The sequence below is a fragment of the Echeneis naucrates genome, chromosome 2 (genome assembly GCF_900963305.1).
Source record: "Echeneis naucrates chromosome 2, fEcheNa1.1, whole genome shotgun sequence".
In the NCBI taxonomy this organism is placed as follows: Eukaryota; Metazoa; Chordata; class Actinopteri; order Carangiformes; family Echeneidae; genus Echeneis; species Echeneis naucrates.
The window spans coordinates 10,012,751-10,081,977 of NC_042512.1; the positions used below are offsets into that span (position 1 = coordinate 10,012,751).

The 69,227-nt window shown below is 41.3% G+C and overlaps 2 protein-coding genes, 3 long non-coding RNA genes and 10 other non-coding genes across 15 annotated transcripts; 9 read left to right on the forward strand and 6 right to left on the reverse strand.

Moving 5' to 3' along the window:
* The first annotated feature begins 1,313 nt into the window (after positions 1-1,313).
* Positions 1,314-1,386, forward strand: trnak-cuu (transfer RNA lysine (anticodon CUU)). Its single transcript has one exon. It is a non-coding gene; the product is annotated as a tRNA-Lys (tRNA).
* Positions 1,387-2,035: 649 nt separating this feature from the next.
* Positions 2,036-2,107, forward strand: trnam-cau (transfer RNA methionine (anticodon CAU)). Its single transcript has one exon. It is a non-coding gene; the product is annotated as a tRNA-Met (tRNA).
* Positions 2,108-3,756: 1,649 nt separating this feature from the next.
* On the forward strand, positions 3,757-3,828 carry trnag-ucc (transfer RNA glycine (anticodon UCC)). The gene has a single exon. It is a non-coding gene; the product is annotated as a tRNA-Gly (tRNA).
* Positions 3,829-5,281: 1,453 nt separating this feature from the next.
* trnae-cuc (transfer RNA glutamic acid (anticodon CUC)) lies at positions 5,282-5,353 on the forward strand. Its single transcript has one exon. It is a non-coding gene; the product is annotated as a tRNA-Glu (tRNA).
* Positions 5,354-5,959: 606 nt separating this feature from the next.
* Positions 5,960-6,031, reverse strand: trnag-ucc (transfer RNA glycine (anticodon UCC)). Its single transcript has one exon. It is a non-coding gene; the product is annotated as a tRNA-Gly (tRNA).
* A 1,401-nt stretch (positions 6,032-7,432) lies between these two features.
* Positions 7,433-7,506, forward strand: trnan-guu (transfer RNA asparagine (anticodon GUU)). Its single transcript has one exon. It is a non-coding gene; the product is annotated as a tRNA-Asn (tRNA).
* A 1,919-nt stretch (positions 7,507-9,425) lies between these two features.
* On the reverse strand, positions 9,426-9,616 carry LOC115057762 (U2 spliceosomal RNA). The gene has a single exon (XR_003841952.1). It is a non-coding gene; the product is annotated as a U2 spliceosomal RNA (small nuclear RNA).
* An 18,952-nt stretch (positions 9,617-28,568) lies between these two features.
* On the forward strand, positions 28,569-28,639 carry trnag-gcc (transfer RNA glycine (anticodon GCC)). The gene has a single exon. It is a non-coding gene; the product is annotated as a tRNA-Gly (tRNA).
* Positions 28,640-32,335: 3,696 nt separating this feature from the next.
* Positions 32,336-33,138, reverse strand: LOC115051571 (uncharacterized). The gene is made up of 3 exons (XR_003841293.1): positions 33,128-33,138; positions 32,837-33,009; positions 32,336-32,395 (listed from the first exon to the last, which is right to left on the reverse strand). It is a non-coding gene; the product is annotated as an uncharacterized LOC115051571 (long non-coding RNA).
* A 2,533-nt stretch (positions 33,139-35,671) lies between these two features.
* Positions 35,672-35,743, reverse strand: trnad-guc (transfer RNA aspartic acid (anticodon GUC)). Its single transcript has one exon. It is a non-coding gene; the product is annotated as a tRNA-Asp (tRNA).
* Positions 35,744-38,253: 2,510 nt separating this feature from the next.
* Positions 38,254-46,277, reverse strand: LOC115051525 (protein NLRC3-like; the record flags this gene model as incomplete). The annotated part of the gene is made up of 4 exons (XM_029514966.1): positions 38,254-38,313; positions 39,072-39,245; positions 44,390-44,563; positions 44,995-46,277. Coding segments are annotated over 4 exons (1,641 nt in total), but the record flags the coding sequence as incomplete, so codon positions are not given.
* Positions 46,278-47,040: 763 nt separating this feature from the next.
* LOC115051560 (uncharacterized) lies at positions 47,041-49,152 on the reverse strand. Its single transcript, XR_003841292.1, has 3 exons — positions 49,094-49,152; positions 47,298-47,468; positions 47,041-47,100 (listed from the first exon to the last, which is right to left on the reverse strand). It is a non-coding gene; the product is annotated as an uncharacterized LOC115051560 (long non-coding RNA).
* Positions 49,153-50,599: 1,447 nt separating this feature from the next.
* Positions 50,600-50,671, forward strand: trnad-guc (transfer RNA aspartic acid (anticodon GUC)). The gene has a single exon. It is a non-coding gene; the product is annotated as a tRNA-Asp (tRNA).
* Positions 50,672-57,295: 6,624 nt separating this feature from the next.
* LOC115051549 (uncharacterized) lies at positions 57,296-60,303 on the forward strand. Its single transcript, XR_003841287.1, has 3 exons — positions 57,296-57,459; positions 58,897-58,987; positions 60,244-60,303. It is a non-coding gene; the product is annotated as an uncharacterized LOC115051549 (long non-coding RNA).
* Positions 60,304-63,610: 3,307 nt separating this feature from the next.
* On the forward strand, positions 63,611-68,049 carry LOC115051532 (ribonuclease inhibitor-like). The gene is made up of 4 exons (XM_029514980.1): positions 63,611-63,870; positions 64,423-64,596; positions 66,622-66,662; positions 67,496-68,049. Exons 1-4 carry the CDS (start codon positions 63,611-63,613, stop codon positions 67,810-67,812), a joined length of 792 nt encoding a protein of 263 aa, XP_029370840.1. The 3' UTR covers positions 67,813-68,049.
* The last annotated feature ends 1,178 nt before the right edge of the window (positions 68,050-69,227 follow it).

Here is a 69,227-nt window from a genome sequence, read left to right on the forward strand (position 1 = left end):
AAATAATGGGAAATAGTGATAGAAAATGTGATGTGAAGAAATTAAATGGATCATCAGAAAAACACGTCCTGCTGCACCACAGAGTATGTGAGCGTTTACCAAAAGTGCAAACTGACGTGAGTTGAACACGCAACCTTCTGATCTGGAGTCAGACGCGCTACCATTGCGCCACAGAGTCTCTCAGCAGCACACAACTGTAGTTGAAACGCAGCAAAACATATTAAATGACCAAAATAAAGATTTGAAGAAGGAAATACACATAACAGTCTGTGTTTTTTGTCAATTTTTTGGAGGATTTTTTGCAGTTCCTCATCAGAGACTGGCAGCTGGACACACATGTCAGGATGGCTCAGTGGTCTTTTGGAGCCCACTGAGAGACGTGCTGTGTTTAATCCACTTTCTCTTATCCAGCATACATCGACCAACAATGACTGCTAGAGTCAAATATCTTAACATCAGTTTGAACCAACATGAAACTAGCTGAGGTTTAAATAGTGTAACTACAGCTGCTGGTCATTAAGTCTCTGTGGGGCAATGAGCCAGTGTGTTTGGCTGCTAACTGAAAGGATGGTGGACAGGAACCTGCAGAGAGATGCTGAGGTTGTGAGTTCAAGCCTCAGCTGGAGCATCTGGCAGTCTGTGGATTACTCCTGGAATGAACTGAATAAACTTTGCACAGTGTAGCTAAAAAAAAAAATATTCTGTGATGTGTTCACACTGATAATGAAGCTCCAAAGACAATCAGGGCCATGCCAGATAACTTTGGGTTCTGCCGACAGAAGAAAGAACCAAACTGGGCAAGGAGCCAAATGTTTGTTGGATCAGGAATCCTGAAATGTCTCTCTTTTGTGCAGTCAGGATGTCCAAGCAATCTCAGACTGTCCATGTTTTACAATCTGTCTTTTTCTTTTGTCCTCAGTAAAATAAACTACATTTAAAAGCTTCACAATGTGAAAAAGCTTCCAAAGACAACCGTCCCAAGTAAAGTCTCCATATTGTTCAACTTTTGCCCAAATGATTCAGTTGTGGAACTAATTTTCACTCCTATGCCGATGATCCCCTCCAACGAGACAACGACCTTTTGTTATTCAGTGTGATTCAACTTTGTTAAGATTTGGCAATATATATGAATGAATCTGATTTAATTTGAATCTGTGATTTTTGTTTTGGTGGCCATCAGAATTTATAATGAAACTAGTTGTGCTAACTCAGACGTGGCCGGATTTGTGAAGTACGAACCCACACTAACAAAATAAAAATAAACAGTCTGTATTTTTTGGGAATTTTTAGGATCATTTTCTGCAGCTTTAGCAGCCCGGCTAGCTCAGTCGGTAGAGCATGAGACTCTTAATCTCAGGGTCGTGGGTTCGAGCCCCACGTTGGGCGATTAGTACTTTCTTTTTTTAGACCCAAACTTACCCAGCAGAACACTGCCTGGTTATGAGCAGGTTAAAAAGTACTGAGACTTCCACCTGCAGTCTATCCAATGACCAGCAGGGGGCTCCACTGGTTGACAAAAACAGTCAGGATGGCCGAGCGGTCCAAGGCACTGTGTTCAGGTCGCAGTCTCCTCTGGAGGCGTGGGTTTGAAAGGGTCATCTCTGCAGTTGTTCTCTGAAACCATCTGTATCTGTATCGTAGAAGAAGTAAAAACAAATGTGAAAATAACACTCACTAACATTTATGTTTGTATGTATGTTGTTGTTGCAACATGGAAAGACTAACGCAACCACCAACGAAGATTGAACTGCGAGGACTGAACACAGCACCTTAGAACGCTCAGCCATTCTGACGACAGAAGCTGAAAAATTTGCCCATCAAAGTGAGTCCAGTCATTCCAATACACAATGACCACGATCTGATAAGATCACATGGAGGCTCAGAGTTTGCACTTGCTCACACGTGTGGAGTGGACAAAACAGGTTGTCTACAGGTTAAGGTTTCACATTGGAACCTTCACTGTGTGAAAGGACAGATTTTCTTTCACCTCTACTGCTGTAAGGTTGGAATAGCAGTCCCATCTGGGGTGGTGTACAGCAGAGTGGCGCAGCGGAAGCGTGCTGGGCCCATAACCCAGAGGTCGATGGATCGAAACCATCCTCTGCTAACAGCTTTTTAGCAACAGCTAGCTGTTCACTATCCAAAGTTGTTGTATTTCAAGATGACATAGTTACAATAGTAACAATGCCATACTGAAGCTGCACTAGCTGAAGAGGGGACATCTTCAGTCTTGAAAACATACTTCAGTATTAACCTTGCTTTTTTTTAACTCCCAGCAGTTTTCCTTAGCAGTGGAATTAAAGCAGATTTCAATAGTTTTAGTGCTGAGTCTGCCTCCTCCTCTCACGAGTAGCTGCTTCCTCAGTGACAGCTAACAGGGATCCTAACAAGTGATAAACATAAAAACAGACATTTCAAATTTTCATCAAAATGTATTCATTCATCATTCTAAACTTCTATTAAAGGCAGCATTATTGCAGCAGGCAGCACTCTATGGTGGAGGTCATGAGAAAAAGTGGGAGGAGTCTTTGATCTCTGTGATGTCATTAGAACCTTTGTGACATCACAGAATATATAATAGGCATATAAAGTGTGCCTTTCTTTGTTTGTGTACCAACAGCCTGAGCTCTGGTTCTGACTTTGTTTTGATGAACCTCATTATATACACACAGCACATTCAGGACATTAATGTGACAGTTTATTTTATGCTCAAGAAAATCCTTTGTTAGTTGTCACAGTGGACTTGGCTCATCATAGTTTGCTGACTAACTGGTATTTGAGTTGTGTAGAAAAAACAGAAAGATCTGACAACAGCTTTGAAAGCAGATACAGTCCATCCAGATAAACTTTGAATTAACCTTAAACAGGTTTCAAGGATATTTAGAGAATGTTCAAGAAGGACCAACATGGACAGGCAGGATTCGAACCCACTACAAAGATCTGACATTCAAAAACATCAATTCCTGAATTAAAAACTTTACCTGCAGCATCTGGAGAAGAGAATCTCACCCTCAGCAAGAATCATCCTAGACCAACGAGCCATTAGCAGCAAGACTTTAATGGCATTCAAAATGTTACACACCGCGTTTATGAGATGCTTTGAGTTCAACATGTTTCCCACCACATTTATCATTCACTAAGACAGTAATGTTTACGGTGGCGTCATAAACATATCAGAACATTTTTAACAAACATGTTTGTTCGTCCAACTGTTTGTCTGGATCATTTTGTTTGTTTATTTTTTTGTCTGTATCTGTCTGTGTTGCAATGGACAACAGATACACCCTTGACCCCCAGAATCCTCCCTGCAAAGAGGGGGCGCATGGCTGTTGGAATGTTTGACCACATTGTCACTGAAGCCAGGGTGAGTAATTATATCATACTTTACCTGAGTATACATGTGGGTGACGGGGAAAATGGCTTTGAATACAGGTCATTGATTAAACTTATCATGCACCTGAAGTCTCAGTCGGTACCCTCACAGATGCATCTACTGGCACCAGATGTGCAATCAAAAGTCAGAGCTAAACTATTCTTTCCACTTACAGCGTTCTAATTCAGTATGTGAGCCTTTGATGGAAATTCAGTCCATAAAAATGGTTGTGCAGCCTGAGTTCAATTCCCAGTCAGGGAAAATGCCTTTCTTTACTGACCCCATGACATAAATATGTTATCATGCACCTGCAGGGTGTTCCAGGTAGGAGGTTCAATAAACTCTGAGTCATACAAAAGGGCTGTGATTTTGGCCATTTCCATGCAATGGTGGTATAGTGGTGAGCATAGCTGCCTTCCAAGCAGTTGACCCGGGTTCGATTCCCGGCCATTGCAGTTTACCTGTGTGTCTACAATTTAACTTTACGTTTGTTTTCCTTCCTGAGATCCCAAAATCAGGCCGATGGTGCCAAAGTCCTCCAGCTACAGACCTGTAACCCGTCCTCACCACAGCTGTACATCTGTTACACCCTGTAGTTGTCTCGGGGAAAGGGAAGCTTATTGTCATATGGTGATGGGATGGCTCCATACTCCAGAACATCCCTGTGAACCCGGTCATACACCTTCTCCAGATCAAATCTTCCATGTGTCGACTAAAGTTCCAGTGGATAAGACAAAGCACGTCCCTGGGTGGGCTCAAACCACCATCCTTTCAGTGAACAGCCGAACACATTGATAATTGTGTCACAGAGACAGGTGAGGGACAAATTATGTGATAATTCTGTTTAAACTGCTCTAATTTGTTGCCAGATTGGGCTTCTTTTGATGAAATTGGGTTTCACAAGATGGAAATTGGGCTGCTTTGGAATACATATGGGGCTTTTTGTTTAAATATTGTGAGCAATGTGACAGAACAAACTGTCCCCTGATGGTCAAAGCACATGGTCCAAATAAAGAAATATCTGATTGATATGAGATCCAGCCAATGATGTTAGTGATGTTAGTGAATTTCCATCTGCTCAACTCAGGTAAAAGTTGTAATACAGGAATGATTATTTGTGGGTGTTTTTGAATTTTTGGATGTCAGATCTTTGTAGTCCATGAAGAAAGGATGAGCTAGCATTAACTTTTCTGTTTCCTCATCAGAGACTAGCAGCTGGAAACATGTCAGGATGGCCGAGTGGTCTAAGGCGACAGACTTAAGTTACACTACTTCCTGTGAAGCGGGGAATTCTAGTCTCTGAATAGACGTGTGGGTTCGAACCCCACTCCTGACAACTTTTTGTGGATGAAAAATCTGCATAAAATGGGAATATGATTGCTTGACAATCAAGGGTTAGGACTGAAAACTCTAAAGCCTGTGGCTCCCTGTGGTAGAAATGGACAGCAGTTGTTGGACTAAATATAACTTAGCTGTTACTGAATCATCTGTACAGGCTGACTGAGTACAGCTGAGTTAGATGTAGCAAACTTAAGTTTCACAGTTTAATGTGCAAAAAGAGAAAAGACAATTGTAGAGTTCTTACCTGAGCTCCGGTAAGAAATCCCACCACTGCCAGTTTGTTTCTTATCAATGAAAACCAAGCTGAGTGCTGTTGTTCAGACTCATCTAAAAGGATGAGAGCACTCACTGATCATCAGTTAGCATTATCAGGGCAGGCAGAGGGGCACACCTTCAGTTCCACTTCCAGATCATGGAAGCAATAATGAGAACAGACGATCAGACGCGCTACCATTGCGCCACAGAGTCTTCCTGTGTGCTGGATACTGATCTAATTTGACTGATTTGAAATGCTCGCCTTTGATGGAAGTTAAGTCCATAAAAATGGCTGTATTGGTGTCCCCACACTCCCTGATGGTCTAGTGGCTAGGATTCGGCACTCTCACTGCCGCGGCCCGGGTTCGATTCCCGGTCAGGGAACGCCTTTTTATTGAAAAATGCAGGTGACTGACCCCATAACATAAAAATGTTATCATGCACCTGGGGGTTTTCCAGGTATCAGTTTCAACGAACTTTGAGTCTATCCCTGAACTCTGAGCATTGGATTCCAGAACAGCCACTCTGGCCGAGTGGTTAAGGTGATGCATGCATGGGTTTGAATCCCCTCCTCATCAGCTCGTTCGGCTCACTTTAGTCTGTCCCTGTTGCAGCCTGCTCTTCTCAGCAAAATTATCCAAAATGTCAGACTTTAGGTCCATCTTGAATGATCTCTAAATGTCTTTGAAGCCTGTTGAAGGTTAATTCATAATTTCATCAAAACAAAACACCACACCATCAGAACCAGAGCTCAGGCTGTTGGTACACAAACAAAGAAAGGCATACTTGTGGATTCACAAGATTATATCAGGGTCTGACCTTTTCCTGTTCCATCAGTAACCATCAAAGGAGATGCTGATTCTGTGATGTCACAAAGGTTCTAATGACATCACAGAGATCAAAGACTCCTCCCATTATTTTTGTCATGGCCTCCACAGGAATTTCACACCAATTTCAGGAAGGAAAACAAAAGTAAGACAAAAATTAAACTGCAATGGCCGGGAATCAAACCCGGGTCAACTGCTTGGAAGGCAGCTATGCTCACCACTATACCACCAGTGCATGTGAATTCTCAAAATCACAGTCCTTTTTAATGAAACTGGTTACGGGAACTCACGTGGCTGGATCAAACCAATGTTGCACCAGTGGCCACCATCGCTTCGAGTTACCGATGTGGGATAGAGCCTCACGACATTGTTGCGGTTTGTTGAGCTAAAGATACAAATAAAATTATCTAAATTGGCTTTATTTTGAAATGCTTGTGTGGTGCGACTGTTCTTGTTCTTTCTGTAGCTGTGACTCAGCCTGCTGTTGGACTGACTCAACAATGATGCAGAAACCTTTACCTTGTTGTTTCTATGCTAGTCTTTGATGGAAGTTCAGTCCACAAAAATGGTTGCATGCAACATCCACCTGCACTACAATGTGTTAAATACAGCATGCTAACATCTCCCATATGGTCTAGTGGTCAGGATTCCTGGGTTTGACTCCTGGTATGGGAATTTACTTTCCAACAATGGACCTACCACAAGCAGGCCTCACCTGCCTCAAGACTCTTGACGCCTTTTTAAGGATGTTCTCTGTTCTTGTTTTCTCGTTTACATGGCTCCACTTTATTCAGGGTTCCGACTTGTGAAGACCACAATTATGTATTTCTTTGTTTGTGTACCAACAACTTGAGTAATTTCGAGATCATTCAAGAAGGACTTAAAGTCAGATATTTAGAATAATTCTACACAGAACAGAATGGTGCAACATAGACAGACTAAAGTGAGCTGAACACTGATGAGGACGGGATTCCAACCCACACATGCAGAGTACAATGGATTAGCAGTCCATCGCCTTAACCACTCAGCCACCTCGTCATGTTTGTGGATGTGACAGTAACAGGTAACAGTTGAGGAGGAAACTATCCAGGCTGGAAAATGTTCAGTCATGGGAGCTTTCCTGCAGGTGGGTGTTGTGGCTGAGTGGCTAAGGCGATGGACTAGAACTCCCTGTGCAGGTTCAAATCCTGCCAGCAACGGTTAGTTTTTTTTCATGGACCAAGTTTCCCATTTGGGGAGAGATGCAGCATGTTTGAGAATCTCTGTTCTCTGCACAGCCTTAAAATATAACACAGCTGAGTGCTGTTGTTCGGACTCTAAGAGGATGAGAGCACTCACTGGTGCTCAGTTATCATTATCAAGGCCGGTGATAGGGACACACCTTTAGTTCCACTTCCAGGTCATGGAAGCAATAATGAGAAGTCATTTCTACTGTCTGCTGTGCTGAAATAGCTCATTTGGGGGAGCGAACAAAAGGACCCACAACAGCTGCTGAAACCCAGGATTGAAACAGGGACCTTTAAATCTTTAATGTAACGCTCTCCCAAACAGGCAGGATCTCTGTGAGACACAAAAGGAGCAACATTTAGGATAATTATAGCTGGAACAGCAGGCTGTAACAGGAACTGGTCATCTTGTCTCTGTGGCGCAATCGGTCAGCGCGTTCAGCTGTTAACTGAAAGGATGGTGGTTCGAGCCCACCCAGGGACGTATTTTGTTTAATTCACTGGTATTATAGTTCACACATGGAAGACCTGAGGATTTTTAAGTTGATGCTCAGTTATCTCCATCTAGTGGACAGATGGTAGAAGTTGATTCCTGAAAAGAGGAAGTGACTTTTCCTCAGATCAAACTGTTGAAGGAGAACGAGCAGCTTCTTCTCTTCACGTTTCCTCACTGACTCAAATAGATGGAGAATGTCATTTATCTCTTCCTCCAGTAATGTGTACAGTTGTCACTGTGCTGCTTCTGACTCAGTGATGCTGTTGGATGCTTATAGGGCCGCCGTTCTTAAAGTGTGGGCTCCACCCCACTGGTGGGGAATAGAGACATGACAGGTGGGGTGTGACAAACTGGAGGAAATGTTCCTTCTCATTCTGATCTTTATTAAAGCCTTTCTTTATGAACAAAAAAGATCATACATTCAAAACAGCCACACACAAACAAAGTAATCATGAACAGCCTGCATGGAGTCTAAATGAAAAGAACATCAGATGGAGACTTTTCATTTGAAAATTTAAAGACGGGCGTATTTTTCCAGCATTTTTTTGGGGTAGGTGGGACTTATACACTGACCCTTGTTCAAAATTGCAGTTTGGCAGGAGACACTCAGAGACAAATGTTCTACCACTGAGCTTCTGCGTAACTGTCCACTATACTAACGAGGATCCCACATGTCCCTGAGACATGCGTCACCATCAAGGAGCTTTAACTGTTTACACTCTGACTTCATTTTCCAACCAGTGGTGGTCATTATATAGACTGCAGGTGGAAGTCTCAGTACTTTTTAACCACCACATCCACTTTTATAGAAAGTTTATGGACCTTAACTTATCAGACACAACAATAACACAAAGTTACAATGATCAGTCCAGTCAGACATTTCTGTCTGTGTCTCTCTGCGCATGCGCTCAACCATTTGAAGCGAACGTGAGATAGTGTGACGTATGCATCTGTGTCATGTTGGAGATCAATGAAAGACAGGAAATGCCTTTGATCTTCAGTGATGTCACACAGTCTCGTTGTGGAGTTATTAGTTGTTGATGTTGTTCTGAAAAAATCTGCATCAGTGAAACATTCATTCATACACGAGGACATCATGTATATTGTTGGAATAGAAAATCTTATTTTTTCTGTGTGTGCTCCTGAGAAAGAGGCTCATGTGCTGGTTGAAGTGAATCAGCACAGCTTCTGTCAGGAACATCTGTTTGTTGCTGACAACATCTGGATCACAGATGACACATCAGACTGATATTATCTGTGTCATGGTGTTCAGAGATTTCAGCAGCTCACATCCAACACAGAGACTCTGAGCAGGCCCACCTGGTCTTAGACCCAGACCCAGACCCAGACCTAAATCCAAACCCAGGAGACAGAGGTTGAGTGAGTCAGTGAGGAAGAAGCTGCTCGTTCTCCTTCAACAGTTTGATCTGAGGAAAAGTCACTTCCTCTTTTCAGGAGTCAACTTCTACCATCTGTCCACTAGATGGAGATAACTGAGCATCAACTGAGAACTGAGTTCTTCATCATCTGGAAACAGACAGCATTGTTTTCTTCAGCTGGAGCTCTTTGTTCAAATCTACATTGAGATTCAGAGCCAAATGTTTTTCCTTTCCTGGATTTACTTCATCATTTCAGTCACTCTGTGGATTCAGCTGACAAATGCAAAACACAACCAACATTTAAACGATGACGTGTTGAAACAAAACTTTATTGATTCAGTCTGGTCAGCAGAATATAACCTGATGAAATCAGCAACATTAAACTGATGTTTCTACATGAATGCATCACTGATTCTAAAACCATAAACTGAACATGAACACTCTGTACACTCAGCGTTACACACATGAAGACAACATCATGTGTTTAAGGTGATGTTGAGCTGAACAGGACTTGTATTGAACACACAGAGGGAGTGCACCGTTCCTGGAGATACTGCAATACCAGGTCGATGCGTGGAGTGGACGGAGCAAGCCCCTATTCCATCTCCCTGTTCCAAAAATCTATTTAATATATGGTCCCCGGGTAGGGGACGTATCAGATATTAAACTGATAAGAACAGATACTACACTTGATCTTAGCCAAAAGGCCGAGAAGCGATACCGCTCAGCTGTCGGAGGTAACGGAGTGTTTCTCCGCACCGACCCGCTCAGTGAGGGGTCAGAGTCGGCTTCAGTAACAACATCACTCCGAGAGAGAGACACAAACAGAAGACATGAAGAAACGAAGGAGGGATCAGAAAACAACCACATGTTATTTTCACAAAGTTACGTTGTAGAGCAAAGAAAACGTCTCTTCTTGGTCACCTGTAAAACTTCATATCTATGTCAATTTAGCAGCTGAATATTATTGTGAAAACATCAGTTTGTCCTCTCATGTGATTGGCCTCATGGTGTGTCCATCAAAATAACCCCCCTGTCTGCACGGATTCTCTGAAGATTCGGCTCTCCTCGACTGGACTCGGCTTTTTTAGACCGAAAGTGAGAATAATAAAATGAAAGAGTATCTTTGTCATTAACAGTATAAAACCACAAATACTTCTCACATCTTTTTGGTGTCATGATTTTCCGCCGCTGTTCCCTGATGTCAGCTGTTTTCATAAGAAAACATCAACGTTATCTGAATATAAAACAGTTGAAGCTGACAGTAATTCTTTAAAACGACCTGACAGACTACAGACAGCATTTCACCAAGTCACATGAGTCCCCGTATAAAGAATAAGTGTAAAAAGCTCAGAAGTTATTCACTTCTATTTATTCTGCCCTCCCTGAACGTGCAGTGTTTGATGGGCAGATTTCCCCAAATGAGGGAAATGTTCTTCATTCAAGCTGTTTGTCACTCCCAGATGAAGCTTCCTGTAAAACTAACAAATAAGGATTAAACATTATACACCATGTGCACATAAATGACTGAACACCCACATATTTAAAATAGCAAACAAAGTCATTTTAACCCAGAATTACTGCCATTATTTTATCTTAACATAAAGTCCGTTATGTCCGATTAATGCTAACATACTGTAGCGGAGTGGTGTAGATGTAAGTACTGGTTGAGACAACGCCAACGCCAAAAACCCGAGATCAACAAAAGAAGGCACAAACAGGTTCCTTGTTGAATAAAAAAGTACAGAGACGTGTTCTCAACAAATAATGATAATTTTTATTTAAAATGGCAGGCTTAAAAGGGAAAAAGGCTTAAAGCACGACAAAAACCAGGATGGCAGTTAAAATATATTTATTAAATTTCTTTAAAACGTTATCAAAATATTAACACTGTCAAAAGTAAATTTTAAAAAAGTAAGTAAATTACAATAAATGCAAAATAAAAAATAAAAAAAGGGGGGGGGGGGGGGCGGAGCTGAGGTCACTGAGGGAGGCGATGGATAAGACCACCAATACTTATCACCATTAGTGCAGCACATCAAACAAGGCGGAATCCACACGTGCCCCTGGTGACCACACACACACACACACACACACACACACACACACACACACACACACACACAGAGGGTCGTGTGACTTCCAGTAACCGCAGCAGCTGAAAGGAAAAGTGTTCAGAGTTCAGCCTCCATTTTGAAGCTGTCGGAGCAGAAGCAGGGAAACTGAAGGCTGAGGCCGGTGAGGGTTAACATTATTATTATTTCACTGTCAGTTTGTCCCTGTGGACTGTGGAGGGACGAAGACTCACAGTGGACTTCTGTAACACTGAGACACTGAGACATGGAGGTCAGAGTTCACTTTGACGAACAGAGAAAAACTCCAGCTGAGCTGAGAACAGACCGTATTAACAGTCAGGGCTCTCAAGTTTTGAAGTGAGTTCAGAGTGAAATTGAGCTCTGACAAATGACGCATAAATTCATACAAATAAAGATATTTATAGAATTCAGCATTTTAGTGCAGGTGTGTTTATGTCTTTTTTTTTTTTTTTTTTGAGGCCGTCAGCACGGGGGTCAGTGGCTCCCATTTCTCAGAGTGTCTGTCTTCTTCTGTAGCATATGTGCGGAATATCAAAATCTCACCCGGATACAGCAGTGCAATTTTTTTGATTGGCTGTTCGGTAGATACACTCTCTTTGATTGGCTGACAGCGGGTTTGTGATAACTGAGTGTGTTAACCCTGAGATAAGGGGAAACTGAGTTATCGGTTCCTGAAACAGGGGTATTTAAACTCTGAGACAATCACCATGGTAACAGACTCTGTGAACATCACCTGCTCGCTGGTTTTCTTTAAGAAACCCTGTGTGATTGGGATAGATCATCAAGTGTAGAGAGCAGCAGGGTCCCCTCTCCTCCTCCAGCAGCATCGCACACTAATGTTGTGAGCAATGTTGATGGAGGTTCCTCAGAACTGGTCAACTGGCTAAGAGGCCTCTGAACTCGGTTTGACTTCAGTTTCCTCGGTTCATTTGTCTTCCAATACATTTAGAAACAATAAGAAACAAAGGCAGCACTTTAATATGACCAGTTTTGTTCAGCAGAAACTGTTTGATTTCTCCACACTGTGACTGATTTAATGTAAAATGTTCCCACATTGTTTATCACCATCTAGTAGACAGATAGTAGAACTTCATCACATCCTGTTTGTTTCCTGTAATGAGGAAGAAAACTGGTTCAGTAACATTAATGTCAAATCTTTCCATTTTGTTCCAGAGCTAAGATGAGCCAACAATATTTTTTTGGAAAATTGTTTTTTATTGTTTATCATTTTAATCCATAAGAACACTGATTGAATATATATAATATTCAAGGTCTGTATCTCCTGAAAACATTGTCTCAGCTCTGTTGCTTATTAATAACAAAACCAAGAAGCGGCACTCCTTGTTTTTATGAGTTGTTCGATCAATAAGCTTACATGAATTAAATCACAATTCCATCAACACATCCCACACTCAGATACCACCATCTACTGGACAGACAGAAGAAGCACCATCAGATCTGAGATACGTTTCTCTGAAACTTCCTGATTACTGACAGATCAGACTGATTTCTATGTTAAGTTGTGGAGACACACTATTTAAATAATGTGTCAAAGAAACAAATGTTTAAGATTTATCATATTCATCAGATGAGAGAACCACCTCCTCTGGTCTGGCAATTCCTGACAGGTCAGACTGGTTTAGTTGTAATTGTTCTTTTTGTTTTTGTGTTGTTTTTATTTTTTTACTTGGCTTCTGAAGGAAAGATTTGGCCCTCAAAAATGTATTTCATTAAAATTGTAGACCTCAAAATGTGCCAAGTTATGGTGATCATAACTGTGTCAAAGATCCATAATTCTTCAACTTGCACTGTAAAAAGTAAATGGTGATCTGAGTTTGCTTGAAATAAAGTGTTAATGCCAATGTATAACATTGAAGATCGGGATTAACATGAATCAGGAATGTTCTCTGTTTATAACACAATCTGACTGAAATCAACACGGAGACAGAAAAGTCAAACAGTTTGTTGTTGGGAGTTAAAGGCTGAAGTTAATGACAGTAATGATGATGATTGTGTCCTCTGATGTAAATCCTGTGTTAATGAATCTTTTTGTTGTGTTTGTGTGAAGGTGGAGGCTCAGCTATGAATCAGTGTGAGGACAGAGAGGAGGGAGCCCCTCCCTCTAAAACCACTCTGTGTGGGGAACATGAGAGTCAGACCAAAGCTCAGAGGTGAGATGAGGATCTCTAACTGTCCATCTGTCAGAGATCAGCACTCCGATCACTGCTCCATCATCATTCACTCTCACTGACACTTAGAGTTTTTACTGCTGAACCTTTTCTGCTGCTGGTTTTGTTTTTTGCCAAGATAGAAAATATATAAATTAAGATGAAAAATAAATCACACAATAAAATATTCTTGGTGACTTGGGGTTATACAAATGAAAGCTGGACTTTATTATTTTAATTTAAACAGATCATGTTGTGCTCTGTGTCTTGTTTGTTATTTATTTTAATTAAAATTTTGGTTTTGTCTAGCAACCAGAAGTCAAGACCAGATTCACCTGAACTGAGCTGTGTGTCCATGAAGAGTGATCGGTCTATGGATGATTTTATCAAAGAAAAAAGGTAAAATCTGATCATTCACATCTAAACCCACTCTGTGTGGGGAACATGAGAGTCAGACCAAAGCTCAGAGGTGAGATGAGGATCTCTAACTGTCCATCTGTCAGAGCTCAGCACTCAGATCACTGCTCCATCATCATTCACTCTCACTGTCACTTACATTTTTTACTGCTTCAGTTTTTTTATCCTTGTCTCCATTGGGAGCTCAACCAGGATGTGGAGATTCATTCATTCATATTCACCAGTCCATCACAGGGCCAACACACAGTGACAATCTGCCACACTCACACTCAGACCTACAGACATGGCTGTTGTGGAGTAACAGCACTAACCATGATGCTGCTGTGCTGCCTGCATGTACAGATATATTTCTTTTTCTTCTTCTTATTATTATTATTATTATTATTATTATTAGCATTATTATTATTTGACTTGCACATGTCAGTAATACTCTATGCAAAATACTTCGTTTTAGTCAAATGAAAAATATCCAAACAGTCAAAGTGACATGTAAATGTTATTGTGGCTATACAAATGAAAGCTGGACTTGGCTGATTTATTTTCAAGTTATAATTTTCTGCCCACTTTTTTTGGTTAATTCTTTTAATGTCAACTCTGTTTTTTCTAGCAACCAGAAGTCAAGACCGGATTCTCCTGAACTGAGCTGTGTGTCCATGAAGAGTGATCGGTCTATGGGTCATCCTCTTAACTTTAAGGGAGGACAACAGTCTGCTGGATCCAGCTGTGTCTCCATGAATCGTAAGCGGTCTATGGATGACTTTATCAAAGAAAAAAGGTAAAATCTGATCATTTGTTGTTGTTTGACTCATTAAAGGTATCAAAGTTTGTCTATCGGTGTTCATAGAAAACTCCTGGAACAAACTGTATGTTTGTGTCTTTTCTCCTCAGATTTAAGTCTGACAAACATCATCACACAGACCTGGACTCCATATTTATGGTGTGTAAATGTTCATCCAGTGACTACAACAGACACCAACAAAGACTTGAGTTTGAAGCTGCACTCTTTAGACCAGTAGAGCTTTACTCTGTGACAGACAGGAGTTGAATTGGGATTGAACAGGTTTGGGGTGGGAGAGAGTGGGAGAGGACTGGGAGTTGTAGTTCACCACAGAGCAATAATCCATCAGCCTCAACAGATATGTTCTGTATGAATATGGTCTGTTGGAGACGTTCAGAAAACATTTCTGCTCCTTCTTCTTCATCTACAGTGAATTGTAAAGAAAGGTTTGTTATTTAGTTGTTTTCCAGGTCATTTCAGCTGTGACTTAATAACAAAGACCAAAGTTAATCAGATTCAGTCCTGGACCTCCATGGACTCTGTCTCTACAGGGTTTAAAGATGGAATAATTCATCAGTGAACTAGTTCAGGTGGTCTGATCCATCTTCAGCCACAGTCACAGTTAATACCCTGAATTTTCACTTCCTAAGTTGATGTGTTGAAGGGCTGTATCAGTTTGGTCTTCATGTGATGATCAGGATCTCTGTGTTGTCAGAATCTAAAGTCAAACTTAGTAAGTTACACCAGTGAAGTTAGTTTAGTGAAGTCAGCAGGTCTGAATCTTTCTGTGTAGCTCTGGAAAGAGACGTGGCAGCAGATGATACAGCAGCAGCTAAAGTTGAACTCTGCTGACTGATGATCTGATGCTTTGATCCATCAGTTTATACTGAGAGGGAACTTTACACAGGATGTTATTGTGTTCCAGCTGCTGGAGGAGAACATCGTCTGTTATGTGAAGAACGAGCTGAAGAAAATGAAAAGGAGTCTGAGTCCAGATTACCCACAATTCATCAAGAATGAGGATGATGAGATGGATGAAGAGCAGAGGAGGAGCAGAGAGGCATTTCTGAAGATCACAGTGAACTTCCTGAGGAGGATGAAGCAGGAGGAGCTGGCTGACTGTCTGCGGAGAAGTAAGAGGATTTAACATGATGGATCAATTAGATATTTACTGAAGTCTGAGGAGACGGAGAGAAATATGTTGTCATATTATTATTCCTTAGAAGTAAATATCAATGCTGTTGTTTATTCTTATTTCACCCATTCAGAGTTTATCGCCCCAGATTGTCAGCGTAAACTCAAATCTGGCCTGAAGAAGAAGTTCCAGTGTGTGTTTGAGGGGATCTCTAAAGCAGGAAACCCAACCCTTCTGAATCAGATCTACACAGAGCTCTACATCACAGAGGGAGGGACTGGAGAGGTCAATGAGGAACATGAGGTCAGACAGATTGAAACAGCATCCAGGAAACAGGACAGAGCAGAAACAAGCATCAGACAAGAAGACATCTTTAAACCCCCACCTGGAAGAGACCAACCAATCAGAACAGTGATGACAAAGGGAGTGGCTGGCATTGGGAAAACCGTCTTAACACAGAAGTTCACTCTGGACTGGGCTGAAGACAAAGCCAACCAGGACATAGAGTTCACATTCCCCTTCACCTTCAGAGAGCTGAATGTGCTGAAAGAGAAGAAGTTCAGCTTGGTGGAACTTGTTCATCTCTTCTTCACTGAAACCAAAGAAGCAGGAATGTGCAGCTTTGATCACTTCCAGGTTGTGTTCATCTTTGACGGTCTGGATGAGTGTCGACTTCCTCTGGACTTCCACAACACTGAGGTCCTGACTGATCCTACAGAGTCCACCTCAGTGGACGTGCTGCTGACAAACCTCATCAGGGGGAAACTGCTTCCCTCTGCTCGCCTCTGGATAACCACACGACCTGCAGCAGCCAATCAGATCCCTCCTCAGTGTGTTGACATGGTGACAGAGGTCAGAGGGTTCAATGACCCCCAGAAGGAGGAGTACTTCAGGAAGAGGTTCAGACATGAGGAGCAGGCCAGCAGGATCATCTCCCACATCAAGACCTCACGAAGCCTCCACATCCCAGTGCCACATCCCAGTCTTCTGCTGGATCACTGCTACAGTTCTGGAGGAGGTGTTGAAGACCAGAGAGGGAGGAGAGCTGCCCAAGACCCTGACTGAGATGTACATCCACTTCCTGGTGGTTCAGTCCAAAGTGAAGAAGGTCAAGTACGATGGGGGAGCTGAGTCAGATCCACACTGGAGTCCAGAGACCAGGAAGATGATTGAGTCTCTGGGAAAAGTGGCTTTTGAGCAGCTGCAGAAAGGAAACCTGATCTTCTATGAATCAGACCTGACAGAGTGTGACATCGATATCAGAGCAGCATCAGTTTACTCAGGAGTGTTCACACAGATCTTCAAAGAGGAGACAGGGCTGTACCAGGACAAGGTCTTCTGCTTCGTCCATCTGAGTGTTCAGGAGTTTCTGGCTGCTCTTCATGTCCATCTGACCTTCATCAGCTCTGGAGTCAATCTGATGTCAGAAAAAAAAACTACGCGAAAGTTTAAACTAATAAGGACTGGATCTAAAACAACACGTCTCTACCAGAGTGCTGTGAATGAGGCCTTACAGAGTCCACATGGACACCTGGACTTGTTCCTCCGGTTCCTTCTGGGTCTTTCACTGCAGCCCAACCAAACTCTCCTACAAGGCCTGGTGACACAGACAGGAAGTAGCTCAGAGACCAATCAGAAAACAGTCCAGTACATCAAGACAAAGATCAGTGAGAATCTGTCTCCAGAGAAAAGTATCAACCTGTTTCACTGTCTGAATGAACTGAATGATGGTTCTCTGCTGGAGGAGATCCAACAGTCCCTGAGATCAGGACGTCTCTCCACAGATAAACTGTCTCCTGCTCAATGGTCAGCTCTGGTCTTCATCTTACTGTCATCAGAAAAAGATCTGGACGTGTTTGACCTGAAGAAATACTCTGCTTCAGAGGAGGCTCTTCTGAGGCTGCTGCCAGTGGTCAAAGACTCCAACAAAGTTCTGTATGTGCAAATAAATCCATCTAGATCAACTGGATCTTTTTATTTAGTTGAGAATCAAAAACATATTTCTTTAATCACTTGACTTGTTTTGCCGTTTCCTCCTCAGACTGAGTGGCTGTAACCTCTCAGACAGAAGCTGTGAAGCTCTGTCCTCAGTCCTCAGCTCCCAGTCCTCTAGTCTGAGAGATCTGGACCTGAGTAACAACAACCTGCAGGATTCAGGAGTGAAGCTGCTGTCTGCTGGACTGAAGAGTCCACACTGTGAGCTGGAAACTCTCAGGTCAGTGTTCATGTTTGTGTCAAGACTTCTTTTTTTTTATTATTATTATTTATTCAAGATTTTTCATCAAATGAGATAAAATGAACTGAAGATGTTTGTAGATTTTGGAGATCGTAATCAATATAAAAAGCTTCATAATCCAAAATGAATCACTGATTTGATTCACCACCCGGAGAACACACTCAATGCAACATGTTGTGTGTAACTGAGTTAGTAACTGTGTCTTTACTTTAATCGATGTGTTTGCTGTGTGTCCATGTTCATGTTGTTTATTTCTGTGTTTAAATCATAATCAAGTAAGGTTTGGAATATAGCCTGACATAAACTCAGGACAAAAAGAAAAACTGCAAGCTTACTTCCCTAGCAACGAATCAGGAGAAAATGGTTAATGAAAACAAATACCTTCCCCCACAGCTATTACAGCTATACAGCGACTAGGACTGCTATTTGTTTCACCCAAACCAAAATGCAAAAAGAACCAGCCAACCTCTCTGTCTGGAACAGTAAATTGGACTCACACACAGAGTGGACTGCACCCTGTGAACGAGGGGGGCAAACAACAATATATACAAATGACTAAAGGCCAAAACAGAGTTCTTTATAAGACATTCGGTTCTTCATTTTGTCTTCCTCTAAACACCCAGAGACCTTTTTTCTCTCTGCTTTAGCAATAGTTTGTTTATATCTCTAATAACACAACATCATTTATTAATGAAAATATTATATAATCCATTCATATAGAATATTAATTTCAGCTCACTGGCCCAGGGATGGTGATGAAATATCTTTTTTGTAATTCTATGATCAGGCAGCTTCACACATCTGTTCCACAGCTGGAGCATTTGTCTCTTATGTCTGATACTCGAGGGCTCCCAACCCAAATCACCATGAAGAGCCAACACTGAGGTCCATTTGTGTACTGCTGTAAGATAACCAATAGCTCTATGATGCTGAGTATTACAAAGAGAATATTCACAGAATCCCCAGACAGCAGAAGCATCGTCCGACACACACACACACACACACACACACACACACACATTACAGAACAGAGGGAAAGTATGAACTCCCAGATGAACACAGTGTTCAGACTTGTTCAGGGCTCTACCTGCAGACTGAGCTAAAACACTGACAGCTGGGTTAAATGTCATGTGTTGGTCCAACGTCAGGACATTTATACTGATCAGTGTAGGACAGCAGTACTGTCCCAAGATTAACAACATTCAACTTGGCCTAAAATTCACCACTTGTGTTTTGTCTTGGTTCTCCATTAGTCTCCACTTCCAGCACCGTTTTGGAACAATGTTCAGCATAATGTGAACATTTTTTCTTTCTTAGCCAACAGAATAGATCATCCACATGTAACATGGCTCTATTGGTTCAGTTTGGGAAATTTCAGCATAATACCAATTTAGTTTGAATATAAAACAGATTGTCAGAACTAATGCTGTCAGTTTCCAAGGAACCCTCCCAGCTGGTCCATTATTAGAATAATAATGTTACTGAACTCCCAGCTGTGTTAAATATCAATTTTAGGATTCTATAGATTTATATCAAATCATACAACTGAAGATAAGTCAAAATCAGGAAAAACATTATTATTATTTTTTTTACCCATCTCTATTATCCATTAAAGATGGTGTTTGTAGACTGTTTGACTGGTTTTAGAGTGGACTTACCTGCCAGAGCTCAGATTGTTATACAGGAGTTCATATGTGGCAGAATCAGAGAAAGAAATAAAGTTTGGCTGACTCTGCTGTTTGGTTATTTCTGATGTGTTCAAATCACAATGTTGACAGTTTGAGTCAGTTCAGGTTCTTTACAGTGTTGTTTCATTTTCTCCTTAAAACTTTTCACTGTTTGTATTTGACTGTTGTGAAGCTGCTTCCTGTTAGTTCAGCTCTTTGACTTTCATTTACTAAACTTCTACTTTCTAAACCTTCAGCTCTGAACAGATGATGAAACATTGAACACTCTCAAGCAGGAACTTTGTCTCCTAAAGTCAAATCTTTTATTCTTTACTCAGGTTGGAGAACTGCAGGTTATCAGAGATCAGCTGTTCTTCTCTGGTCTCAGCTCTGAAGTCCAACCCCTCCCATCTCAGAAAACTGGACCTGAGTCAGAACGACCTGAAGGATTCAGGACTGAAGGATCTGTGTGGTTTTCTGGAGAGTCCTCACTGTAGACTGGAGACTCTGAGGTCAGACTCATGTTTTATTTCTGCTCTCAGATTAATATGATGTTACAGTTGTGGTGACTCTGACCTGCAGACAGGTTTATATTTATGAGGGAAAATCTTCTTCAGGTTTTTACATTTAAACTGTTAAATGGTTTGAAAGTAACTTTGGAAAACATATTTTTAGGGTGACATCATATATTAATATTTGTGTGTTAATATGCAAATTTTAGTCTGTAGTTCATTTCATTTATTTATTTATTCATTTATTTGTGTTGAAACAAAAAAGCAACTGAACTCAGTTTTGTTTAAAAAGATGTTTGGCCTCTTATCACAGGTTCATCAGTTCTCAAAAAAAATATCCCAGGATCATTTAGGAGTTAATAAACAGAGTTTCAAACACTGCTATAGATGATGGAGTTTCAAATACCACAAATGTATATCACATGTCCACATATTTAATAATTAGTCTACACTAAATTTAACAGATTTCGAAGTTAGTCGCAGTCAATCAGCAAAGACTTGAAATTTCTATTCCATTTTTTTCAATATGTGACCATGAGAAATGCAGTCTTTTGTAATGTGTAAGGTGCACAGGCACTCTGACCTAAAGTTGTAATATTACAACATGGACATAACAAGTTTTGAATGAAATATAATGAATTTTTTCTAGAATGACTAAATATCTACATGTTCTAGACACTGTAATAAACACACAAAAATATATTTAAGGAATTTTACTTGCTTCAAACTTGACAAATCCAGTTGTATAAAACAAGAATAAGAAGAGATGAACTCGACAGGAGTTTTGCCATGAGTGAGACTTCACAGCCAGATGACCAGATCTAAAACACTTCTTCTATCCAATAGCATCCCAACGACAAACAATCGGACTCATTATCAATGTAAATGTGGTCTTAAGAAAAAAAACAAAAAAACATTTGCAAACCTTTTTTTTTAAGAATTGTTAAAAGTGACATTTGTACAGGGCAAGTTACAAAACCAAACACATAAAAGAAAAAAAAAAACAAACAAACAAAAAACCCCTCAAAAAACAAAAAGGGGGAGGGGGGGGTGAAAAACGAGAGTAAAAACATTCAGAAGATTTTTACAGTATATAAATATATTTTCCCTAACTGTTCCATGGTACACCAGGTGTCCCTGCAGAGCTCCTGATGTAGGATTCACATTTATTCAATTTTTGTTCTCTGGTCTTCCCAAAAGGAGCATCTGTAATCTTATTTATTACAGAGTTCAGCTGCACGCGTGCTGATGAGGATCAGGGGGTGGGAGAACATTACACCAGATTTAAAATCACTGCATTCACTCCCCGTATGCTTCAGGATCGATTTTTTTATTTATTTATTTTTTATTATTATTTTTATTTATCTTTTTTTTTTTTTTTTAGCATATTTAAGTATGATTTCCACATTCAACTGTTCATGTTTCTTCAACTATATAATTAATGATGAGTTTTGTTTTCTGTGTAGAACTTCTGCAGCTTGTTTGGAGACTGTTTGACTGGTTTTAGAGTGGACTTACCTGCCAGAGCTCAGATTGTTATACAGGAGTTCATATGTGGCAGAATCAGAGACAGAAATAAAGTTTGGCTGACTCTGCTGTTTGGTTATTTCTGATGTGTTCAAATCACAATGATGACAGTTTGAGTCAGTTCAGGTTCTTTACAGTGTTGTTTCATTTTCTCATTAAAACTTGTCACTGTTTGTATTTGACTGTTGTGAAGCTGCTTCCTGTTGGTTCAGCTGTCTGACTTTCATTTTCTAAACTTCTGCTTTCTAAACCTTCAGCTCTGAACAGATGATGAAACATTGAACACTTTCAAGCAGGAACTTTGTCTCCTAAAGTCACATCTTTTATTCGTTACTCAGGTTGATGAACTGCAGTTTGTCAGAGATCAGCTGTTCATCTCTGGTCTCAGCTCTGAAGTCCAACCCCTCCCATCTCAGAGAACTGGACCTGAGTCACAACAACCTGAAGGATTCAGACCTGAAGGATCTTTGTGGTTTTCTGAAGAGTCCTCACTGTAGACTGGAGACTCTGAGGTCAGACTGATGTTTTATTTCTGCTCTCAGATTAATATGATGTTACAGTTGTGGTGACTCTGACCTGCAGGCAGGTTTATATTTATGAGGGAAAATCTTTTTTAGGGTAACATTATATATTAATGAATATTTGTGTGTTAATATGCAGATTTTAGTCTGTAGTTCATTTTATTTATTTGCGTGTCGATTTGAAAGAAACTGCACTTAGGTTTGTCTAAGAAGATGTTTGGCCTCTTATCTCAGGGGCTTCATCAGTTCAACCCATCGGTCTGACTAGTCCTCACTAGTCTGACAGACAGTGGAGTTGGACCCAGGTATTTAACCTCTGTAGGAGTGTTCACAAAGCTCCTTGTGACAACAGCCCATTAGAGGAGTTCCACTGACCTTTGTTAGTCCGCTACTGTAGATACATTTGTGTGTCATTTCTGTTGTGGAAATTCTCTGTTGCTGGTGAAGAATGAAATAGAGACTTTTTCTGGCCGACAAGTTTTTATTTTCTTTGCAAAGAAAAAGTCAATCATCACACGAGCAGGACAAATGAAGAAAGAATTCATAAATCACTCGTATAGAATATTAATTTCAGCTCACTGGCCCAGGGATGGTGATGCAAAGTGTCAGAATGAAATATCTTTTTAGTAATTCTATGATCAGGCAGCTTCACAGATCTGTTCCACAGCTGGAGCATTTGTCTCTTATGTCTGATACTCGAGGGCTCCCAACCCAAATCACCATGAAGAGCCAACACTGAGGTCCATTTGTGTACTGCTGTAAGATAACTAATAGCTCTATGATGCTGAGTATTACAAAGAGAATATTCACAGAATCCCCAGACAGCAGAAGCATCGTCCGACACACACACACACACACACACACACATTATAGAACAGAGTGAAAGTATGAACTCCCAGATGAGCACAGTGTTCAGACTTGTTCAGGGCTCTACCTGCAGACTGAGCTAAAACACTGACAGCTGGGTTAAATGTCATGTGTTGGTCCAACGTTAGTTTGAATATCAAACAGATTGTCAGATCCAGCAGGATGATGCTGTGCCAGACCATGTAAATGTGCCAATGGTGGGATTTCATGGGGAACTTGTATTTTGATGCAAATGAGTCCAACAAATCCCCAGCCTCCATCTCCCCTTTTATATGTTTGCTCCTCCCTTATTTTGAATGAACTACCAATGTCTTTGACGGGGAAAACCTGCCCTCCACAGCACGGGAAATATCAGTTCTACTTCGGAAGGTGTTAGTAATATGTCAGATACACACACATTCATACCCCCCATGTCATGTATCAACTTAAAAGTATCAATTCTGCACCTATAGGTGTGGGAATGTTAGGTCACACATGGGTCACACACAGGCAGACCAGTTTTACACAGCTGAAACAGCTTGGGGTCAAATTGACCCCAGAGGAAGACCAATGTGTGCAATATGTGATCAGCACATTGAAAAATGTCTTCATGATAATTTTATGCTTAATCAATTGTACCCATCAAATTTGGAAAAGTCATGAAATATGAAGCAAAAAAGTCAACTAATATTTTTTGAATGATAAACATTGAATGTGGTCAAATTGGCCTCAAGGATAGTAGGAGGGTTAAGTATGATTTCCACATTCAACTGTTCATGTTTCTTCAAATATCTCATTAATGATGAGTTATATTTTCTGTGTAGAACTTCTGCAGCTTGTTTGTGGACTGTTTGACTGGTTTTAGAGTGGACTTACCTGCCAGAGCTCAGATTGTTATACAGGAGTTCATATGTGTCAGAATCAGAGATAGAAATAAAGTTTGGCTGACTCTGCTGTTTGGTTATTTCTGATGTGTTCAAATCACAATGTTGACAGTTTGAGTCAGTTCAGGTTCTTTACAGTGTTGTTTCATTTTCTCATTAAATCTTGTCACTGTTTGTATTTGACTGTTGTGAAGCTGCTTCCTGTTGGTTCAGCTGTTTGACTTTCATTTTCTAAACTTCTACTTTCTAAACCTTCAGCTCTGAACAGATGATGAAACAATGAACACTTTCAAGCAGGAACTTTCTCTCCTAAAGTCACATCTTTTATTCTTTACTCAGGTTGGAGAGCTGCAGGTTGTCAGAGATCAGCTGTTCTTCTCTGGTCTCAGCTCTGAAGTCCAACCCCTCCCATCTCAGAGAACTGGACCTGAGTTGGAACGACCTGAAGGATTCAGGACTGAAGGATCTGTGTGGTTTTCTGGAGAGTCCTCACTGTAGACTGGAGACTCTGAGGTCAGACTGATGTTTTATTTCTGCTGTCAGATTAATATGATGTTCCAGTTGTGGTGACTCTGACCTGCAGACAGGTTTAAATCAACACAAATATAAACCCTTTTGCCAACAAAAACACCTCTGAGGTTCTCATACACAGAACAACAAAACTGTAATGGGGTCGCTCTCTCACCCAAATGAGAACTTTATTGACTACGTGCAATAGCCCAAACAGACGGCAGGCAGAGGCAGAGTCTAGAGACAGGCAGCAGGTCAGGTTACCGGGGCAGAGATGAGGAGTAGTGGTCTGGGGCCGAAGGCAGGTTAGGCCCCAGGAGGTCCGTCGGGAAAGCTGAGCGTAATGCAAAGACAATCTGGCAGAGAGGCAGAGTGGAGGAGCTGGTTAAGGGGAGTCTGGGAGGAACAGATGAGTCTGTTTATCCTGATTAAGAGAGGTAAGCAGGCAGGTAGAGTGGGTGGTGGAGGGAGAACCAGGAGTGGACTATGACAAAAACAAAACATGGACCTGACTTTGTACTTCATCCAGTTTGCATAGTGAACAAATCCGGTCTTCCTCAGGTGTGGCATTAAAGCTCCCTGTTTCTGGGACTAATGGAAGTGTTCCTGAACACAACTGTCCATAATGATCTTTGTCTTTTAGTTCACTTATTCTTAATGTAAGGTTCCACACTGTAAGTGTTCTTATTAAGACAGCAGGTTCTTCATTTTGGCTTCCTCCAAACATCCAGAGACCGTTTATCTCTCTGCTTTAGGAACAGTTTGTTTATAATATCTGTAATATCACAACATCATTTATGAATGAAAATATCAGATAAATCACAAATATAGAATATTAATTTCATCCACATGTAACATGGCTCTATTGGTTGAGTTTGGGATATTTCAGTCACAATGCCAATTTAGTTTGAATATCAAACAGATTGTCAGAATTAATGCTTTCATTTTCCAAGGAACCTTCCCACCTGGTCCATTATTAGAATAATAATGTTTACATTAACCACTGACCCCGAAGCAGTTACATGAATGTACATGAGCAACACAGTGCAGCAGTGGAAATAAGGTGGCTCCAAACATACCTAATGTAAACATCAGCGCCTCAGGAAAACATCCATTTTGCTGTGATTGTGTAGCAAAGCTTTAGTCCAATCAGCTGCAGTGGTTTGGTTCCACACTAAGATAAGGATTGGCTCTAAGGGCTGGTCTGCTGGGGGAGCAGTTGCCCCGTTGCCCTCCTCTCTCTGCTGCAGGAAACATGTTTGCTCCTTCAGTCAGTTCAGGTTCTTTACAGTGTTGTTTCATTTTTCATTAAATCTTGTCACAGTTTGTATTTGACTGTTGTGAAGCTGCTTCTTGTTGGTTCAGCTGTTTGACTTTCATTTTCTAAACTTCTACTTTCTAAACCTTCAGCTCTGAACAGATGATGAAACATTGAACGCTTTCAAGCAGGAACTTTGTCTCCTAAAGTCACATCTTTTATTCTTTACTCAGGTTGGAGAACTGCAGTTTGTCAAAGATCAGCTGTTCTTCTCTGGTCTCAGCTCTGAAGTCCAACCCCTCCCATCTCAGAGAACTGGACATGAGTCAGAATGACCTGAAGGATTCAGGACTGAAGGAACTGTGTGGTTTTCTGGAGAGTCCTCACTGCAGACTGGAGACTCTGAGGTCAGACTCATGTTTTATTTCCGCTCTCAGATTAATATGATGTTACAGTTGTGGTGACTCTGACCTGCAGACATCAGGCTGATATTATACTGATCCTCACTGAGGATCTTCATGCTGACGTCTGTTTTCTTCTTCTCTGGTTTAGTCCAGTCAGTGTGGCAGAGAAATGTTTAACTACAGATTTAAAACTTAAAAAAAATAGATAAAATCCTTCAGAACAGATGACAAAACACTTTCAAACAGGAACTTTGTCTGCTAAAGTCACATCTTTTATTCTTTACTCAGATTGGAGAGCTGCAGGTTGTCAGAGATCAGCTGTTCTTCTCTGGTCTCAGCTCTGAAGTCCAACCCCTCCCATCTCAGAGAACTGGACCTGAGTGAGAACTACCTGAAGGATTCAGGACTGAAGGATCTGTGGGGTTTTGTGAAGAGTCCACACTTCAGACTGGAGACTCTGAGGTCAGACTCATGTTTTATTTCCGCTACAGTTGGACTCAGTTCATGTTCCTTTCAGTAATATTGTTTCACTCTAACCCTCAGTGAAGCTGTGAGAGGAGAACAGAAACAGATTTCAGGATTAGACAGAAAGACAGAGAGAAAACAGTCAGCCAATCAGATCAGTCAGAGGACTGTTGTGATCATGTGACCATCAAATGAAGCAGATTCCAGCTGAAGAACTCAGAGATGTTCAGATTCTGGTCCTCGTCCATCAAACTGTCAGATCTGAGCTGAGACTGTTTGTTCTCTGATCAGGTTCATCTGTCACAGCTCTGAGATCAGTCTGACTGAAAACTGCACATCACTGATCTTCTTTCATCACACTGTCACCATGTGGTCTTTCTGCAGACCAGAATCCTGTCTGTCTGTCTGTCTGTCTGAGTCCCTCAGTTTAAATGGACCTTCAGTAAATCATCAGTAAAGTGATGAACCTTCATGACTCAGCTCTTTATCTCCATTGTGGACTCAGAGAAATGTGCTGAGTCAGCAGACTTGAGGTCTGTGAGTTTCAAGCTCAGTGTGTTCACTCCAACACTTAACATGAGCTGAGAGGAAGCAGCTGCTGCACATCTGGACTGAACAGGACTGAAGTCCCTGCAGGTCTTTATGCTGGATCTGCATCACTGACTGACAGCTGATGGACAGAGTCAGGAAACACTGATGGATCTGCTCTCTTCTTCTCTCCACAGGTGGAGGTGGTGAAGAGGAAGGTGTTTGTGTGATGGAGGATCAGCTGCTTCCTGATGATCCAGATGTTGCAGCAGCAGCTTGTCCAGACTCTGGACCATGTTCCTGGGAGGTGGAGAGGAGAGCTTCATCCAGCAGAGACTGACAGAGGAATCAGAACTGGTCTGAGAACAGAGTCCAGTCCACCATGATCCCAGAGACTCCTCAAGTCCTCCTCTCCTCTCAGCCAGCTCCTCCAAACTCCACCTGGGGTTTAGGTTCAGCTTCACCTTCTTTCTTTCACAGGGAGAACATGAAAGAAGCTGAAGCTGAACTCAGCCTTCCAACTTTAGTGCTCCATGTCACAGACTGATCCATTTTCTGACGTTATAGTCCACACCAGGCTGCAGCCTCTCTGTGTGACACTTTGTTCATCATTATTTTCACACTTTAGTTCCTGCTTCTTTTCATTTAGGCTCCATGTAGGCTGTTCATGATGACTTTGTTTGTGTGTGGCTGTTTTCTTCTGAATGTGGGATCTCTGTCTGAATGAAAGTTTCACAATCACTGCCTCAGACTGCATTCAGAAGGAATTGTTGAAGTCATAGAAGCTGAAGAGTTGATGATCAGAGGCTGACAGCTAAAGGAAGCTAGAATGCACACTGCTCTCTGACAGAGTCGGCCTCCCTCCACATTTAGGAGGCTTTTTCACTTCTTACAACAGCTGACAAAGGGCTCATCTGGGATTTGAACCCCGGACCTGTCACACCCTGAGCCAGAATCATCCTGATTGTTCCTGGAATGGTTTGGTTAGTCAGAGTGTGTCTGTGTGTGTTCTTGTCTCTCTGAGTGGTTGGAAATGAAAATGGAGATCGGTAGAAGCAGATGACTCTGAGGATGAATGAATGTTTCACTGACAACATCAACAACTGTTTACTCATTCCACAACGTGACTGTGTGACGTCACTGGAGATCAAAGGCATTTCCTGTCCTTCATGCTCTCCCACGCGACACCAACTCAAACGTCACACTCGCATTAGATTCAGCCGGAACGGCGCATGCGCACGAAGAAGCTCACACTTGTCTCACGAACAAATGAAGTGAAACACAAATCAGCTGTTATGAGACAAATAAGTGGCGTGAAATTGAACTAAAACCAAATCTGTTGGTTTGTTCCTCCTTCTACTTATTAAAATGCTTATTTTCCTGTTTTCACTCATTTTTGGGATCGCGCACCTCGTCCACTGTGTGTGTGTGTGTGTGTGTGTGTGTGTGTGTGTTTTCTCTGCTGGTCTGAGCTCTCAGTAAACACAGAGATTACAATAATCATCTGTAAAACTTGTAAAAAAAAAAAATGTTGCCGGCTCACTCAGCGGAGGAACAAAGGAGGAGCTTGTGTTTGAACCTGTGTGAGAAAAACAGAAAAAATAACTCTCCCTGATCGGGTTAGCTGCCACGTTATAAAATGCAGGAAGTACTTCTGAACATGTCAGAAAGTGTTGAAGGCTGCTGATGCCTGGAGATTCATGACGTCATTGTAAATAAGCATTGGTGGTTCAGTGGTAGAATTCTCGCCTGCCACGCGGGAGGCCCGGGTTCGATTCCCGGCCAATGCAGAGTAGCTTTTTTACCAACATCCAGATGTTAGAAACACAGTGCTGCTTGGAAAATACCCAGATAGACTCCAACACACAGTGACTTTGTGAAACAACCAGTGGAGCCCCCTGGTGGTCAGTAGAAGTGCAGCCCCTCTGAGCTGGTGGCAGACCAAGGCTTCAGTCTGCACACATCTTCCACATGTGATGGCACACACACTGTGTATTGTGGCAACATCCGTCCCCTCAGAGAGAATCTGCTCTTTAACCCTCCTGTCGTTTTCACCCCCCGCCCCTTACTTTAGTGTTCCTGCTCTGTTTGATACGGTGGCCGGTAAGTGCGAAACTAAATTACAAAGTGCCAAACACTTGTACAAAGCGTCAAACACATTTACATGTTGGGAAATATTTTTACATTTTATTCAACAAAATTACACAAGAAAAACACTTTTACCCCGGACAAAACAAACTTACATTTTATAAAACAAATTTCCAAACGACAGAATCTTCCGGAAGGGGAATGTACCAAATGCCGGAAGTGATCCAGAAGAAGATTGACTGTGAGCTCAAAATGTTTGTATCGGTTTGTGTGGCGGGAAAACTTTGCGGAGTGAAAGTTTATGGCAGCATGGAGTAAATGATGTTTTGGCCGTTTTGTGGAAACAACTTGAGCCAATTTACGCGGTTGTGTTTTCCGTGCGGACGATCTGTAGAATGTTTAACGTTGATGAACGGACCAGACGGAAGGAGCACGCGCACAGGAGACATCTAATAAACAGCCGGAAAATGCTAAACAAGCTAAGTGTAGCATCGCGCTAACTAGCTGAAGCCGCTGTCAGACATGCAGTGAATTAAAGTGCACCGTTTCATTTTGCAGCCAATCGTTGTCTTCACTGAATAGCAACGCGTTTAGTGAGTATGCGTAGGTAGTTTTTATTTATTTTTTTTATTTTAGGCTTAGAGTTATGCTAAATGCACAATTGTTGCTGATTGTTTTAGCTGCTGCTAACTTTCTGTTTTGATACGGAACTCCGTTCATTCCAGCAGAACAACCATGAACATCATATAAACAATTCATGGAGGACAGAAAGTCAAAGTCAAAAGAACTGTGGGCCGAAAGGAAACAGGTCCAGGTACGTGTGTGAATATATCTGAAAAATATGGAAGTAAATATGTGTGTGTGTGTGTGTGTGTGTGTGTGTGTGAAATGAATGATATCTTTTTGTTATTTTAGCAGATAAACATGGATTGATGGCGCCACATGGAGCTGATTTAAAAGCTCAGAGAGGGAAAACACTCCCATTATATACAGATCCGGAGGTAGCAGCACCTGATCTACTGAAGCATGATGTGAAGTTTACACGGTGCAAACATCAGCCTGCGGACTCTTAAAAGGATGATTCCTCTCCAAACGCCATCAGGTTGGAACTTCGTGGACCTGGACAACTGTTTGGCTATCGGACGATGTGGCAGGTACTCAGACAAAAGTCCAATCTTCGAGTGAAGAGAGATGATGTGATGAATGAGAGAGCACGCAGAAGGTTTCTAAGAAGAAGCTGCTCCTCAATGGGAGCGAACTGTATGTGGCATGCAGATGGTTCTGATAAACTGGCTCTCTCAGGACGCATGGATGGATTTTTTCACCTAAAGTGCTGTGGCTCCAATGTGGACCGACAAATAACAAGAAGCCAACAGTGATCGCTGAGAATCTCCTCTCATGAGACTGAGGACTGATTGTGGCACGGAGAATGGCATTATGGCTGCCATTCAGTCTCCCCTACGCCTCCATCATGATGACTGCTGCTCTGGGCCGTCCAGCCACATGTATGGCTCATCCACGAATAAGCAGCGTGTTGAATCCTGGTGGGCCATATTTAGAAGGGGAAGGTAAGTGGCCTTCATGAAGTCATTTTATTATGACTGACCTTTCATTTGATTTTTATCTTTATGTTCTATCGCAGATGAACTCCTCTAAACATATATAATAATTGAGGCTGGGACTTTAACGTGTTCATTTCAATTCATTGATTACAAAACCTTTAATGAATTAGATTTTTTTTAATGGAGTCCCACTTCTACTAATAATATATATTTACTTCCGATTCTATCCATTTCTACAGGTCTCAGTTCTGGATGGAGTTGTTTGCTGGATACTTCAACGGGAGCCATGAGCATCAGTGCCTTCTGAGATGTTGCTATGGTGATGTTGGATGAGTGTGTGAGACTGTGGAACAGTCACAGGATTCACACTTCCAGAACAGCGTCATGTCCAATGAACTGTACTGCTGACCACACAGGTAATATTGGTGATGGATGGATATTTCCATGTTTGTTTTATTATTATTATTTTATTGCTGAAATGTAAATAAATAATATAAATGTTATTTATTGTATCTAACACAGATTTGGCTCCACAGACTGGATTTGAGATTGAACCAGCTGATTTGGATGCTGTTCCAGAGGCGAGCCTGTCAATAGCTCCATGTGGGGACTCAAACATGCAGGAGGACTTTGACTTTGTTATGGAGCACAAACAACTACAGAAGCCAGAGAACTGGGAGTCTGCAACAGAACTGTACATGAAGCTGAAAGAAACTGCTCAGCTGTGAGTCAGTGACAAAGGGAATTTTCCCTTCCTGCATTATCAAGTGCTTACTCATTGGGGTTTCTGTCCTATTTCTATTAATTAATTTATTTATTTTTTAAATTAATTAATTTTTTTAATATACATGTCAAGAGCCATGAGATGACTGTGCTGTGATTTGGTATTAGACCAGTAACACAGAATTGAATCAAATATTGCCATGATTGAAAAACATGCAATTCTTCTGTTTTAAAAAAAACTCATAACCAATCTATCACAGATGCAATCAGAAGGAAATATTAGCATTTTTTTTATTGTTTGTCAACATAACATTTGCATTCCCATTGTTTCATTTCTTCAGATGAACAGGTACCAGAATCATTTGGAAACATCACAAGGAAAAGTGAATGACAAGCTAAGAAATCTGATTTGGAGTGGTGGAACACTGCAGTCTGTCTGAACACCAAGTGTCACAGCTTCATTTGTTCTGAGTTTGAAATCAATTGATAAAAACTATAGCAAAGTAATGAGTCCTATATTTTTGTAAGTATGGAATACAAAACTTCTTGAAATTTGTTTTGTCTAAAACTTAACAGTGAAAATCTTAACTGTGTGGAGAGAAAAAAAACAAACAAAACACCTTTCCAGAGTCTGGTCTCGAGGGGTGATCTAGTTACCAATTACAAGTTACAGTTACAAATCCATGTGTGACTTAAACACTGTGTGTGAATGTAGGAGTGCTAATTTCAATGTGTTTGAACATGTATTGGGAACTGGGAATGGAGAGTCATCCAGGAACTCTATTCTTGGCGATGGTTCCAATCCGGACGGGGGAGGTGAAGTCAGCCCAGCTGCAAACATCAAAACATCCTCCAGAGACACAGCAGCCTGACCTTCTGCAAAGAAAAACCTTCACACAAACATCTTGGCAATGTATTTCTCAATCAATAAAAAAAAAAAAAAAAAGGTTATTTACAAACCTTCACAATAAAAGACACAGTCCGCCCAGTAGCCCAAAGTTTGACTTTATTTAAGTCTCCTGTTACTTCCTGATGGACTGAGGTCAGGTTTGAAGAGTCTCAAGTTCCAGACCAGTGAGTGGCTTTTCAGAGTGGCACAGGACAGGGGCCAGCAAAGTAGGCTGTTGCTGCAGTGCAGTCAGAAACTGAAGAGCTGAAAGACCATCTTTGAATCTAAAAAGTGACCACAAACATTGTTTCACATTTAAATGACCTAAAGAAACTTCAGTGTTTTCTAAAATGACTATCCACCCAAACATATAGAAATGAGTAAAAATGGTTGTGTGTTGAACATTACTGATTTAAAGAAGAACTCTGTGTCTTGCTTTGCACTTGGCAGGATAATTGTTACTCTACAGACTGCAAGAATTACACACACAAACACAAGACTGGAACGACATGAGCACCTTTTGATTGGCATAAGACAGAGGAAGGGGAGACAGACATCACACAGCAATTATACTAAACTAAGGCACACATTCTGACACACTGACTCAGAGCTAAAAAATATACATTCTTAATAAACCACAGAGGGGGATGATGAGGCATTTCAAACTAAAATATCTTAAATACAAAAAAATAAAAATCACATCTTCATTACAAATAAGATCTTACCTGTCAATTACAGATGAGTTGTGGTCAATAATGTCCCATCGGAGGGAGTTTGACACGATTTCTTTCTCTTCTTCAACAGCAGCAACACGTCTCAGACAGCCTGCTGTCTGTAACATTGTGCTGTGTCTCATGATGCATTCTCACAGAGCATCCACTGAAGAAACATTCTCAATCTGAGATGAAACAACACATTTTTTAAAAATAGTTCAAGCAACAAAGCGTATGTCATGTGATATATAAAGTTAATGATCGTTAACCATTAGTGTTGTTTGCATTTAAACCTGTTCATACCATTTGCATTGTACACCAAGAACTGATGTCCTTCTGGTCCATCAGAAATGGGCCGGTCTTTCAGATGTTTCTTCAGTAGAGTTAAAAACTCTCGTCTCAGCCCACCTGTGTCAATTTCTTCTTCCAAAACAGCAGCATCATCTGTGAATTTTACCAGCATGTCACAGGTTTCAGAATATGTTGAACATCTTACAAATGCAAATATCTTTCCCATGTAATCAATAAAGTAAAATTAAAATTAAGTGAGTCAGTTGTTTTTTTACTTACCCGTAGCAAGTACTCCTGACTGGATTTGTTTCAGGTGGATCCAGATCCTCAGTGTCAGATATTACTGTCTGAAAAACAAATGAAAATGTCTGAAACAACACACTGAAAGCAAAGAACATCAGGCTGCCATAATCTGCCTTAATACCTGTCCAGGCTGAGCTGTGGATGAATCTCTGAAACATGATAAAATTGATAAACTGATGAACTTTATGATACAGAGTATAACAGAGCTTTGAGTAACATTTAGAGGTAGAGAGGAACCATAAGATTTATAAATAAGAGATGATTTTGTTATGAATGATATCACACGTATGGTATTTTCTACCACATGTTCATCACAATCACATCAACAACTTAAAGACAAATTACTGCTTTTGTAAAAACTAATACCTACCCTTTATCTTCAGGTTTGTGTTTGGGAGAACTGTGTTTTTTTGGTTCAAAAACCTGAGAAGAAAAGCACACAATTGTCAGCAACTTTAAACAGCTTCCATTATTGTTCCCTCACCACATACAGTATATATCAATGGTGAAAGGTTATCAGGGTGTCTGATTGGAATAGTAAATGCCAAATAATCAAGACTTGGTTCTTAGACTTAATACTTTAAACCAAATGCATATCCTGTCCATAAATTAAAAAAAAAAAAAAAAACTGAATCAAAGTACAAAATGTAAAAATGAACGTACCACAGTTTCATCTGCATTGAATTCAGCTGTGCTCCTCGATGTGATGACAATTTCAGAATCAGAGTCTGATGTATCAACCTCTGTAGTAAAAACAAACAACACATTATTAATTATGCTACATCGGAGTAAATAAATGTGTAAAAATATTGAATGAAGAGATCCACAAACCTCCTCTAAAGTGTGTTTCTAGGCAAATGAAAAAAGTGCCTTTCCTATTTCCTTTTTATATTCTGCCAGTTTGAATGGGCTTTCTGACCCAGGCACATGGAGCACCTCTGAACAGTCTGGATACAAAAGAAGGTCTGCTCCTTCATCCATCTTCTTGTTAAATGTTCTCATTTCTTGGACAGCTTGCTTCAGTAGATCAGGTGCTGCTACCTCCGGATCTGTATATAATGGGAGTGTTTTCCCTCTCTGAGCTTTTAAATCAGCTCCATGTGGCGCCATCAATCCATGTTTATCTGCTAAAATAACAAAAAGATATTATTCATTTCACACACACACACACACATACATACATTTACTTCCATATTTTACAGATATATCCACACACGTACCTGGACCTGTTTCCTTTCGGCCCACAGTTCTTTTGACTTTGACTTTCTGTCCTCCATGAATTGTTTATATGATGTTCATGGTTGTTCTGCTGGAATGAACGGAGTTCCGTATCAAAACACAAAGTTAGCAGCAGCTAAAACAATCAGCAGCAATTGTGCATTTAGCATAACTGTAAGCCTAAAATAAAAAAAAAATAAAAACTAGCAACGCATACTAACTAAACGCGTTGCTATTCCGTGAAGACAACGATTGGTTGCAAAATGAAACGGTGCACTTTAATTCACTGCATGTCTGACAGCGGCTTCAGCTAGTTAGCGCGATGCTACACTTAGCTTGTTTAGCATTTTCCGGCTGTTTATTAGATGTCTCCTGTGCGCGTGCTCCTTCCGTCTGGTCCGTTCATCAACGTTAAACATTCTACAGATCGTCCGCACGGAAATCACAACCGCGTAAATTGGCTCAAGTTGTTTCCACAAAACGGCCAAAACATCTTTTACTCCATGCTGCCATAAACTTTCACTCCGCAAAGTTTTCCCGCCACACAAACCGATACAAACATTTTGAGCTCACAGTCAATCTTCTTCTGGATCACTTCCGGTATTTGGTACATTCCCCTTCCGGAAGATTCTGTGTTTGGAAATTTGTTTCGGGATTTGTAAAGGTGTTCTGCCACGTGTAAAATTGTTTTTTTAAATATACATTTATTTTGTCTGTGGTAAGAGTGTTTTTATTATGTAATTTTAAATGATAAAAATGATAAGTGTTTCCCAACATGTACATTTGTTTCACGCTTTGTAAAAGTGTTTCGCACTTTGTAATTTTGCACTTACCAGCCACCGTAGTTTCCGAGTTGACCTAACGAACTCAGATGTGCTGTTCTGTCTTTACATGAGACAGGCAGGAAGTTGGACTTTCTAAAGCAAAGAGAATCCGGTTGGTTTTCAAAATAAAACTGCTGTCTGCGAGCAGGACGCCGCTGACCAGAGAGAGTTAACTTCTGTCACTGAGCTATTAAAGAAAAATGCACGTGCTCTCCCCGTCGGGGAATCGAACCCCGGTCTTCCGCGTGACAGGCGGAGATACTGTCCACTATACTAACGAGGAGCTGGAAAGAACGAGATCACGTGGTGTAACTTCACTTCCTCCGTGGAAAAACAAAAGGAGAATAAATTTATTTCCTCCCAGTTTCTATCCAGAATCATCATCAGCACAGCTTCTGTCAGGAACATCTGTTTGTTGCTGACAACATCTGGATTACAGATGACACATCAGACTGATATTATCTGTGTCATGGTGTTCAGAGATTTCAGCAGCTCACATCCAACACAGAGACTCTGAGCAGGCCCACCTGGTCTTAGACCCAGACCCAGACCCAGACCTAAAATCCAAACCCAGGAGACAGAGGTTGAGTGAGTCAGTGAGGAAGAAGCTGCTCGTTCTCCTTCAACAGTTTGATCTGAGGAAAAGTCACTTCCTCTTTTCAGGAATCAACTTCTACCATCTGTCCACTAGATGGAGATAACTGAGCATCAACTGAGAACTGAGTTCTTCATCATCTGGAAACAGACAGCATTGTTTTCTTCAGCTGGAGCTCTTTGTTCAAATCTACATTGAGATTCAGAGCCAAATGTTTTTCCTTTCCTGGATTTACTTCATCATTTCAGTCACTCTGTGGATTCAGCTGACAAATGCAAAATACAACCAACATTTAAACGATGACGTGTTGAAACAAATCTTTATTGATTCCGACTCCTCCCACACCAGAAAGGAGGAACGCCCTCTGCCAGCAGCGGCAAACAGCCGCCTGGCTGCAAACCAGGAATCCTCACTGCCAGATCATATGGGACGTGACTGTACGACCCAATGGAGCTGAACAGAGAGGCGATCCCTGATGATCACCTCACATCAGAAGCATGTCAGCTATTTTTCCAACATCTTCTCACTCCCAATGCGTCAATAAGCTGACGAAGGGTCAGTGTCCCTTTCCGTCACAAGCAGACTCAGGGGGAACCCTTTTTTGGGTAACCCGACTGACTGACATAGAACTCCCATAACGTTGTTGGGGTCACTTCACTTTGTGTCGGGTTTTTTTTACACAGTAGTTCCTGGGGTGATATTCCCAGGTGGTGTTATCCCAACCAGGACATTCGGAAATCCAGCATGTTTTAAAGGTTTGATTTTAGTTCAAGTAAATGCCCCAAATTACAGCTGATTTGTTTCTCAGTCGAGTATTACATATCAGTTGGTGTCGCGTGGGAGCGCGATAAGACAGGAAATACCTTTGATCTCCAGTGACGTCACACAGCCTCATAGAGGTGAGTAAACAGTTGTTGATGTTGTCAGTGAAACATTCATTCATCCTCAGAGTCATCTGCTTCTACCGATCTCCATTTTCATTTCCAACCACTCAGAGAGACAAGAACACACACAGACACACTCTGACTAACCAAACCATTCCAGGAACAATCAGGATGATTCTGGCTCAGGGTGTGACAGGTCCGGGGTTCAAATCCCAGATGAGCTCTTTGTCAGCTGTTGTAAGAAGTGAAAAAGCCTCCTAAATGTGGAGGGAGGCCGACTCTGTCAGAGAGCAGTGTGCATTCTAGCTTCCTTTAGCTGTCAGCCTCTGATCATCAACTCTTCAGCTTCTATGACTTCAACAATTCCTTCTGAATGCAGTCTGAGGCAGTGATTGTGAAACTTTCATTCAGACAGAGATCCCACATTCAGAAGAAAACAGCCACACACAAACAAAGTCATCATGAACAGCCTACATGGAGCCTAAATGAAAAGAAGCAGGAACTAAAGTGTGAAAATAATGATGAACAAAGTGTCACACAGAGAGGCTGCAGCCTGGTGTGGACTATAACGTCAGAAAATGGATCAGTCTGTGACACGGAGCACTAAAGTTGGAAGGCTGAGTTCAGCTTCAGCTTCTTTCATGTTCTCCCTGTGAAAGAAAGAAGGTGAACATGAGCTTGATATGAGAACTATATCAATCATTTGAATTTTATTTATACAAAACTTTTCAAACTAATAGCAAGGTTGCACAAAGTGCTTTACACATTAAAATACAAAAATAAACAATACCCAGGCCGTATCATCATCACCATCACAGAGATTAACAGGACATTGTTTGTCTTACAAAAGTCTTTTAGTACATGAAATTAAAATTGCTCTTTCAGCATCCTGTTATTTATTTACATCAATTTTTTTGGAACATGTTAAAAATAGGAATTATTTGAGATTATGACTAAAAAAAACATATTTACGTTTTATGAAGTGAAGAAAGGCCCAATTTAAAAGTTTAATCAGTGCTGACTGACAGTTAAATGTTTCACAAGGAAATGTTTTATACGAGCAAAAAAAAATGCTTCTAGAAATGTCCCCAAAGCAGCCCAAAGGGTCCAGAAGAAGCTGAACCTAAACCCCAGGTGGAGTTTGGAGGAGCTGGCTGAGAGGAGAGGAGGACTTGAGGAGTCTCTGGGATCATGGTGGACTGGACTCTGTTCTCAGACCAGTTCTGATTCCTCTGTCAGTCTCTGCTGGATGAAGCTCTCCTCTCTACCTCCCAGGAACATGGTCCAGAGTCTGGACAAGCTGCTGCTGCAACATCTGGATCATCAGGAAGCAGCTGATCCTCCATCAACACACACCTTCCTCTTCACCTCCACCTGTGTAGAGAAGAAGAGAGCAGATCCATCAGTGTTTCCTGACTCTGTCCATCAGCTGTCAGTCAGTGATGCAGATCCAGCATAAAGACCTGCAGGGACTTCAGTCCTGTTCAGTCCAGATGTGCAGCAGCTGCTTCCTCTCAGCTCATGTTAACGTGTTGGAGTGAACACACTGAGCTGGAAACTCACAGACCTCAAGTCTGCTGACTCAGCACATTTCTCTGAGTCCACAGTGGAGATAAAGAGCTGAGTCATGAAGGTTCATCACTTTACTGATGATTTACTGAAGGTCAATTTAAACTGAGAGACTCAGACAGACAGACAGACAGACAGACAGACAGACAGACAGACGGGATTCTGGTCTGCAGAAAGACCACATGGTGACAGTGTGATGAAAGAAGATCAGTGATGTGCAGCTTTCAGTCAGACTGATCTCAGAGCTGTGACAGATGAACCTGATCAGAGAACAAACAGTCTCAGCTCAGATCTGACAGTTTGATGGACGAGGACCAGAATCTGAACATCTCTGAGTTCTTCAGCTGGTCACATGGTTAGGGTGACATCAGTCCTCTGACTGATCTGATTGGCTGACTGTTTTCTCTCTGTCTTTCTGTCTAATTCTGAAATCTGTTTCTGTTCTCCTCTCACAGCTTCACTGAGGAGTTTGAAGGTTCACAGGAAACGCTGAGACTTTGCTCTGATACTGGATTTAAACAATATTACTGAAAGGAACATGAACTGAGTCCAACTCTACTGACCTCAGAGTCTCCAGTCTGAAGTCTGGACTCTTCACAAGATCAGACAGATCCTTCAGGTCTGCACGCTTCAGTCGGTTCCAAGTCAGGTCCAGTTCTCTGAGATGGGAGGGGTTGGACTTCAGAGCTGAGACCAGAGAAGAACAGCTGATCTCTGACAAACTGCAGTTCTCCAAACTGAGTAAAGAATAAAAGATGTGACTTTAGGAGACAAAGTTCCTGCTTGAAAGTGTTCAATGTTTCATCAAGTCAACACATGGTTCACAACATCTGGAACATTTTCACTTCATTCAGCGTTGACCACGTTTAACAAACATGTTGAATTTGGTCTGAATCCCTCAGTCAGTCTGCTTTAGTCACATGACTTTGTAGTTGTGCTGGAACAAGAAAACACTGAATATTAGGGGTGTCAAAAAAAAAAAAAAATCAATTCGTGTAAATATCACAATTTCATTTCCCACAATTCAGAAACCATTTAAAATGTCCCAAAATCAATGTTAAAAAATAAAACTAATCCACACGCTGTTTGGCGTCACCATGGAGCCGGTTCTGGAACATACGCGCGCGTGGTAAGCACCAAAACAAGAAGGAAACTACAACAATGGAGGAAAGAGAGATTAAACCGACCCCGTCATGGCTGCAGGTGTCAAGGAGCACAGAGTGAAACGGTGAGGTTGAGACCCCAGGGGACTGTCCCCACCGACACTGCACACTCTAAACACATGAAAACCACTGAGAACTGTGAGTCTAAATAAGTACGGCGAAAGTTATGATTGCATGTATGCGTGAATAACATGAAATGTAGCTGAATAAAAGTAATCATACTAATAAATGATAAAGATGAGGATCAGAATAATAAGACTCAAAGCTGAAGTGTTATAAAGTTAAGAATGATTAATGCACCAAAATAAGCTGACACTGTGATTGGGAAATTTTCGCTGTTGTGGAATGTGAACCAAGTTGCGTTCAAGATGGGTGAAATGGAAACGTGTTGATAACAGAAACGTCGCTTGACAAAAGCGGAAGTGTAACCAGATGGTCTCCAAAAAAGGAAACTTTTGATCGAGCCGCTCTCATCCCACCCAGCGAAACAGAATTAGTTCAGATTTGAGGTAGTGTTGGGATTTCATCATTTTTATTATAGACTGGTTTGATATGAATTGAGAATTAATTTTATTAACTGCACTGCTTTATTAACCCTGCAAATAGAAAACCTGACATAAAACCACGGCGTCTTGCAGAAAAAAAATGTTAATCTCATCCCTGTTTGTGTAAAATGATAAGTTTTGGCTGCATGATACAGCTATAGGTCCTGAAAAGTTTATCTTAACTGTATGTTTCCACTTTAATGAATTTATGAACAGACCCTTAGAGCTCCTATATCCAAGCTTGGGAACTTTTCTTCACGATTGACCAAGAGCCAAGGTCATTGTGAGGAAAGCTGTCGTTGACGGGCGCGGTCTTACACAGCCAAAGATTTGGACTCACTTTGATTTTTACCGAATGTCCAGGAAGACCGAGCTTGACATGACTTCCCCCCCTCAAATCACTAGCTATTAAGAGAAGCAGCCGTGGTCCACAATGTGAAAAGGCACTTTCTTTCAAATTTAAAATGCAGCATGTTTAATTATACAGCTTTTATTTAAATTTTTTTAAAGAGACACTTATTTTTGTTATTCAAGAAATATGTGATATTGCTTTCAAGCAACAGTTGCAAAACTTCCATCTGCGCATGGATAAATGTTTAAAACTTAATAAATGTGAAAAAGACACTTCAATGTATCCATTTGTCAAAACAGACTGGAGTAGATCATAAGGAGCCTTTGCACACCTATAGGTTGAAGCAGAAACCTCTATGAATTGAATCGTAGCCCAAAAAATCCAAATCGACTCGAATTGTGAGATAGCCAGTGATTCCCACCCCGACTGAAAATATATTTGTTCATGTCACTGTGGAAAAGTGTTTCCTGTCATTGAAACACTGAAAGATTTTTATCAAGTTTTAAATCTGTAGTTCAACATTTCTCTGCCACAGTAACTGGACGAAACCAGAGAAGAAGAAAGCAGAAGTCAGCATGAAGATCCTCAGTGTGGATCAGTATAATATCAGCCTGATGTCTGCAGGTCAGAGTCACCACAACTGTAACATCATATTAATCTGAGAGCAGAAATAAAACATGAGTCTGACCTCAGAGTCTCCAGTCTACAGTGAGGACTCTCCAGAAAACCACACAGATCCTTCAGTCCTGAATCCTGCAGGTTGTTGTGACTCAGGTCCAGTTCTTTGAGATTGGAGGGGTTGGACTTCAGAGCTGAGACCAGAGAAGAACAGCTGATCTCTGATAACCTGCAGTTCTTCAACCTGAGTAAAGAATAAAATAGGTGACTTTAGGAGAAGACAAATACAAACAGTGACAAGATTTAATGAGAAAATGAAACGATACTTGTAAGAACCTGAACTGACTCAAACTGTCAACGTTGTCATTTTAACACATCAGAAATAACCAAACAGCAGAGTCAGCCAAACTTTATTTCTATCTCTGATTCTGCCACATATGAACTCCTGTATAACAATCTGAGCTCTGGCAGGTAAGTCCACTCTAAAACCAGTCAAACAGTCTACAAACAAGCTGCAGAAGTTCTACAGAGAAAACCCAACTCATGATTAATGATATATTTGAAAAAACATGAAGAGCTGGAAGCGGAAATCATACTTAAATATGCAGAATTAATTCTGATGAATCTACATCATCTTTAATGGATTATCATGATGGGATAAGAAGAATTATCCCAATTCTGACTGATCTTCATTTGAATGATCTGATATCAGTCCACAGAATCCTGAGACTGATATTTAACATAGCTGGGAGATCAGCGAGGCAGACGGAGCAAACATGTTTCCTGCAGCAGAGAGAGGAGGGCAACGGGGCAACTGCTCCCCCAGCAGACCAGCCCTTAGAGCCAATCCTTATCTTAGTGTGGAACCAAACCACTGCAGCTGATTGGACTAAAGCTTTGCTACACAATCACAGCAAAATGGATGTTTTCCTGAGGTGCTGATGTTTACATTAGGTATGTTTGGAACCACCTTATTTCCACTGCTGCAGTGTGTTGCTCATGTACATTCATGGAACTGCTTCATGTAAACATTATTATTCTAATAATGGACCAGCAGGGAGGGTTCTTTGGAAAATGAAAGCATTAGTTCTGACAATCTGTTTGATATTCAAACTAAATTGGCATTATGACTGAAATATCCCAAACTGAACCAATAGAGCCATGTTACATGTGGATGATGTCATTCTGTTGGCTAAGAAAGAAAAAATGTTCACATTATGTTGAACATTGTTCCAAAACGGTGCTGGAAGTGGAGACTAATGGAGAACCAAGACAAAACACAAGTGGTGAATTTTAGGCCAAGTTGAATGTTGTTAATCTTGGGACAGTACTGCTGTCCTACACTGATCAGTATAAATGTCTTGGCCTGACGTTGGACCAACACATGACATTTAACCCAGCTGTCAGTGTTTTAGCTCAGTCTGCAGGTAGAGCCCTGAACAAGTCTGAACACTGTGCTCATCTGGGAGTTCAGACTTTCACTCTGTTCTATAGTGTGTGTGTGTGTGTGTGTGTGTGTCAGACGATGCTTCTGCTGTCTGGGGATTCTGTGAATATTCTCTTTGTAATACTCAGCATCATAGAGCTATTGGTTATCTTACAGCAGTACACAAATGGACCTCAGCGTTGGCTCTTCATGGTGATTTGGGTTGGGAGCCCTCAAGTATCAGACATAAGAGACAAATGCTCCAGCTGTGGAACAGATCTGTGAAGCTGCCTGATCATAAAGATGTTTCATCACCATCCCTGGGCCAGTGAGCTGAAATTAATATTCTATGAGTGATTTATCTGGTATTTTCATTATTTTCAATAATATTACTTAAAATCAAGGATAATCATTTATTTGTGTATGTTTGTATGCAGATATATGAGAGTACACTAGCACTGTATGATTAAATACGTCTTATAAACCCATGAACCACAGACTAACATCTGAACATTAACATACAAATATTCATTAATATATTATGTTCCATTTCAGAAACACAAGACTGATAAACTTCATGAAATTTAAATGCCATTTTTAAATTAATAAAATCAGTTTTCACATGTGACTTTCAAGCATTTAACAGTTTAAGTGGTAAAAACCTGAAGAGGATTTTCCCTCATAAATATAAACCTGTCTGCAGGTCAGAGTCACCACAACTGTAACATCATATTAATCTGAGAGCAGAAATAAAACATGAGTCTGACCTCAGAGTCTCCAGTCTACAGTGAGGACTCTCCAGAAAACCACACAGATCCTTCAGTCCTGAATCCTTCAGGTCGTTCTCACTCAGGTCCAGTTCTCTGAGATTTGAGGGGTTGGACTTTAGAGCTGAGCCAAGAGAAGAACAGCTGATCTCTGACAAACTGCAGCTCTCCAACCTGAGTAAGGAATAAAAGATGAAGAGCAAATGACTGATATTAAATCAGAAATATCCCCTTAAATGATCTTTTTGATATAGTAAGTCATCATCATGTCGGTACACACATCACCGAAAAGGCAGCACAACATTCATCCACCGTTCATATCATAAGAGGTTGATGAGCTACTGCTGACGACCTCAGGAGAGACTGAACTCGCTAAGACTTTAAAGATCCAGTCCTGATCCAGGACCGTGGTCTCCCTTGGTCCTGATTTATGTCTTGAGATCAAACATGCGAAACTAACTAAGACCAACTCGAAGACTTTTCCTCATTAATACATTAAACAAGCAATTTCCACTTTTGGAAATGAATGACAACAATTCTTGTTATTATTATTACTACTACAACTGGAAACATGAAACAACTGTCAAAATGTCAATCAAAAGTGAATAAATTAAAGTTCTATATGAAGACAAATTCTGGATTTTACATAAAAAAAAAACTCCAACAACAACTGAACTGACCTCAGAGTCTCCAGTCTACAATCTGGACTCTCCAGAAAACTGCACAGTTCTTTCAGGTCTGGATCCTTCAGGTTGTTCCAACTCACGTTCAGTTCTCTGAGATGGGAGGGGTTGGACTTCAGAGCTGAGACCAGAGAAGAACAGCTGATCTTTGACAATCTGCAGTTCTCCAACCTGAGTAAAAGATGAAGATCAAATCATTAATAATCAATCAGAAATGTCTTCATCAATGATCTTTCTCTTATTGTGGGTCATCATCATGTCTCAATACACATCATCCAAACAACAACACAACACTCAAACCGCAGCAGGTCCAGTCAGTGAACTGACCTCAGAGTCTCCAGTCCACAGTTTGGACTCTCCAGTCCAGCACACACCAGCTTCAGTCCTGAATCCTCTATGTGGTTCTGACTCAGGTCCAGGTCTCTCAGATGGGAGGGGTTGGACTTTAGAGCTGAGGCCACGACATCACACTCAGTCTCTGAGAGTTCACAATCTATAAGTCTGTGATGACACACATGACACAACAAGTCACTGTGACAGAGGACACTCCAAATTCATCTGGACAATTTGAGGACTAAAGACTTTCAGGTGAAGAGACAAAATGTGGTCAGATGAGCCAGGTCTGTCTCCCCTGAGGGACCATGAGGCCATGTTGACCTGAAAACATTTGACTGTCTACTGTTTTGATTTTCACTGACTTGAGATCAGTGAACAGTGAAGCTGGTGAACATCATCATTCACTGATGCCTGCTGATGTCAGCTTGATGATGTCATCAGTCTTTTGGATTTTCACTATAAACACAACTAAGTGAATATTTATCTCAGGCAGCATTTGAATTATCTGAAAACAAACAGCTGACAGTGAAACACCATCTGAATCAGATTGGATTTAAACACATAAGAAGGATTGATGAGAATGAGAGTGGACTCACCGAGCCTTCCTGCAGTTCCTCACAGCTGGGATCAGTCTCCGTCGTCCCTCCTTTGATGTGTTGTACTTCTTCAGGTCTAACTCATCCAGAACATCCTCTGACATCTGTAGCATGTAGGCCAGACCTGAGCAGTGGATCTCGGAGAGTTTCTTCTCTGATCTGGTCTCTGACTTCAGGAACTCCTGGATCTCCTGATAAACTGAGTGATCCTTCAGCTCCATCAGACAGTGGAACATGTTGATGCTTCTGTCAGGAGAGATTTTCATCCAGCTCATCTTCTTCAGGTCGTTGATGGCTCTCTGGATGGTCTCTGGTTTGGTTTCTGTCTGACCCAGCAGACCTCCTAAGAGTCTCTGGTTGGACTGCAGAGAGAGACCATGAAGGAAACGGACAAACAGGTCCAGGTGACCATTTTTACTTTCAAAAGATTTCTTCAGGACTGTGATCAGGAAGTCCTCCAGGGCTGAATCTTGTTGTTTTTTTCCCAGAAAGTCCTTCAGGACCTCCTTGTTCCTGTTGGTGTGAGAGTGGAACATGTAGACTGCAGCCAGAAACTCCTGAACACTCAGATGAACAAAGCAGTAGACTGTTTTCTGGAAGATCACACTCTCTGTTTTGAAGATCTCAGTACAGAGTCCTGAGTACACCGAGGCCTCTGTGACATCAAGACCACACTGCTCCAGGTCTTCTTGGTAGAACAGGATGTTCCCTTTCTCCAGATGTTCAAACGCCAGCCTCCCCAGCTTCAGAAGAACTTCCCTGTCAGCCTCCATCAGCTCCTGTGGACTTGTCTCATGTCCCTCATGGTACTTGATCCTCTTCCTCCTGGTCTGGACCAGCAGGAAGTGTGAGTACAGGTCAGTCATGGTCTGGGGCAGCTCTCCTTGCTGGTCTGTAGTCAACATGTGCTCCAGAACTGTAGCAATGATCCAGCAGAAAACTGGGACTTGACACATGATGTGAAGGCTCTTGGACGTCTTGATGTGTGAGATGATTCTGTTGGACAGCTCTTCATCCCTGGACCTCCTCCTGAAGTACTCCTCCTGCTGGGCGTCAGTGAAGCCTCGGACTTCTGTTAGCCTGTCAACACATGAAGGAGGGATCTGACTGGCTGCTGCAGGTCTGGAAGTGATCCAGATCAGAGCCGAGGGAAGCAGATTCCCCTGGATGAGGTTTGTCAGCAGCTGGTGGACCGATGACTCCTGTGTGACGTCAGACACGACCTCCCTGTTGGTGAAGTCCAGTGAAAGTCTGCTTTCATCCAGGCCGTCCAGGATGAACAGAACTTTACAGGCAGCCAGCTGCTCTGCTGTGACCTTCTGTAATGTTGGATAGAAAACATGAAGCAGCCTGAGAAGACTGTACTGCTGATCTCTGATCAGGTTCAGCTCCCTGAATGAAAGCAGAACCAGCAGACTGACATCCTGGTTCTCCAAACCCTCTGCCCAGTCCAGACTGAACTTCTGCACAGAGAAAGTTTTTCCAACTCCAGCCACGCCGTTGGTCAGAACCAGTCTGATGGGACTCTGCTGGTCAGGTGAGACTTTAAAGATGTGGTGACATTTGATTGGAGCATCATGGAGGGTCTTCTTCTTAGAAGTTGTCTCCAGCTGCCTCACCTCATGTTGGGTATTAACCTCTTCACTCTGTCCCTCTGTGATGTAGAGCTCAGTGTGGATCCTGTTGAGGAGGGTTCCACTTCCTGTTCCTGTTCCTTCAGTCACATGTTGACATCTGGTCCTCAGACTGATCTTATGTTGATCTAAAACCTCCTGTAGAACACGATCTGCTGACAGAGAAGAGACAACGTCAGACTGAAGACAGAGAGTCTGAGGATCTGATGGAAAACTAAAGACGTCAGTCAGAAGTTCAGTCTCACTCTGTTCAGGGCTGGTCTTTAGACCTGGTCTGGTTCTGGATCTTTGTCCACACTGGGGACAGGAGGAGTCTCCTGAAGAAGCAGACTGGTCCCAGTGAGAGGTGCAGCATTGTCTGCAGACCCAGTGTCCACAGCTGGTAGAGACTGGATCCTTCAGGACGTCCTGACACAGAGCACAGTGGGACAGATGCTCCTCTTCAGAGACATGTCTTTTCCCCTTCCTGTCTCTGTGAAAACATTTCTTTATAACTTACATGATCTGACTGATGTAATAAAATGTTTGGGCAGAAAAAAAAAGCATCAGTAGTTTCTGGTGATAAAACCAGAAGATCCATCTCAGTGTCTTCCTGAAACTGCACTAATGATTCAGGATCATTAATATTAATCTATGAACAAATTTTTACTCTCATGTTCAGTCTCTTACTTTGTCTCTGAGGGTCCAGGTCCATTACTGAAGTATAGAGGATGATCTCTGGACCAGTCAGACTTCAGAGTCAGACAGGTTGTTACTGGAGACTCTGGTCTGGCCTCCTCTTCCTTATCACAGTTAATCATCCTCAAGACAGAGTCGCTCTGAGCGGGAAACACTTTCTGACTGACAGAAGATAAGATAAGATAAGATAAGATAAGATAGACTTTATTAATCCCTTGGGAGGTCTCCGTCAGGGAAATTGTTGTTCCAGCAGGTACAGCACCGACAAGAACAGTAAAAGAAAGCACACAGTTTGAAATATATAAACAACAAGTGTACAACCATAAATATTAGTGTCCCATCTTCTCCAATCCCTCTTTCTTCCTGCTACTCCTCCCCCTCCCACCTAGTGCAGAGTTATACAGTTTTATTGCTCGGGGGACAAAGGAGTCTTTGAATCTGTTGGTTCTGCACCTGGGGAGAAGCAGTCTGTCACTCAACAGGCTTTTCTGTGCACTGATGACAGGCTGCAGAGGGTGACTGGCGTTGTCCATAATAGCCAGCAGAAGACAAAGAAGATACAGGACAAACCGAGAGCTTAAGATCTTTGTCTGAACCTGACAGGCTTGGGCACGTGACTTTGCCCAGGATCAACCTACAATCAAATCGTTTGTTACAGCATGAAAACCCACCCCTGCAAAGCTTAAACAAACACTGGCGGAAAAGTGTGTCAGCTTTTGCTCTAAAGACATTGGGCCTTTTAAACCGACATCTCTCTTCATCATCACCATCTTCAGTTTAAAAAACCGTCCACTTCAAAGGTTTTTGGTTTTGTTATCAAAAAGCAACAGAACTGAGACAATGCTTTCAGGAGACACAGACTTTGAATATTACATGTATTCAATTGATTAAGGTGATAAACAATAAAAAATATTTTCCTAAATATATATATATATTATCGTTGGCTCATCTTTGCTCTGGAACAATATGAAAATTACATTAATGTTACTGAACCAGTTTTCTTCCTCATCACTGGAAACAAACATGATGTGATGAAGTTCTACTATCTGTCCACTAGATGGTGATAAACAATGTCGGAACATTTTATATAAATTCAGTCACAGCGTGGAGAAATCAAACAGTTTGTGCTGAACAAACTGCTCATATTAAAGTGCTGCCTTTGTTTCTTATTTTTTTCTAAATGCATTGGAAGACAAATGAACCGAGGAAACTGAAGCCAAACTGACTGCAACATTTAAATTAATATAACAGTTTAATTTAATAGTGAACATTAAACAGAACTGAGCAGTTTGTGTTCTTTAATCACTTTGTCTATCTCCCTATTTTTTTGTCATGTTCTTCAACAGCCCATCTCAGTTAGTTACTCTTCTTTATATATCTGAGAAGGTCGCTGGTTGAAAATGATCATCATGGTCTCAGATATGAGCATCAAACTGTCAGTTTTCAAATAAAACTTGTAAATATCAATTGCTAAAAAATAGGTTTTCAAAAGTTGTTGATCCAAACACAGTCTGAGCTCTCTGTGGAAAACTGAATATGACTTACAGGAAAATCTGATTCCAGAGCAGCTCTGAACTTTCAGTATCAGGTAGATCCTTCATCCTTTGATACTATCAGACATTACGGTCTGTTCTCAGCTCAGCTGGAGTTTTTCTCTGTTCGTCAAAGTGAACTCTGACCTCCATGTCTCAGTGTCTCAGTGTTACAGAAGTCCATTGTGAGTCTTCGTCCCTCCACAGTCCACAGGGACAAACTGACAGTGAAATAATAATAATGTTAACACTCACCGGCCTCAGCCTTCAGTTTCCCTGCTTCTGCTCCGACAGCTTCAAAATGGAGGCTGAACTCTGAACGCTTTCACTCTCTGCTGCCGTTACCGGAAGTCACATGATATGATGTGACATGATTCCCGCCCGGTAAAAACAGGAAACCGCTCGCAAGCAAAAATAAACATGGCGCCTCCTTTCCTATTGGTGGAAAAATGCACAATCAGGAAGAGGAGAAAGATGTTGGAGGGACAGCAGCAAAAGAAAGACAGAGATCTCGATACTGAGTTTTGGATGAAAATAATAATTTATTGTGAAATCTGATTGGTTTGTAAATATTTTTAGATAGCTGTCCAAAGAACACCTGAGACGCTGCCTGCTATTTCATGTCAATGGTTGTAAATCACTGAAGTTTTCACAACTTTACATTCTAAGTTCTAAAAATGGTTTGTTAAACATGTCAAGCAAGATCATAAGCATTCCATATGAAAAAAAGGAAAAAAATACAAATAAACAAAACATGGTAGATAAGAATTGTGATTTCAAAACTATTAATTTCTTCAGAATACATGATTTCATCAATTTAAATTCTTCGTTGCTATGGTTAATGCAAAAACTGTGACATACAGCCAGAGTAAAATAATACAAAATGGCCATTTGTGTTTATATCTAAGTTGATTGTGCATCGATCCATTAGTAATGCCTCGGGGCTCAGACAGTGGAAGGCGCCCACATTCATTAAAATGAGTGAAGGTGAGAGCTGTGTTTGTTTCTTCGTCCCTGTCATCTCACTATTTTCCTGTTTAAGGGCACAACAGCAGCATCCAGCTTCTCTGTCGGAGAGCACTGAAGTTCTGTCGCCTCAGTATCTAGAGATCCGTCCGTTTCATGAACTGTTGACGATAAGACACCAAACAGCTGTTTCTGATTCTGATACTCTCCGTTAGAGCATTATTGTGTAATTCAGTGTGTGTGCAGTTTGGGACACATTCATAAAACAGGGCAGAACCAGCAGATGGAGATGAGCAACAATACTTCCACCTGCTGGAGATTTATTGTTACTACAGCTGTAAAATAAATCTATCAGAACATGAACTCAGTCTGTAGAATCCAGAAGATTAATGACACACTTTGTCCTGCTGTTATGGAATCAAACCCAATTTTAGTTTTTCTATATATTAAACTAATGAGCTGGATCCACTAAATTCGCTTCAAATGAATGAGCGCATGCGCAGAAAGACGCACAGAAATGTCCCCGGACTGATCATTGTAACTTTGTGTTATTGTTGTGTCTGATAAGTTAAGGACTATAAACTTTCTATAAAAGTGGACGTGCTGCTTCAAAAGTACTGAGACTTCCACCTGCAGTCTGTCCACTGGTTGGACAAGGAAGTCAGAGCGTGTTGAAGTCTATGGGGTTTCATATGGCAGTTTAACAAATACAAAAGCAGTGAGAGCTTCTTGATCGTCACTTGTGTCTCATGTGAGACCATGTAGTGGTTGATAGGATCGCATAAAACGTACTACTCCTCGTTAGTATAGTGGACAGTATCTCCGCCTGTCACGCGGAAGACCGGGGTTCGATTCCCCGACGGGGAGAGCACAATTTTTTTTTTTTTTTTTTTTAAATAATAGTTCATTTACCAGAGTGATCGAAGTTTACTCTCGCTGGATCTGACCAGTCAGATTCGTCGCGCTACCAGGCAGGCAGGCAGGCAGACAACAAGGGGGGGGGGGGGGGGGGGCTTGTGTTCATTGCGATTCAATATCTCGCGAGATCTGGCAACACTGGCGTATGTTAACGCTCCACAAAAAACAGTTTTCATATCGCCTGCTGGTGTGAGGGAGCAGGAGAGCTGAAGTTGAGGACAATAGTTCTCCTTGATAATTTGAATGTAGGGAGTTCCTGCTGGGAGCACCGCAGGGCAGCAAGGTGCCTTTATACTTTGTTTGGTGGGAGGTGATAGTTGTCGTTATCACCTGAATTCAGAGTCCCTTTGTGGGGGGTTTTATGTAAATTATCCTTTTTCCTGTGGGGGAGTAAGTCTGATGCAGGTTCCTTCAGCCAAATGTAAATTACTCTGGAATCTTTACAGATTTAAGGCTCAAAGCTCGGGGGTTTGTTGGTGTTAGGCATTCGTTTGGTTCCTGTTTTCTGTTTAAGTGATATTTTTATGAGCTCTCTTTGGTACCAGAGCATCCCCGTGACCTTACTGTGACCTGTGGATCTCATTTCTGCCAGCCCGACGTGAAAATAACATACCTTTATGAATGCTAAAATCTGAAAACGTTCATGGAAAACAGTATCACAGAGTCACAAATATTTTTAGAAATTTATAGCAAAGTATGTCACAATAATTAGAAAATATGTTGAAAGACCGACGGCATAGGTCTCACATAGAGCGATGATTTAGAAAATAAAACACAATGGCTCACAGTTTAGTTCTGATAAATGACTTTGAGAAAGTGAGTAACTTACAGGTTTAATCCATTTTCAGTTTACATAGAATTACTTTCATGCCACACCAAATGACGATTTTAGGCATGAATACAACAAAATCACACATAAATTCTGATTCAATTAAAAATCTAAAAACAACGTGTTTCTATAAACATGAGAGTCACTGACCCAAACACAAATGAGTGAGGACAAAAAACAACAAAGCAAAAGTAAAAAATTGACCAAACATGTTACAGCTTACTTTTGGTCAAGCAGCAAAGATCCCGCAGTCAGCCGCTTCGGTCTTTTTCTTTATAGTCGTCACAACCAAACGGTTTCCCTTCTGTGTGGGCCTTCATGTGTAATTTAAGGCTTTGCCTCAGTTTAAATGTTTTCCCACAAACATCACAGCTGAAGCGTCTCTCTTCTGCGTGCACTTCCATATGTAATTTAAGGCTTCGCTGTATTTTAAAAGTTTTCCCACAAACATCACAGCTGAAGGGTTTCTCTGCTGTATGGACCATCATGTGTAATTTAAGGCTTTTCTTTAGTTTAAAGGCTTTCCCACAAACATCACAGCTGAACGGTCTCTCGCCTGTGTGGACTGCCATGTGCGATTTAAGGTTGTTCTTTAGTTTAATTTTTTTCCCACAAACATCACAGCTGAAGGGTTTCTCTTCTGTATGGACCTTCATGTGTAATTTAAGGATTCCCTTTAGTTTAAATCTTTTCCCACAAACATCACAGCTGAAGGGCCTCTCTTCTGTGTGGACTACCATGTGTATTTTTAGGATTTCCATTAGTTTAAATGTTTTTCCGCAAACAGCACAGCTGAAGGGTCGCTCTTCTCTGTGGACTACCATGTGTTTGTTAAGGATTTGCATTAATTTAAATCTTTTCCCACAAACATGACAGCTGAAGGGTTTCTCTTCTGTGTGGACCTTCATGTGTGATTGAAGACAATCTTGTCGCTTAAATCTTTTGCCACAAAATGAGCAGCCAAACGGTCTCTCTTCTGAGTGAACTTGCACGTGCTGTTTCTTCATGTGAGTCTTCAGATAGCACTTTTTTTTAAACTTTTTCCCACACACGGGGCAGCTGATGGGTTTCTCATTGTTGTCACGTGTAACATTTACATCATCTTCATCTATTTTCACATCTAACTGGGCCACTCTGGTTTCATGATAATCATCTTCACTGATTTCAGTATCAGAGGAGTCTGAGACCTCTTCCTCTGGATCTGGATCTGGTTGAAGAGGACTCTGTGGATCACAGCTCCAGGCCGGTTCATTCATCTCTTCATCCTCACTCTTCACCTGAAACGGCCTCACAGGGTTCCTGGTCTCCTCCAGTCCTGGTACCTGGTCCTCCTCCTGTTCCTGTTTAAGGACTGGACTCTCTGAATCCTCCGGATCCGGACTGGAGGTGAACTCAGTAGGAACCTCTTTTTTCACCATCAGCTGCTGAACATCTGGAGGAAACGATTCAATAATGAATCCTCTTTATTAGCTACAATATGAACACAGTAATTCCTCCAGCTGTTTCATTCTACATCTGCCAAATACAGTCCTCAGCCTTTCTCACTCATAAAAACAACCGACCCGTTTTGTGGATCAGGAGTCGGGACTGCAGCAGCTCCAGCTGGCTCCTCTGCCGGTCGATCTCCTGCCTGAAGCCCGAAGCCTCCTCCTCATATCCGGCTACCATTCTGTCCACGGCCGCTAAGATCTCCCGGGAGGCGGCGGCGAGTCTGTCGGTGACAAAATCCCGCAGGACTTCTGCTGTGGACATTTTACCTCCTTCACTTTCAAGCCGAGGGACAAAACACCGTCAGTCCAGTTTGTGTGGAGCAGCTCCGGCCGTTTCCGGGTTTGGCTGCGTCATTAATGTGGCCCGGGTGGAAACAAAGAGCTGTGAGAAAACGTCCTCCTGCTTCGCGCCTTTACCGATCAATCAAATAAATAAATAAATAAATACATAAAAAAAATAAGATAATATCAGACAGAACATCATGGCACTGACAGCTGGAGTCACACATATACGCCATCTAACTAAAAGCTGTTATTATTATTGTCGCACTCTGTATCACACACATGGATTTTACTTTGCAGAACTGGGGTCCGTTTCACAAAGCAGGTTCAACAAACTCTGAGTCTGACCCTGAACTCTGAGTTTTCTGTCCCAGAGCAGCAGATCTGAGTTAGTTTGATCAACTCCAACTAGTTTCACCCGGAGTGAAGCGAGTGCACCACAACTCTAAAAAAGACAGAATCAATGGAGCCCCGATACGACGAGTCACCATGGCAACGGGGAGGCGGAGAGCCGCGACTTTCACCCCGATAGAATTTGAAGATGTTTTTAGAAATAAATGCACCACTGAAAAAGAGAGGGAGAGAGGTAACATCTGCATATGTTCCCGATAGTTCTCTCCCCATTCACATCCTCAACGTCGTGTAAAATTTAGCCTACACTGAAGTATTCGCACACTCTCATCCTTTTTTTTTTTTTTTTTTTTTTTTAATAGGACATGGCTGTGTCCCTCAACGTCCACTGCACAGACTGACACAGTGAGATGGAACTTAAACAGATTGGATTCAGACATCTATGTGACACACAATCAGAAATGTCAAGAAATGTTCATATGAAATGACGATAAAATGCTCAAATTGCCTCCCGTGTGGAAAAACTTTCAGGGTTTGGATGAAAGAGACACTGTTTGGTTCTTATTTCATCATTAATAATCAATGAATGATCAATAAGCTTCTCAGCTGTTCTGAATGGTGACAGTGGGGCAGCCTTTGTGTTTACATCTGAACCACGTGTGATTTTGGAAATTCTTCGAAGCAGCTTCAAAGGAGGAGTTTCATTCTGTGAGTACTGTGACATCATCAGGTGACATCATCTGATGACATCATCAGGCGATGTATCAAAGGCAGCAGCTCTTCAGACTCACGCATCACTTCAAACTTTTGAGAAAGGTTATTCTGCACTAGCAGAAACATAACTCAGCATCGGAACATAAAATGGGTGCAGGGAGAAGGGAGGGCGTTGATAAATTTAGACTTCTTCCCGCGCCTTTTTGAACACATCGTTTCTAACCTTTTTATTGTTTTTTCTTCTTTTTCTTCTTCTTTAATATTGCTCAAAATAAATTTAAATCGAATCAAATCAAATGGCGATGTGCTTCGGTCAAAGTAAAATAATGGGAAATAGATGAGTTCGCGGTGTTCTCGTATATTCTGTTCTTTTCAAACAGTATAATTGACAGATACATTTTTCTAATAAACACTGTATGCAAAATAACAAATAATAAAAACAGTAATGCGGGTGTTCGGCTGCACAGTCAGCATTGTTGCAGCAGTCAGCTCTGCCTGGATACAACATTATACTGAAACACTGACAGCTCTCCTCCATCTCACTCTTTTACTGACTCTGGGTCCCAGGCCTCGTTGGTGCAGTACGCATATAGTCTCATAATCTGAAGGTGGTGAGTTGGGGAAACCCCAAAGCTGTGTCCAAAGGTTCGGAGGAGAGAATGGCAGAAAGATGTGATACCCTACAGTATGCAGATCTACACGATCCTTGCCAAATATTGTTTGCCGTTTATCATGTAATTCCCCCTGATGACACCCGAGCCAAATTTTTTGTTGAAACAAAACAGGTAGCTAAATAAGTGAAATCTTATTTATTTATAATTATTATATATTATACTCCAGTCTGTATTATATGACAGACTGCTGTCACCTCAGGACACCATCAGCAGACCCTCAGCTGCCTCCTTGCGGTTCCATGGTGTGATGGTGAGTTAGGAAGAAATATTGTCTCTTTTGGAATTGGCACCCTGTGACCGAGAACTGTAAACAAATCTTTTGAGTTCCTTTTCTTTGTTTTAACAGGACAGAGTTTCAGTCTCGTCTGATCTCAGAAGTAAAGCAAGTAGATCATACATTTATTTAGACAGATGTTTGTTTTTTTTTTTAGATAAAATTTTTTGCACTGGATTTTTCTGAGATGTTTTTTAAGAGGTTGAAATTTTTTACATGTCGAATTTTTAAAAACGGAATATTTTGACAGTTTTTACAATTCAAAGTCTGATTTCGGCGGCAAAGAAATGCATTGTTCGAAAATCTGATTCGAACTCCGATACAGATATACTTCCATAGTTTCAGATATGTAAAATGAATATTAATAGTTTCTTGTGCAGTTTATGGACAATGATTGGAGATCAGCTGCATTAATGGCAATTAATAGAATCAACAGAGCACTGATCTTCCGTTTGAGTTGACAGTTAAATGACAGGACTGGTCTGACAGCTCAACGGAGGCATTGTCTTTGTCCTTAAAAGATCAACATCGATAAACACTGATAAGACTTCATTGTATTGAAGTCGATGGGAAAGTAGCTGTACATGTAATTTGCAATATCTGCTGAAAGTTCACTTAGAAAGGTGCAGTAAATTTTAAATGCGAAAATTGAAATTTTAAAACGTTTAAAAAGTGTTAAACAGCACTATTCGGCCGGTTGCAGTTGTTGTTTTCTTCTTGCGTTTTTTCCTCATAGTTTAACATCACAATGTGTGCCAACGTTTGACATTTCAGTGACAGAACTGGCCTGACGGCTCAGACAACGACCGAGACACTTTCGTTCTTACAACAGTCAACACCAATCGTTATCGCTGACAACCATCACAGACTTGCCTTCGCTGAAACTGTCTGATTTCCCAGAAACGGAAAGTATCTGGGTTTGTGTAATGAAACGTATTTATTATTCCTTTATTTCACCACTTCTGATCAACGCACGTGTGCCGGATTAGGAAACAAATGCAACTTTTATTTGATCGATGCAACACATTTGGGATTGCAAGTCAATGAATACCAAATGGTAGAGCTGCTCGATGTGTTTTTATGCCATTTTTGTCATTTTGGCTATTATAGCATGTATTCTATTTTTTGGTCCACACAAGAATTATTTTATGTATGAAACACTTAGATTTGTTTTTTTTTTTTTTTAATGTACCGTACACCATCAACATCCATTTAGGAAATAAAACTATTAATTACGAAGGGTTTGTTGAGATTCAGCTGTATACCCAGCAGCCATGACACCTCGGTTGAGGAAATTTAAAAGGAAGAGAACGTGCTGAGTGAGCTTTTGACAGAAACCCATTGATCAATACGTACTGCTATAAATAAACGTACACATGCATGCACATGCACAGGCAGTACATACGGCAATATTAGCTAGCCTGATTAGATAGCTACTAAACTAAAAACTACAAAATAGGCAAATTTGATGATAGACGATAAGAAGTACATACTCTTTCACAAAGTAGTCATGAATGACACGGACACACACACACACACACACACACACACACACACTACACATATAATAATGCTATCTAGCTAGCTAGTGCGAGCTAACTTTAAAATAGGCTAATTTTCAGTATGTGCGCGCACATTTCTGAGGTAAAAAAAAAAAAAAATTGGATTATACTTCTGTACACCCTGAACAGGTCGCCAGTTCCATCACAGCACCCACATCCACAATACTTTCCCCAATTTAAATCACTTGCAAATCAGAAATTCAGCATATCAGATGATTTGTTGTATGATCTAAGGGATGAACAGTAGAACCATATCACACGATCTTGTGTTCCTGACTATGTTTCCTCGACAGGTGAGACTGGTTTTGATGTCAGGCTGAGGGTATTGCTTATACTTCATTTTTCATTTCTGAGAATGGGACTTGCCCTTTAATCATTTTCTGTTTCAAAAAACAGGTTGGAGCGGTTTTAATGTTTCATACTTTGGACTCTGAAGTTATGAGGATGTGACTTCTCCTCAGCTCAAACAGACACCAGGACTGATGAGGGAGAACAAGCAGCTTCTTCTCTTCACGTGAAGCTGGAAAGCGTCAGAAAGTCGCCCTGAAGTGAGTTCAGCGGGTGAGAATCTGCTTGTTTTGGTAATCATTTCTTCCATGTTGATGAGGCATGAGACATTTACAGATTTGTCTGATCTGATTCTCTGACATCACAGGACACATTTGCTGATCAGACTGTACTAAGCATGAAAAGTTAAACCAGTGTCAAACTGTGACTGCACTGGTTGTAAACCAAGTCTGATTGTACATGTATGTGTATATGAGCGCGCATATATCTGACTTATTTCCTATCATACTTCCAGACTTGATGGATCTGACAGGTGTCGACAATAGTGAACATTAATCTGGATCATTTATACTGAAGATAAATACACTAATGTTAGCTATCTTATAGTGCTCCATTTTATGTTCGGTGTTGGCTTGGTATTTCATCACCAGCATAAAATATCGTACTGAGCAAACCCTGGTGCTCAGTCATTTAACTGGTAGAAGAACTGAACACCAAATAAAATACATGTGGGCTTAAGTAATTGTATGAACAATGATGGAATTTAATTCATATATTCAGTTTAAATACTGCACTTAAATACAGTTTCAGAGTGTTTGTTTATTGGTACTACATTCTTGAACACCGCCACTTTTCAGAAGGAAATCTCAGACTCTTCTGCTGCACTACATTTAATATATAACTAAATAATTCATTGAAACATTTTGGGAACATGTCCAGAGAGACACAATAAGAGCCGTCACTCACGCACTTTGTAGTAGCAGAACAGACATGTCACAACTGGTCTGAGACCTTGCCAGCCATTAACACGTCCCACAGTCAGATACCACCATTTAGTGGACAGAGAGTAAGAAGCTTCTCTGATCTGAGATCTGAGATATACATTTCCCTTAAACTCGCCGATTACTGACAGATTAGACTGATTTCTGTATGAAGTTACTGAGGCACACTATTTCAATAATGTGTCAAAGAAACACGTTTGCTGTGCATCCCAACCATCAGATGACAGCACCATTTCCCCTCGTGTGGGGTTTCCTGACACCAGTCAGACTGGTTTAAATGTTACTGATGTTTTTTTTTTTTTGTTTGTTTGTTTTTTGGCTTCTGAAGTGATAATTTGGCCCTGCAAAATGTATTTCAGAAAAATCGTAGACCTTCAAATGTACCAGCCTATGGTGATCATAACTGTGTTCCACGTGCCAGAAATTGTTCAACATGCACTGCTAGACGTAAATGGTGACCTGAGTTTGTTTAGAATCTTCTTCATAATTCCAACGTATAACTGAAGATTGGGATTAACATGAATCAGGAATGTTCTGTTATAACAGAATCTGACTGAAATCAACAGAGATAGAGAGAGAAAAGTCAAACAGTTTGTTGTTGGGAGTTAAAGGCTGAAGTTAGTGATGTATTAGTGGCAGTAATGCTGATTGTGTGTCCTGTGATGTAAATCCTGTTGTAATGACGCTTTTTGTTGTGTTTTGTGTGAAGGTATGAATCGGTATGAGGACAGAGAGGAGGGAGCCTCTCCCTCTAAAACCGCTGTGCGTGGGGAACATGAGAGTCAGACCAAAGCTCAGAGGTGAGATGAGGATCTCTAACTGTCAGATCACTGCTCCATCATTATTCACTCTCACTGTCACTTACATTTTTTACTGCTGAACTTTTACTGCCACTTTTTTTTTTTTTGTCCTTAAAGGGCATATTGCAGGTTAAGAAAATGTTTGAGATGCATAAATAATCTTGTCTAAAATAATTTAAGACATCTGGTCCAGAAAGTGATAGTTTTGAGCTAAGCCTCTAAAAATGCTGTTTTTTGTTTTTGCCCCCCCCCCCCCAAAAAAAACAAAAAAACTTTATTAACTAAATAAAAATAAAAATGTCACACAGACAGGGAAATAAGGTCAGAACTGGGGCTCACCATGCGGCAGCATGCAACTAAAAAGGGAGAAGGGGTCAGCGTCGGTCCGCTCCACAGAAACAAAATCCAAAACAGAAGTCAAAGGAAAAAAAAAAAAAAAAAAGAACGGAAATAAAGAGCCAAAACAGCAGCACCGCTTCCGGGTGCTGCTGACGGAAGTAGCCGGCCAGTTACAAGGCCGCAGGATTTGGCTCAAAGAAGTGAAAATAAATCAAATAATTTTAAAGAGGCTAGTTGGTTCTGGGTCTGATAGACAGGTCGATGATCTGGATGATGAGGCTATAAGAAGCTAGCTCTGAGAGATTCAGAGGTGAGAATGACTCCAGATGTGAAAGAGGCGTTGCAGTTGATTCAGGACTTGCTGTATTCGGTAGGAGATTATTGTCTGACGTAGGTATGTCCTGTATTCCACTGCAGCCGCAGGTCAGCTGAGGGAATCGCTTTGTTTTAGAGTGAGAAGCTGCTGGACTTCAGCCTCCAGTGGCTGAAATGACAATTACACTGGAGAAACACTTCAAACGGAATATGGCGGCACTTTTGTTTTTGCTGTATTCGGTAGGAGATTATTGTCTAATGTAGGTAAGAGCTGACGGATTGCTTCTCTGACTGTGAGAATTTTAGCTGTAAAAAAATGAAAACAAAAAGTCCATAAAATCATCACCGCTTAGAGCTGGTTCAGCTGAGCGATGGCTCTCTGTCAGCCTGGCTACGGTGCTGAAGAGAAACCTGGGGTTGTTCTTTTATTAGTGCTGAGTAATATGACCTTCTAGCACTGCCGAAATGAAGAAACACTGTCTGGAAGACATCCAGACAGAATGTGGTGGCACTTCGCTTTAAAGTCTTCTGAACATTTCTGACTGATTCTCAATGATTTTTGTCTGCATCTTTTATTCCTTATTCACATTGGACAACTCCAGTTTGCCGCAGAGCAGCTGTTCTTCTCTGGTCTCAGCTCTGAAGTCCAACCCCAGAGAACTGGACCTGAGTCAGAACGAGCTGAAGGATTCAGGACTGAAGGATCTGTGTGGTTTTCTGGAGAGTCCTCACTGCAGACTGGAGACTCTGAGGTCAGTTCAGTTACTGCTGTCGATCGTTCATGTTCAGATGAAAGATAAAAGATGCGAAGATAAATTCAGAATTTCTCTTCACGCAGAACTTTAATTCATTCACTTTGGATTAAGTTTCATATCGTTGTTGTTTCATGTTTGCTGTTGTCCTCAGGCTGAATCATAAGTTCAGTTTTATGATCATTATTGTTGTTTTCATAGTTGTAATTATTTTTCAGAGGTTGAATTTACTTGTTTAATGTATTAGTATTAAGTCTGATTGTAGTTCAGTCTGTCCTGAAGTCAGCAGCAGCTTATCAACCTGTGGTGACATGAACAGGTTGATGAATGTTGTGCTGCTGTTTGGATGATGTGTGTCGAGACATGATGATGACCCACAATAACACAAAAATCATTGGTGTGGACATTTCTGATTGATTATCCATGATTTAATCTTCATCTTCTATTCTTTACTCAGCTTGGAGGGCTGCAGTTTGTCAGAGATCAGCTGTTCTTCTCTGGTCTCAGCTCTGAAGTCCAACCCCTCCAATCTCAGAGAACTGGACCTGAGTGAGAACGACCTGCAGGATTCAGGACTGAAGGATCTGTGTGGTTTTCTGAAGAGTCCTCACTGTAGACTGGAGACTCTGAGGTCAGACTCATGTTTTATTTCTGCTCTCAGATTAATATGATGTTACAGTTGTGGTGACTCTGACCTGCGGACATCAGGCTGATATTATACTGATCCACACTGAGGATCTTCATGCTGACATCTGTTTTCTTCTTCTCTGGTTTAGTCCAGTCAGTGTGGCAGAGAAATGTTGAACTACAGATTTAAAACGTGAAGAGAAGAAGAAAAGTCCTTCAGTGTTTGAATGACAGGGAACATTTTTCTACACTGACATGAACAAATATATATTCAGTGTTTTGATGATGATGAAACAATGAACACTTTCAAGCAGGAACTTTGTCTCCTAAAGTCACATCTTTTATTCCTTACTCAGGTTGGAGAACTGCAGTTTGTCAGAAATCAGCTGTTCTTCTCTGGTCTCAGCTCTGAAGTCCAACCCCTCCAATCTCAGAGAACTGGACCTGAGTGAGAACAAGCTGCAGGATTCAGGACTGAAGGATCTGTGTGGTTTTCTGGAGAGTCCTCACTGCAGACTGGAGACTCTGAGGTCAGACTCATGTTTTATTTCTGCTCTCAGATTAATATGATGTTACAGTTGTTGTGACTCTGACCTGCAGACAGGTCTTATCTGTAATGTCATGTCAGGCCAAGACATTTCATCTTCAAATTATGTGAATGATGTTTTTGGTTTTCTGTCTAGAACTTCTGCAGCTTGTTTGTAGACTGTTTGACTGGTTTTAGAGTGGACTTACCTGCCAGAGCTCAGATTGTTATACAGGAGTTCATATGTGGCAGAATCATAGATAGAAATAAAGTTTGGCTGACTCTGCTGTTTGGTTATTTCTGTTGTGTTAAAATCACAATGTTGATATTATACTGATCCTCACTGAGGATCTTCATGCTGACTTCTGCTTTCTTGTTCTCTGATTTAATCCAGTCACTGTGGCAGAGAATTGTTGAACTACAGATTTGAAACTTGAAAAAAAAAAAACAACAAAAAACCTTCAGTGTTTCAGTGACCTGAAACATTTTTCCACACTGACACGAACAAATATATCTTCAGTGTTTTCTTGTTCCAACACAACTATAAAGTCATGTGACTCGAGCGGACTGACTGAGAGATTCAGACCGAACTCAGCATGTTTGTTAAACGTGGTCACCACTGAATGAAGTGAAGATGTTCCAGATGTTGTGAACCATGAGCTGACTTTTCTCCACAGTTCAGTCTGACATGTTTATTGTCTTTGAAAACTTGAGGATTTTTAGTAGAATCTCTAATGAACATGAATTTGTACAGATGGAGCCACAGGTGGAGCTGGTAGAGTTTAAGAGGTTGAGTCGCTGCCTCTTTATGGAAGCAGCAGCATGTTATTATTATTAATGAGAGCTGTTGGTCACTGTTTGTATTTGAGTGTTGTGAAGCTCCTTCCTGTTGGTTCAGCTGTTTGACTTTCATTTTCTAAACTTCTGCTTTCTAAACCTTCAGCTCTGAAAAGATGATGAAACACTGAACACTTTCAAGCAGGAACTTTGTCTCCTAAAGTCACATCTTTTATTCTTTACTCAGGTTGGAGGACTGCGGTTTGTCAGAGATCAGCTGTTCTTCTCTGGTCTCAGCTCTGAAGTCCAACCCCTCCCATCTCAGAGAACTGGACCTGAGTTGGAACGACCTGCAGGATTCAGGACTGAAGGATCTGTGTGGTTTTCTGGAGAGTCCTCACTGCAGACTGGAGACTCTGAGGTCAGACTCATGTTTTATTTCTGCTCTCAGATTAATATGATGTTTACTTATTTAGATTATTACGATATCTACCCCCAAAGGTGCCTCTGAGTGCACTGAAAGCGTCTCCTCGTCGCCGATCTCCACCTGTGGAATAGTTTGAGAGAAATGAATAAAGTGGATTCAACGCAGCAAACAAAGATGAGAGGACATGACAACTTTTTTTTTTGACAGTTACCCGTGTGTGTGTGTGGGGGGGGGGGGGTCAGCAAGGGTGTATGCTGGCTTAAAGACTTGTCTCATCTGAAAAAAAATAAATATGCATTCAGTGTTTTACCACCGAAGCACTTATACACGCCCTGGACAAAGATTTGCTGCGAGCTGCCAACACCGGGGTCCGATCTGTTGAGCTTCCTTCGTCGTATACCGCTGTGAGGTCACCGTGACAAAACTCAAGCACGTTGTTAAACGTGGTCACCGCCTAATGAAGTGAAGATGTTCCAGACGTTGGGAATCATGCGTTGACTTTTCGCCAGAGATCAGTCTGGCATGTTTGGTGTCTCTAAAAGACTCTCTAATCTGTACAAACTCGGTACAAACTCTAACATGAGTTTGTGCAGATGGAGCCACAGGTGGAGCTGGTAGAGTTTAAGAGGTGGAGTCAGTACGTCTTTATGGATGCAGCAGCATGTTGTCATTGATATTAATGAGAGCTGTTTGTATTTGACTGTTGTGAAGCTGCTTCCTGTTGGTTCAGCTGTTTGACTTTCATTTTCTAGACTTCTACTTTCTAAACCTTCAGCTCTGAACAGATGATGAAACACTGAATACTTTCAAGCAGGAACTTTGTCTCCTTAAGTCACATCTTTTATTCTTTATTCAGGTTGATGAGCTGCAGTTTGTCAGAGATCAGCTGTTCTTCTCTGGTCTCAGCTCTGAAGTCCAACCCCTCCAATCTCAGAGAACTGGACCTGAGTGAGAACGACCTGCAGGATTCAGGAGTGGAGGATTCAGACCAAGAGGATTCAGACCAGGAGGATTCAGACCAGGAGGATTCAGACCAGGAGGATTCAGACCAAGAGGATTCAGGACTGGAGGATCTTTGGGGTTTTCTGGAGAGTCCTCACTGCAGACTGGAGACTCTGAGGTCAGACTCATGTTTTATTTCTGCTCTCAGATTAATATGATGTTACAGTTGTTGTGACTCTGACCTGCAGACAGGTCTTATCTGTAATGTCATGTCAGGCCAAGACATTTCATCTTCAAATTATGTGAATGATGTTTTTGGTTTTCTGTCTAAAACTTCTGCAGCTTGTTTGTAGACTGTTTGACTGGTTTTAGAGTGGACTTACCTGCCAGAGCTCAGATTGTTATACAGGAGTTCATATGTGGCAGAATCAGAGATAGAAATAAAGTTTGGCTGACTCTGCTGTTTGGTTATTTCTGTTGTGTTAAAATCACAATGTTGACAGTTTGAGTAAGTTCAGGTTCTTTCAAGTGTTGTTTCATTTTCTCATTAAATCTTGTCACTGTTTGTATTTGACTGTTGTGAAGCTGCTTCCTGTTGGTTCAGCTGTTTGACTTTCATTTTCTAAACTTCTACTTTCTAAACCTTCAGCTCTGAACAGATGCTGAAACACTGAGCGCTTTCAAGCAGGAACTTTGTCTCCTAACTTCACATCTTTTATTCTTTACTCAGGTTGAGTCGCTGCAGTCTGTCAGAGATCAACTGTTCTTCTCTGGTCTCAGCTCTGAAGTCCAACCCCTCCAATCTCAAAGAACTGGACCTGAGTCACAACGGCTTGCAGGATTCAGGACTGAAGGAACTGTGTGGTTTTCTGGAGAGTCCTCACTGCAGACTGGAGACTCTGAGGTCAGACTCATGTTTTATTTCTGCTCTCAGATTAATATGATGTTACAGTTGTGGTGACTCTGACCTGCAGACAGGTTTATATTTATGAGGGAAAATCCTCTTCAGGGTTCAAACATTTAAACTGTACACAGATACATTTTTATTCTTTTCACAAGTAATAATGCTACATAATACATCCATCAACAAGGGAAAGACCATGTGACAGCTTGGCTAGACAGCTGACAGGAGGCAGAGACCCCAAAGGTGCTGCCGCAGGCTGGCAATCCATGCTAGCAGTGGCGAGGTTTAGTAGCCCTGTCACAACCGGCACGAGCTACAAGTCAGGTAAGGGAAACACCAATAAGTCAGCGAGAGCAGGGGTGGAAGATGACTCACAGGCAGACTACATGGTAACAGATACCGGAACGGATAAGACTATGAGCTGGATATGTGACTCAGCGAAGGATAGCGGCACGAACCTATTCTCTGGGACTAGAAGCGGGCAGAATAGTGTGAAGAGCAAAGTGAGCGTGGCCGGAGGGAATAAAAATGGTAGATTAGAGGGAAAGAAGCTCCAGGTTTGTTCTTTGGGTTGGCAGAAAGTAACATCGGTTAGAGGCCTTAGAGTGCATCAGGGAAGAATGAGATGTGTGGGGAAAGGAAGGGGAGTGATCGTCGATCAGAACTTTTTCAGAAGTCAATTGAGTAAGTCGGATGAAATCCAGCGACAGGTAGAAAAAAACCCACAGTTCGGAGGATATCAACAACACAGCCACTGAGGTGGAGGGAGGAGGTCATAAGAAGGGATGCAGCTGATATTGGAGTGAACAGGCCAGTCAGACAGAGAGATATGGAGCAGAAAGCTGGAGTTAAATGGCCTGGGGCAAATAGTGGCAAGAAATGGGAGACAGTCAACAGGGACTTGTCAATAATTCTGAGCAGACTAGGAGGAAACGCAAGCGATAGATTAGAGAAAATGGGAGACATAATTCACTCCTATGGTGTCGAAAGAGTTGGGATGCGAGATAGAAAGAGTGTTGAAAGAGCACGGGTGGCTAAGTCTAGACGGCAAAGGGAAATTAAGAAATTGGACTTACCTGCCAGAGCTCAGATTGTTATACAGGAGTTCACATGTGGCAGAATCAGAGATAGAAATAAAGTTTGGCTGACTCTGCTGTTTGGTTATTTCTGATGTGTTCAAATCACAATGTTGACAGTTTGAGTCAGTTCAGGTTCTTTCAAGTGTTGTTTCATTGTCTCATTAAATCTTGTCACTGTTTGTATTTGACTGTTGTGAAGCTGCTTCCTGTTGGTTCAGCTGTTTGACTTTCAATTTCTAAACCTTCAGCTCTGAACAGATGATGAAACATTGAACGCTTTCAAGCAGGAACTTTGTCTCCTAAAGTCACATCTTTTATTCTTTACTCAGTTTGGAGGACTGCGGTTTGTCAAAGATCAGCTGGTCTTCTCTGGTCTCAGCTCTGAAGTCCAACCCCTCCAATCTCAGAGAACTGGACCTGAGTAAAAACGACCTGGAGGATTCAGGACTGAAGGATCTGTGTGGTTTTCTGGAGAGTCCTCACTGCAGACTGGAGACTCTGAGGTCAGACTCATGTTTTATTTCTGCTCTCAGATTGGCAGGTGGCGTATCAAAACAACTCCCAAAAATACTGTTCCAGGGATCTGACTGATTCAGAGCCACCGCTTTATTAAATGTTTTGATCTCAAACTTTAAACCTCACCTGCTCCAGAGCTGGTTTCCACCATGATTCCCACCAAGCATTGATTGGCTTAGCAAATGTTGGTTTCCAGAATGTTAATAATAACTAGTAATATTAAAGTGAACATCCTATTGTGAGACAAGCGACAACTCACACTTGTCTGATCGGGCTCTGGAAAGTTTTCTGATTAGAATATTGATACAGGATCACTTTATATTTATCTGCTGAGACTGATGTGGGATCATCGCCGTCTGTTTTTTGATAAGCTAGCTCTGACTGAACCTCAGTATGTTCCAATCACTGTCTGTTGTTTTTGTCTCTGCAGGCTCAGTGACAGAGTGATCAAAGTTTCGACAGAGGAAACCTGTGAGTACTGAACCTCTGAGTCCTGTTCGCCAAACTGACTGTGCTCTGTTCATCAAGATCTTTATTCTTTATTTATTCTTTATTCTATATTACGTTTCAACAACAGACTGTTAGAAACCTGGATCCTTAAAGTCTGAACATGTTAGGACCGCATGGCCGCCTGGGCCTGATCACATGATCATATTCAACATGAGTAACAATATTATCCTACATGTTGCTTGATCATTTTATATATTTACATTACATTAAAGGTTTCGGGCAAATTTCAACTAAAAGTTACAAACCATATTATTTCAGATTTATTTTCACGTGTGGAGGTTTAAATTAATAATAGTAATATATAACAGCTGAACGTGGTTCCTTTCAGTAAACATGGTGATTATTATATTTAGGTTATTTTCTGATCATCTTAATCTGTTCATCCACGCAGAGCTGATCCCAGATTGATTTTAATTTCACCTTCTGCAGCACAGCAGCTGTTTATCAGTCAGTCTATAGATACAACACGTGCCCGCAGCTGGTGACTTTCACTGAACAAAGGCAGCTGCAGACTTTAAAATTCTACAGACTGAGTCCACTCAGCAGATTTTCGGACCCGCCAATAGAAAACCAGAATCACCTGAAAGGGAAGCGATGACGGGAGGTTCTGAGCTGCTGCTGTTGGACTCTGCTCCTCCTCCTCCTAAAAATTTTAGCGGAAAACCTCAACAATCCTCTCTGTGTTAGATCGAAATCACGACATGTCATCTGAAATCTGACATTAGATCAGTGTTTTAAAGTGCTGGTTGTTATTGGTGATTGTTAAAGAAGCCTTTCATCTGGTTTCATGTTAGGTCCGAAAAGGGAAACTGTTCAAAGCAGCCTCCCAGCTGACGACGACCTCCAACCAGAAAAGAGGCTGCGTGCTGTTCGGGCAGAGTTCATTAAGAGAGTGACTGACACTGTACTCAACCAGCTTCTGGATGAACTATTTGATCGTGATGTTATCAGCGATGAAGAGATGGAGTCAGCCAGAGCAAAATCCAGACCAGATAAAGCCAGAGATGTGATCGACTCAGTGAGAAGAAAGGGAAGAGAAGCCAGCTCATTTCTGATTGCTGCTCTCTGTCAGCTGGATAAATGTGTTTCCAGAGAGCTCTCATTAAGATGAAGCCAAAGACACAAACTCTCTGAGGGTGGATGGAAATATTAATATGCAAAGTTTCGCTGTAAAGTCTCCATTCTTAAGTACTTATGTTTAACTCTAAAAAGAAATTCACTTGTTGTTCTGGGGAAAATACCCCCACTGGGATTTATTTTCCAACATTTGTAATACGTTAAAATGTGTGTCAGTGTTTGCTGTTGGGAGCCGTTTTTAAAGGAAAAATAAAGGTCAAAAAAAGAGCCAGTTATTGTTTAGTTTATTTTCATTCCTCCTTCAAATCTTTATTTGTATTATTATTATTATTATTATTTTTTTTTTTTTTTGCTGCGTTTCAACTCCTTAACGCTTTGAGCTGCAAAGAAGCATCACAATGTTCAGCTCATTCAGAAACAAATGGAGAATAAAGTTGCTTCCTCCCGGCTTCTATCCAGGGACCTTTTGATTGTGAGGTGAACGTGACAACCACTACGCTACGGAAACTGGGCAACAGGAAAACAGTGGGATAGCAAAATCGCTAATTGGCCGTCTGTTACAGGCCGGAGTGTTGACACATGCACGTAATCAAAATGAATGGTCTTGTTAAAGTGTCTCATACTGCTCCACACAAACGGGACTGACGGTCTTTTGTCCCCTCAGCTGAAAGCTGAAGGAGGTAAAGTGTCCACAGCAGAAGCCCTGCGGGGGGTTTCGTCACCACAGGGGTTCGAACCACCATCCTTTCGGTCAACAGCCGAATGCCACACGTTGTCCCAACGGTACTGTTCAGCTCCTGGTTTGGTTATATTCCGTTTTTGATTTAAAGCGGCACCCACTGGCCCGTTCCTTGGTTTATCCTTTGCTTGCCCGTTAACCCCATTTTTCTAATTTGACTCACGATTGATCCATCAAGACCAACTCCGTGCGGTAATATTCATATAAAATGAGAATAAATGGCCAAATAAAATTAAAATAGATGAATACATACAAAAAACAAATAAATAAAATACATGCAATAGTTAAAACAACACGTGAGCAGAACAGCAGCTGCTTCAGTTCAGGATGTGCTCAGGCAGCAGTCAGAGCTCCGTACACAACAACAGTCCTGCTTCTGCTTACCAAAAAGGCTCCTGCTGTGTTTAGTTCACTTGTTGCTGTATCTCCAAGAAAGAGCTAAAGTGCTAACACGCTAACATGCTGTATTTAACACGTTGGAGCTAAGCTTTGCTGTAATGGCTCGACTTACTTGGGACTAGAAAAACAACAAACCTACAGGCCGCGAGGCGGCCGACACACGGGATTCAGAGCTCAGAGGGCGAAGCATTACACCGACGGAACGACATGGCGCCGCGTGAGGTTTGCCGTCTGGTTGCGTTATCTGCAGCGTCTGGACAAGTGAAGCCGGAGTAACTGTAATTTTGTGGTTCGCGCTGTGTTTAGGAGAA

Bases quoted from the DNA above. Each gene is read 5' to 3' on its own strand.
- LOC115051532 (XM_029514980.1), top strand. From the start codon at position 63,611: ATGAGCTGCAGTTTGTCAGAGATCAGCTGTTCTTCTCTGGTCTCAGCT. The intron at 63,871-64,422 runs GTCAGACTCATG...TTCTTTACTCAG, and splicing joins TGCAGACTGGAGACTCTGAG to GTTGAGTCGCTGCAGTCTGT. The intron at 64,597-66,621 runs GTCAGACTCATG...TTGTCTCTGCAG, and splicing joins TGCAGACTGGAGACTCTGAG to GCTCAGTGACAGAGTGATCA.